We start from the raw sequence: 54,757 nt of genomic DNA on the forward strand, positions 1-54,757 counted from the left end.
AGTGCAGGAGTTCATAGCATGACAATACAATAGATAATAGACAGCAGGTGTTTAATTATCATATAATTTCCACAGAACAGAATAAATATTCACCACTTGAAATGAGAGTCAGTTTGTCTTAATTTCAAGTAGCTCATAGAGAATTAATGAGGAATTATTGCCTATTAAACTTGAGTGTTAGTCCCACGGGGGCCCTGCTTGTGTAGCTTTTTATTGTTTTGTGCTGTAGTTATACCTATACTTGGAGAAAAAGAACTGCAAGGATAGATATACAATGCAGCAAGCTGGAAAATAACAAAGATGTTAAAATAAGTAAGTAAAATAAAATGGTCTCTGTTCTTTCCTCACAGGCAGAGCGACGGGCGTACAGAGAGGCGGAGATGAACATGATGGACGATCTGTCAGAAGGCGCCTTTCAGAAGGAGGAGGAGTCAGCCAGCCCAGCCCCTCCCCCTTCACAACAACAAACAGCCCCAGCCTCACCAACAGTTGCCGTGACGCCGGAGCCAGTTGCCAGGGGAGAACGGGCTACGCCCAGGGAGATAGAATACCAGGTGATTAATTACTTTTATTATATTTTATTTTTCAAATTTTTCGAGCAGCTCAGCTCGAAGCCCCTTCGCCCCGAAGTGTCTTACGTCTTTCGTAACATAGAAAATTGTAACTTCTGACTTAGTAAATGATCTAATATCATGAGTGCAGGTTAGAACTGGACTCACCTTGTTTTCTGTGTGCTACAGGATGGCCGGGGGTTTGGCATCGGGGTTCTGGTGTTTGGGAAGCTGCGAGGTTTCTCCTGGTGGCCCGGCAGAATCGTCTCCTGGTTGATGAGCGGCCGAAGTCGAGCTGCAGACGGGACTCGCTGGGTGATGTGGTTTGGAGACGGCAAGTTCTCTGTGGTGAGTAGTTTTAAATAAAATGATCAAATACTGGCACAACGTGTGTTAAATCACCAGCAGAGAGAAGTCTTTAGGGAAGTCATTTGGCCTTTTAATGCAGTAGCTTCATGTCTCCAACACTATTTTAAATCAATGCTTTTACAGACACCAGCATACTGTCCCAGTTAAATAAGCTAATCAAATAAAATGTTGCTTATATTCCGTGTTTACACAGCTCAGTGTTAATTCAACGCTTCATTTGTTCTTAGATGAAACTTTATTGAGCAGATTTGATCTTTTACTTTAATTTGATAGAAGATGACCTTGTTTTTTTTCCTTTGCCTGTTGGGAGATCTTTCCTAAAAACGTTCTCACTGCTGCACTCAAAATGACCTTAATTAAGGATTTCAAGGACTTGTTGAAAAGCGGTTTTACCATTTTTTTCTCTAATCACTTCTGGCATTTCCTTTTGATCTTGATGACAGTCGTTATATATATATATGTTTTGTTTTGCAGGTTTGTGTGGAGAAGCTGATGCTCCTGAGCTCTTTCTCATCTGCCTTCCACCAGCCCACCTACAACAAACAGCCCATGTACCGGAAAGCCATCTTTGAGGCTCTGCAGGTAACAAACCCACCATTTTAACTTTGCTTCTTCATGTCAGGGAGTGTGAGGTTTTGAGTCATTTTTGTTCACAATCTGATCCTGAACTTATCCAACATCTAAAAGACCAAAATATAAATGTACAGGTCTAAATGTCACATTTTACTCATTCCCTTCTTATGTAACAAGATCCTAATTTGCATTTGTGGAGGTGGTGTTTTCATCTAGCTCTGCCCACAGTGTATAAGTGGTAACATGTGGGTACATCTCATATTTCTGTGGGTTACTTTTCGATCCAGCAATGCTACGTTTTTTCTATTAAGTTATACGAACACATGATCATTTACTTTTTCAACACTGGGTTATTATTCACTCCAACATCGGTAAAATTCTAAACATTACAACTATTATTATTTTTCATTTTTCAAGTTTTCTGTAGAGCCATAATTAGCATATTTCTCCTTCTTATTTGACATGTTTTTCCTGTTTGTTTATCGTGTGTTTATCTTTTGTGGAGGTGGCCAGTGTCCGGGCAGGGAGGCCAGTTCCTTCCTGTGATGCGAGCGATGATGCAGATGGGGTGGAGACTCAAACCAGACAGATGATAGAGTGGGCCATGACCGACTTCCCACCCAAAGGTCCACAATCACTGGAACCTCCGGAGGGTATACACACATTTCATTTTATATAGCATTTACGGGAGTGATTGTCTAAAACATACACATCCTGCAAATACTCCTCATAATGGAACAGCGGTAAAAAATGTGGGAAATTAAGATGTGTTCATGTGTGTGAACTGTAGGAACTCATTGTGTTACATTGGAGATTGTTGCTCCTCTACAATATTCAAGACCACTAATGGTTATTCTGTTTTCATACCCCCACAGAGGAACGAAATCCATATAAGGAAGTTTACCCAGAGATGTGGGCGGAACCTGAGGCAGCGTATACGCCTCCACCCACCAAGAAACCGCGCAAGAACTCAGCTGAAAAAGCAAAGATCAGAGAGGTGATCGACGAAGGGACTAGAGGTACACACACAAACACATTTCAGATGAAGCGGCTTTTATCAAGAAATTAACCCACAACTTATCTGTATTTTTATTTAAGAACTTTCAGAAGTGGAAGCGTGAGAGAGCACCTTCACTAAGAGTAAATGTTGAAAGTTTTTAAATTGGCTTAGAGAGTATTTTGGTGTGCAGGAAACCCCTTTATTTGTGATTCTTTGCATAGTTTTCCTACAGCAAATGGACTAATTTCACAAGAAAAAAAAAAAAAAATTATTAATACTCAAAAAAGAAGGTAACCTTTATTACAACATTTACACTTTCTTGGCATTTTTATGAATTGTCTGTAAGTGTTCACATTCATGGTGTGTTGATGTGTTCTTATGTATATTTTTGTTCCAGAGAGACTCATATGTGAGGTCAAAAAGAAGACCAGGAACATAGACGGTAAACATTTCAGATTTCTTTCAAGCAGCATTCTTTAATGTAGACTTTTTAAGTATGTCTTCTTTGTTTTATACAGTGTTATTTTACACAAGGTTTGCTTAACTATATATATAGAGTATAAAGACTAAAAGCTCATTCATATCAGCTTCCTCTTACAGCAAGTTAGTGGAAGAGTCACAGTAGTCTCTGTAGCTCAAGGCTAAATATCTCTGAATACGATTTGTGTTCTTGTTTACATCTTTTGGCATTTAGCTGATTAATTTATGCAAAATAAGAATAATTCACTGCTGTACTGGATTGAAGGCTTGGGCATCCAAAATAGATGAGGAGCTGAAAGGTTATAAATCACAGCACCTAAAATTGTTATTGATCATAAGCACATTTGTGTCTTTGTGTATTTTTAAATTCCTCCATTAATGTAATCAAAGGGCTAAACAAAGTGTTTTACATGTAATAATGCAATCATGCCTTTGTTTGTTCAGATATCTGCATCTCCTGTGGAAGCCTCAACGTCTCCATAGAGCATCCTCTCTTTGGAGGAGCAATGTGTCAGGGCTGCAAAGTAAGGAAAAAAACATTTCTCATCTGACATGCACTTTGGGTTGGTCTATAATTTCACTCGTATGACTCGTATAAAATTGATATAATAATGTTGTGAGATAATTTTACAACATTATGTGGTCAATATAAATATATAAATCCAGCAAATTACAGTCAAAAACAAAGCAAGTAAGTATTTATTTTATAACAGTTAATTACATATACATCATTAAAACAACAAATACCTCAGTCTCTGTGGAAGCAATTAAGATATTGTTGAACATTGGTTGAATATTGGTGATGTGATATTACGCAGACACACCCAAACAGTAGGAGCACTAGATTTCATGATGGTGGACAACAAAGACACACCCCCTCTCTGCCTCCCTCCTGACCGCTTTTTTTCTATGGCAGAACTCGTTCCTGGAGTGCGCCTATCAGTACGACGATGACGGCTACCAGTCCTACTGCACCATCTGCTGTGGAGGCAGAGAGGTGCTAATGTGTGGCAACAACAACTGCTGTAGGTCAGTACCAAACTGTGTTTATATACACTGGTGAGTTAGACATTGGCAAGCAGCTTCTACTTGTTGCCAGGGCAAGGTTTTGGATTTCACATCGACCTAAAACAATTTACCCCAAAAATGTCAAAGCGTGATATACAGAATGACTCCATTTATTTGGCAATTGAACCAGATGACTCATGAGGAGCAGATTTATTTATGTGAACACACATTGTGTATTTTGGCACCCAGGCTCTGACCTCATCACTGCAAATATCCAACAGCTCAAAACAGCAGTCATTTGTCATGCAATGGTGGAAGAAGTACTCCGATCTTAGTAGCAATACTATACTGTAAAAATACTCAATACTACACTTAAAGTCTAAAAGTAAAAATATGGAGTGTATCCCTAGAATAATCATAACTTTGTTTGTGTTTGATTCACTTAATTTAATTATTCTTTTTAATTATATTTTGAAGCATTTTTGACGTTTTTTGACAGTACAGTTTAGAGAGAGCGGGCGACCAGCACTGGAAGCAGCATTCAGATATTTTACTGAAGTAAAAGTAGCAGTACTGCAGTGCAGAAATACTCTGTTACAAGTAAAGGTCCCGCAGTCAAAGTACAAAAATATAAGCTTCAAAATATACCAAAAGTAAAAGTACTCATGCAGAATGGCCCATTTCAGAATAATATAATATATATAATAATAATATAAATAATAATAAAAAATTATATCACTGGATTCTAATGCATTAATATGTACATCATGGTAATGAGCTGCTGGTAAAGGGGGAGCTCATTTCAACTACTTTATATACTGCTGGGTAGCTTAGAAATGCATAAGAATACCTCAAAATGTATAAGAATACCTCAAAATGTATAACGCAATTTATATTTTATGTTATAACCTGCAATATAACTAATATTGCCAATGTAGTGGAATAAAAAGTTAAATGTTTGCTTCCAAAATATAGTGGTAAATGGAAATTATCAACTAATATACCTCAATATTGAACTTGACTGCAGGACTTACACAGTAAATGTACTTTACATTGACATTGCATCAATGGAGATACTGAGACTGCTTTAGTTTAGCCTCTCTGAATAGAAAGTACTATTCAGGAAAGTTTATTCAGTCTACTAAATAATAAATCAATATTTGCAAAAACAAAATGACACAATCAGTCTAGTGAAGAAGCCTCATGGTGGGTTTGTGTGCAGGTGTTTCTGTGTGGAGTGTGTGGATCTGTTGGTCGGTGCCGGCTCGGCAGCGATAGCCATCAAAGAAGACCCCTGGAACTGCTACATGTGTGGCCCCCGGAGCACCTTCGGCTTACTGCGGCGACGGGACGACTGGCCCTGCAGACTACAACACTTCTTCGCCAACAACCACGAACAGGACTTTGTGAGTCTGACAGTCGCCTTCTTTCCATTCATTTCAGTTCTGTTGTTCATACATATTGCACATTAACCTCTTCCTCTCCCTCCTCCCTACCATAGAAACATTTTTGTCTTTTCAACATACAACAAAGGAGAGGTATATATCACCTGGAAGCTAGGAACCTGAAGATTAATATGAGATGCAGGTGGCAAGCACTTCTGTTCTGGAAACTGCTCAGAACCCCCCATATTGTCAATATACTTAGAATAGCCAAACATCCTCTCAATGACTACGGTCTCTAGTTGGTGGCTGTAAAGTTTCACGAGGCTTTGAATATCCTAGAGCTCACAACAGGTCATTTTATACAGTAACATCAAGTTTAATAAAATGGTCTCACTATGTGAAAAGGCTACTTTGGGGACTAACTTCATCGCACATGATTACTATTGGTCTTATTGGATCCACAAGAGTCTCAGCTTTTGTTAAGGGATTCCTTTGAAAATGGCCATGCCAGTTTTCCCCTCGCCAAAATAGCTCTAACTTTGTGAGGTTATTTATTCCAGACAAGCTAGTGCGACATGTACCAGTGTACAGCGTTAGTATCAATGGACGCCTTAGTCGTCTAGTTTCATCATGTATGATACCAGTACGTTTTAAAAATCTGCTACAGCCTCTTAAAGACAGTAATGTTGGCCGAGGATGCCAGTTAAATGATGACGATTCTAAATTATTATTAAGTTAATAGTTTTTGGGAAAATTAGTTAATAATACTCTTTATAGTAGCATAATATGATTGCAGTTTGCATCCACAAAGTTTGACGATGAACTACATCAACACAGATAACACCCACTTAAATAATGAGTATGAAGTGTGTCCCTAGAATAATTATAAAGTGTTAGTGTCGAAAAAGAACCATTCACTCTGTACATTGATACATTATAGGAAAGAGAGATAAAACATGCAGAATGACCCATTTCACAATTATATATATATCACATTACTGGGTGATAATTATTGATCTATCACTATATTCATCACTTTCATTTTGCAGCTGTCAAGGGTGGAGCGAAGTTTATTTAGAAGTAGAGAGTAGCATAAAGTGGAAACACTCAAGTGAAGTACATTACTTCAGTAAATGTATCACTGCATGTGACAGCAGCTGTCATCATGTATCCAGGAACGTTAGGGGTACATGGTCATTCAATTTGCTTTAAAATTATAGTTAAAATATTTCAAAATAAAAGTAATATTCAATAATTGTATTTCCTTCAAATTTTTAGGATTTAGTAATGTGTCTGCTTATAATACTCCATCTCACATCTCCAGACTACTACTTCTATAAGTACCTGTATTTCTGTACTATACTACGGTACACCTCATTACACCAACTCAGTCCTGACAACATGATGGTCGTAAATTTGATATATTTGCCATCGTAGTCTGATCTGCTACCATAACCTTTGCAAGAAAGATTATGTGAAATACATCACAGTTAAACATTAATATCTGGGGATCAGCGAGGCCTCTGCTCAGCTATAAATGATCCATAAAGGCTAAAACATCAGAACCATTTTCATATCAGATCATCTTCATGAATAAAGCTCATGTGTTATGAGCAGCTCTCTTTACACACTGTAAAGCTTAATATTTAATCTTGTTCTCATCGATGTTACTTCTTCCTTTTAACTCTTTCTTTTAGGAACCAGCCAAGTTGTATCCTCCAGTTTCAGCAGAGAAGAGGAAACCAATCAGAGTTCTCTCCCTGTTTGATGGCATTGCCACAGGTACGTTATGTGTAGGGCTGCATTTAACGATTGTTCTCATTATTGATGAATCAATTTAATAATAGACAATGTCGGTAAGAAAGCAAAATTCCCGTGCCACGTTATTGTTATTGTCAACCTTTATAGAATATCAATAGAAAGCATCCTGACTGGAAACATTACATATTGGCATGAGATGTGTGGTCAGCTCTACAGTGGGTAATTGAAACTACTGAGCATCAGTGAAATTGGACAAGAGGTGCCTGCGAAGGCTGCCGTCTGGCAAGAAGTACAGAAGTATCAGCTGCTGACCACCAGACTTCAGAACAGCTTCTTTCCTCAGGCTGTTAGACTCCTAAATGCATCCTCCACCCTCCGCCATAAAACATGTTAATTATAGTTAATAGTTAATAATAATGATCGTTAATTTTTTTTATGTATCACAAAGGGACTTTAACTGCATTTCTTTGCGCAACCTGCAAAACTAATGGCATTCCCCCGAGCCTCAGCTGTACTGTATGTTTAGTGCTAATTTGCAAAAATTAGCATGCTAACACGCTAAACATGGACAAAATGGACACAACAACCTAATAACATCAGCATGTTAGTAAACATTTCCCTCAAAGCACCCTTTTGCCTCACTATAGCCTCTCAACGTGCTAAGATGTCTGCGTTTTTTTCAAAGTATTTATTAATTGTTCTGTCTTTTTTACCTTTATTTAACTGAATGAAAATGTTTATTTGTGTGTGTGTGTGTGTGTGTGTGTGTGTGTGTGTGTGTATGCACACAGGTCTGTTGGTGCTGAAGGATTTGGGCATGCAGGTTGACAAGTACGTGGCGTCTGAGGTGTGTGAGGACTCCATCACTGTCGGCATGGTCCGACACCAGGGTCGCATCATGTACGTGGGCGACGTACGCAACGTAACACGCAAACATGTGAGTGGAACTCCTCTTTGGTTCTACACACATACAGATTCATACATCAGATGCATTTAAGTGTAAATACGGCATAAGAGGGAAATGCTTATGTCATCTTTCGCGCCAGTTGATTGTTTTTGATTGTTCTATTCCACCAAACTGCCTCTTAACCCTTCTGTGCTGATGTCAACTCGTGCCGTTAGATCGAGGAATGGGGACCGTTTGACCTGGTGATAGGAGGAAGCCCCTGCAACGACCTCTCCATAGTCAACCCTGCAAGGAAAGGCCTTTTTGGTAAGAGGCGCTCTTTGAATCTGTCTGAAATTCACACCAGAGTATAACAATGTTCTGCTAATACATTTTTAAAATAAAAATAACAAACTTGGAGGAAAGTTTAATTAGATTGAATTAATGATACTACAAATGCTCAGTGGCACTGATGATCTTCATGTGAAATGAAATATGGATGCTGAACTTCCACTGTCCTCCCCGCAGAGGGAACAGGCCGCTTGTTTTTCGAGTTTTACCGCCTGCTGCACGAGGCTCGACCAAAAACGGGCGACGAGCGTCCGTTCTACTGGCTGTTTGAGAACGTGGTAGCTATGGGAGTGAGCGACAAACGGGACATCTCCCGCTTTCTAGAGGTACGGTAGCATGAACACAGCCAATAAATACAGCTATTTAGATACATGTGTATTACTCCAAAGGATCCCACACAGTCACCCAGAGACTGAAGCAGAAGAGACAAAGCAATATAAAGTCACATGCAGATTTACTGCTCTGTCAGGAAATGTAAACCACACATTTTAGAACACATTTTGACTACAGAGTTTTTAGATATTTTTATCGACAGAAAGCAAAAAACAGAATAAATATAAAATCAAACAGACTGTACAACAGCAGTGTTCATATCTCACCTGGCATCTTTGTACTTTTCATTCAGTACTATATATTTGATCCCATACTATATTACACTATATTATGTTAATATGTCATACTGTTTTATTTCATGATATAGTATATTCTATTTTAATTAGATTCCCATATTCATACTGACAAACATATATGTTGTATTTATATACCTTGCACTATTTCATTTTTACTTTCTCTGTTTGTCTGTACTTATTTCTGTCCAACCAAATATCCCCTATGGGGATCAATAAATAATAATAATAATACTGATAATGATAATAAAAGTGCTTTACAATGGGAGGGAAAATACATAATTAATGTTAAATAAAACACATTTGAGAATGATAGTATAAATAGTATAAATATAAGGGCATATTTGTATTCTTTTCTACATCGGAACTGGATATTTACATTTTTAAGACAATCAGCGCCTCTGTCTCTGAGGCTCTAAATCAACACAAAATAACCTACGTTTCACAAATAAAGGTTCATCTTATCTAAACCATCAAACTTTTACTATTAGTTTCACTTACCACAGTTATTTGGACAAAAAAACATTTTATCATCGCATTGTTGATCTGCAAAGACTAACATTATGACAGACAGGAAGATGTTCATATTTGGTGGAACAGGAAGTAAATCTGCCTCTCCTCTTCAGTGTAACCCAGTGATGATTGACGCCAAAGAGGTCTCTGCTGCCCACCGCGCTCGCTATTTCTGGGGAAACATGCCAGGCATGTCCAGGTGATACAAACACACGTACCATTGTTGTGATCAGTCAACTTTTAGTGTATTTGATTACAAGTTGGATTTGTTTCATGTATGAAATCTGAATTAAAATCAACATGTTTTTATATTTTGCCCCCTTTTTTTCAGACCTCTGGCAGCAATGACGAATGACAAGCTGGACCTACAAGAGTGCCTTGAGCACGGGCGCACAGCCAAGGTATCTATCCACCTCTGTGTGTGTGCGTGTGTGTGTTTGTGCGTGTGTGTGTTTGTGCTCATTATCATATAATATCAAAAAAGTTTGGAAAGTGAAAAGCCAAATGTAGAAAGTATTTAATGTCACTTTCTAATTGTTGGACAGAAAAACAAAAACTGGGGAAAAAAAAGGTTGGAAATTGGCCGACAGTCAATATCAGGGGTGTCAAATAATGAACTGATACTTTTTATAAAAGCTAATGGGATGTATGGAAATTGAATATTTCCCTTTTGAGCATAAATATACAGTATGAGAGACTGTATGTGCCCATTGATTTCCATTTTTCCTGCATTTTCTTCCTGCTACTCTCTCACTGTTGCTCTACCAGCCAGAGGACTTGTCACTCATTTCTTTAGCAAATGCTCATTTGTTAACAATGACTTTTTCAAATCCCAATGTATTGTAAAAAAGGGGGATCGCTTTAGGATTAAAAAAGGGTTTGTGTGTGTGTGTGTGTGTGTTTGTCTGTGTCTGTGTTTGTGTTTTTGTGTGTGCTTGGTTCTGGATGTTAATTCCAGTTTGAGAAGTTGCGTACGATAACGACACGCTCCAACTCTGTGAAGCAGGGGAAAGACGAGCATTTCCCCGTCTTCATGGACAGCAAGGAGGACATCCTCTGGTGTACCGAGATGGAAAGGTACAGTGATTTGTGTTTGTGTCTCTGCTCTGTGTGTGCTGAGTCCCTCTAACTCCCATGTGGACTACGTTTGTGTTTCTGATCATTGTGGTACTTTATTAAATACGTGTATTTGTTCTATCTCTGTGTGTGCAAACTCAGTTTATTTTCAAACTCCTCATTTATGAAGCAAATCTCACATGTCTTTACGGGACAAATGGTAGTTTTGAGACTAGACCGATAGTCATTGGGGATTCCTCCAGTTGTAGTGTGTGACACCCTGTCGCCAGTCATGTAGCGTGAAAAGAACGTTGTGGAGTGTGAACAGTACAGCGATCTGACGACTTTAAAAGTCATGTAGTGTGAACTTCCACTAGTAGAAAGTGAAGAGAAAACACAGATAAGCTGCGGATTATGAGTCTCTAAGTAATGAAATAAAATCAATAAATGGTTTGCACAAAAATACTTTTACTTTTTACTTTTAAAATTCAAGACATATTTTAATTACTAGTTCAGAATCAGAAAATAATAACTTACATTATATTATATTAGGTTTGTCTGGTCAAAGATGGTTGTTACAACTAACAATTATTTACATTATTGATCGTTTTCTCAACTAATTGATTAATCATTTTGTCTTTGAAATGTCAGAAAATAGTAACACACGTCATCACAATTTCCTAGTGACAAAAATGATGTCTTCAAATTGCTGTTTTTTTCCTGAGCAGTAGTTCAAAACCTAAAAATATTCCAATTTACCCTGATAAAACACAGTAGGGGAGCTGAAACCAGGGAATGTTTGGAACAATCAATCAATGAATAAAATAGTTGTCTCTTTTAAATCCAATATTTAAATGCTGTGTGTGTGTGTGTGTGTGTGTGTGTGTGTGTGTGTGTGTGTGTGTGTGTGTGTCTGCAGGGTGTTTGGTTTTCCCGTCCACTACACTGACGTGTCCAACATGAGTCGTCTCGCCAGGCAAAGGCTGCTGGGTCGTTCCTGGAGCGTCCCCGTCATCAGGCACCTCTTCGCCCCGCTCAAGGAGTACTTCGCCTGCAACTAGTCATGCACCAACTCTCTCTCTCTCTTACACACACACACACACACACACACACACACACACACACACACACACACACACACACACACACACACACACACACACATATACAGTATGTAATGACAGACGCACAGTATAGAGCTAGTACATGAAGGTTGGCTGACACAGGATGACCAGACACACACACACACCCCCCCCCCCCCCCCCCCACACACACACACACACACACACACACACACACACACACACACACACACACACACTGTAAAGGACTGCTTCCCTAGATACCATGTAGATCACTGGCTGACCTTAGTCCCCAGGTGCTATCTTGCTGATTTACACACACACACACACACACACACACATACACACACACACACACACACACACACACACACACACACATTCTGGTGCAGGGGTTCTGTACTGTCTACACACACAAACTTCCTGTCCAACCTTGAAACTGATGTCTTCTGGCTTTACTGTGTCATAGCAGCTGGAGTCTCCAGGGGGCCCAAAGCTTACAAAGAAGCCCTAACTTTCTGTTTCCAATATCCCAGAGTGAGTACATCAACACACTTCTGACCCAAAACACTTTACTGTACTCATGTGTAGTGATAGTGCTGCTGGTGTATTACAGTGCAATGAACACAAATATATACAAACACAAACACCGGTTTTACGCTCGTGGTGCTGGTCAGGCAGTGATAGAGTCCAAATGGTGCCACTTTAATACAACACTTTGAAGGTTTTTGGTGCTTTTGAAGACTTGACGGTCTCTGGTTGTTTCGGTCTCACAGTTTTGTTTCCCTAATTTAGCTTACAAGCAGGTGGAGGCAACATTCAGCAAGAGACGTGAATTATTAAGGTCTATATATTTGTCAAATTTAGTGAGAGGGTCCAAAAAAAATACAAAATATGATCAAATAGATTCATATGAAGTAAATCAGACTGTAATTTGTTTTATTGGTGGAAAAGCTGCTCTGGAGTGACAAATAATTAACAAATATAAAACAGAAGTTTGTGTGGCAAAATAATACCAAAAATAGTCTTCATCTTCTCCTGAGTGAGACCACATTTGTCTTAAATCTTGTCAGTAATCACTGCAACATGAAATACTGAAATAAAAGAGTGATTTTTTTGGGTATGCCACAGCAGTTTGAGGTTATTTGTTCCCTTTGCTCATGTTCGTTAACCTCTGTTGTTTACAGAATCCAAATTAGCTTCCACTAAAGAAGTTTCAAGTGTTCCTGGAGTCCATAAATGTATACAAATACACAAGTGACAAACATGTTCTGGTTTAAAACAAGACTAATTGTTTGCTACAAATCTAGACAACATAAGAGACAGGTGACACTGGTTGGCATGATCCTTCCAGAAAAGACATTTTAAAGATCATATTGTAAAGATCATAACGTAAACCTCTGTAACTGTACATCTTCAGTGTTTGGAGCTCCCTCCGGTGGTCAGAGACACCAGTTTAATAAGAGTGCATAACAAGAACACACACTCATGATGGGGGGTAAAACAATCAGTTAGCGGTCACTGGATTACAAAAATTGTAAGAAAATAAAGGCTTTTATACTTAATACCTATTAATACTTAATGCCTATAAGTGCCACCATTAACTTATGTTTTAATGTATTATGTCTTGGTGTTTTTTGCAATATTTTAGGCAGTGATTGTACATTATTAGCTAATGCTTTGGTGAACACGGTGTGATATTTTGCACACTAGTAGCATTGTAACACACTAGCATGTGTAAAAGTACTGTTGTATTGCATTGGTTACTGTTAACTGTCACTCAAATGATGTCGTCCATTGTGTTCATCGCAACGGAGCGAAACTGTAACAATACTGTACGTCACTTTAGTAATCGTGTCGCCTGCCAGCAGTAGACTGAGGTTACTTTGGCCTTTGAGGGTGGATGTGACATTTAACATCTGCACGAAGTTAGTCCCAGTAAACACATCTGGATCGTAGATGTCAGAATACTGTAACAAAGAACACTATCGTATGATGCTGATGTTCTGGAGGGAAGTTTGTGTTCAGATAATCCTTAGACAAAGCAGTTATACTGTGAAATGATGACATAAGGTAGTCTGTCTATGTAGCCTGATGTGTTTCCACCCATCATCGTCTCTGCAGTGAGCCAATATTGAGACCTTTGCGATCATGAATACCTGCAAACGTAGTTTCATTTTTAGTTTGCTTGTTATTTAAAGGATTAGAGATTGTATCTTCATTTTAGATACGATGTATTTATTGTTCATGGCATCGTTGAATACACACATATTTTTATGACGCTGATATTGCACCGCATTACGTTTGCCGTCTGGTTTTTGTGTCAAAATCTCAGTTTAGGATCGCTAGACCGAAATGTTTCATTTAAAAAAAACAAACATTTGAAACCTTCCTCCTCTCCCTTAAAAAACACTGAAGTGCCATTTTCTCACACCAATTTCTGGATGTTTTCAAACAAGCAGACTTCTTCTTCTACTGTTAAAAGATGAGTGTTTCCTGCCTCGTACAGTTTTTAGCAATTACTTACACACTTATTGCGGAATGTGGGACAACACATGGAAATAAACGTCTCACTTCTGTTTCAACGTTAAACTCTGCAATCAAAAGCTCATAATGGCACTTATGCCACAAAACGAGACACACGTGCACCGTTTGAATTACTCTTTGAAAGCAGCAACAACACACTGGTGTACTTCATACCAACTCTGAGCTTACTTGAGGTCTATTTGTAGTGCTGAGGCTCAGACTGGTTGGTGTTTTTTTATGTGTGCATTTGTTGCCAATTTCAGGTATGTTTTGCATTTTGAAGAGACGTGTTTTCCCAATGATTGCAAGAGATTTTTAGAAGTGTGATTAAGAAGTGTGTTGTAGAATTGCAAAAAAAATTTGCAAAGCAGAAAATGTGTTTGTACATTTGGCACAATTACCAAAGTACGAAAGATGTTGATGCTGTTGTCTAAGGATTCACTTTCAGTGTGTAAGCAATGAACAAAAAAAACTGTAACAGGTTCGCTTAAAGCTCAACCCAAGAAGTTTAAATTGATCCAGTGAGATTATTTCTGCCTCCAGAGCAGCACTGCCTCTGAGAAACATTTAATTAAAGACATTCTAGGGGGTTCGCTGTCTCGCTGACTGTCAGTGGAGATTAAACCTGAACATATTCATATATTAATGTTAATATACAGCTCCCCGGAGTGTTGCCCCCCCCCCTCCTTTTTGTCTGGTGAAAAAGTGAAAACTAGTCACGGTCCTCCGGCTCTTGCAGTTGCGCTCCTGCTTTGCGTCTTAGGGATCCAAAATGTCGTCCTGTTATCAGAGCCAGACCTTTACTCTGCAGACACTATGCCGGTTTTCTACTTCCTACGACTGAAACAGACAGCCCTGTGTAAATAACGGATATTTCCTGATACCATGCGCCCGTTTCAGGATTTCTTCTGCCTTTTTGCCCAATGCATGCTGGGATAAACTCTGACTTTTAATAGGAATAAGCAAGTAAAGAAAATGTCACGATATAGAAATGTTTCCAAGACTCTCTCACGCACACAGACAATGTGTGTGTGTGTGTGTGTGTGTGTGTGTGTGTGGACGTCCCTTTATACTGGTGTCGTATTCACACAGGGCTGTCTTTAGAGCAAACATCTCTTTCAGTCTGGTGCTTTTGGTCTTCAGGTGACCATCTTTTTCCAGGAAGCCTTCTGATCCTCTGACCTTCCTCAGATACCAGCTAACAACTGGACACATGCAGTCTATGCTGACACACACACACACACACACACACACACACACACACACACACATACACGCACGCGTGCACACATGCACAAACAGTTACAAAAACCAACAATAAACCAGCAGGTTCAACGTTTTTTCCATCATGTTTACTCTTCGTTTATACAACCGACCTTCAGGTGCTTTTTAAACTCTTAAACTCTTTTTTACAGTGCTCTTGCAGGTAACACATACACACACACACACACACATTTGCTGGAAACACAGTGCCGACGTTCACGCTTTCTCTGAACTCCTTTAGCTAGAAAACATCAACACACACACACACACACGCATACACACTGTGTTTTTGCCGGCCGCCTGTTGCCATCAGGCTTCCCACGGCGGCGCCGGGTGTGACATCATCACCCTGCGTCGCTTGGTGCTCCCAAACCCCCCTCACCCCCTCACCCAAAACCCCCATTCCCCGACCCCCCCTGGTGCTGCATGTCAGTCAGTCAGTGTAATCTCCGATTCCATGTTAGATTAGGGAGTAATGATAATAATAATCATGGTAATAATAATTACAATAATAATCTGTTATCGTGTGTGTGTACTGTTCCAGGTTGGTGCTCAGTTCAGTTCAGTCTCAGCCTAGAGGGGAGAGAGCGAGGCTAGAGAAAGCATATATTACAGTTAGTATAGTGACTTGTTCTATTGTACCCAAGGATGCCGGAAGAAATTGTTGAACCGACGAGCTAACGAACACTCTCAAACAAAAGCGAGTTGAAATGACGCGGAAGGAAGTGTGCGTGGACGAGGCAGGTTGAAGTGAAACTATCAATATCGTTAATCAATAAATACCCAGAAATGATATCTAAAGTGATCTGGGTGAGAACTTTCTCCCTGTTAAAGTCTGATACAGAAAATTAAGTTCAACATTTTCAGATTTCTTCTAAACAGCTTTGATTTACAATCTGAGAAAGGAAACTTTTCAGAACTGTTGTTTTGATTTGCGCATGTTAAACAAATGGCAGACAAATAATGAAATAGCCATCACAGTGGTTCAAAACCTTTAAAGGGGTGCTACAATAACTCTAAGGGGTCACCAGACGATTAAAGGGTTAAAGAAACAAGTTTATCACAGAAGACTGTTTATTGTTTTGTACTTAAAACATTTTTTTTGCCTTTTTTTTCCCGTATTGAACACCCTTACCTCCTCTGGGCCTATAAAAATCCCCTTAAAGGAGACAACGTTAAGTGTTAAGGAAGTAAAACAAAATAGATGAGGAACAACTGTGTTATGACTCAATAATCAAATCAAGACTAAAAAAAGAGAGATTGAACTCCTTAAAAATCTGTGATTTTGGACTAAGGAAGATGTAATTCTAAATAAATGAGTAGACCAGCTCCATTAGTCCTGTTGTGTATCTGACAGCTGAAATGTGGGGTCACAACTAGCTGTTGCTTTATTTTAACGGCTCTAACGCAGAACTTCAGCTCATTTCGCGTCACTTCAACACGTATCTGTTTGAGAGTGCAGGCGGAATGGAGTCGATATTTTCAAACGATGTGTGACACGGTGATGATGTTTCTGTTCGCCTAGCAACAGCTTTTAGGCTGAATGATGCGCTGTTTTCAACACTGATACATTTACACATAAATCACACACACACACACACACACTGTTATTAACACACAGACGCAGAGATACATGCATAACACCTACAATTACAATGCTGTGGCGCATGCAGACACTCATCTCATGGACTAAAGGAAAGATGAGCTTTTAAGAAAAGGAGGACCTGGTGGTGTTTCAAAAGGTGCTAAAATTTTATCTGAAAATAAGAAAAATATATTGTTAGGAGTATAAATCAAGTTTGTCTTTACAATGACTGTATTTAAGTTTGTCGTAGTAATGAAAAGGCACTATTATTATTTTACTCTTGTATGAATATGAACTAATTAAAAAGGCATTTTAACTTTGTACTTGAACAATGTAAGAAATGAACCGTGAATAAAAAAAAAGGACTGTTTCTTGTGATTTAGTCTGAAGGCTCAGTGTTCATTTATGTCAGTTAACCGGCATGGTTGTTTTTCATTTTTTAACAGCTTATTGTCTTTCAGTTTCCTCGGACAACGTTTGCTTTACATAAAATCAACACAGTAACACTCAGCATTTTCTCTTGCAAACAGCATTTTGGAGCCTTGTGAGAGTTTGTTAAAGACAGCAGGAGCTGGTCTACTATGCCAAACTCTACGATGAATAACTGCAATTAAACGAACTGAACTGAAATGAACAATTTCACTTAGAAGTCAAAATTGTTGCACCCCTAATATCAGTTTATGTCTGCGTCTGTCTTTTTAAAATAAGACAAATGTTGAGAGTTTTCTGTGTGTTGAAGATTGAAAGACAGACTGTAAGTACAAGTACACCTGTTAGTACAAGTATACACATATTTTACTCAGCTACTGTGGTGTTAAAGTCCAAATTTGAGTACCCAGCAAATCTTATGTTGGATTAAGTCATGGTATAAATTGTTATTATTAAAGGTTCTTTACAATATTCAGAACATTAATATAGCAACAAACATCTATTTGCTGTGTAAAGATATATTTAGATATTATAATGGCTGCCTGAGCAGAGAATGGAGTTGCTCTCTCTCTGTATATGATGCAATCTGAGCTGCTCTGTGCTTTGTTGACATAGCCGGACCGGCCACCTTTACATTATAATTACGGCGGTTAACAGCTGATAACGCCGTCTCAAACTGCAGCGTCGTCCCGGAAGCGTAGCGCCCACCCTCCCGTTCTCCCTCCGGTCCCAATTGTGACAGCACCATTCTGCCACGCTGCCAGGAAGGAGGGCCCTGTCCCCATGCTGTGGTCCTTCAGACACATATTGCTGCCTTCAAGTGCTCCTTGTAAACTCTCGAGAGTGGACGCGCAGCATTGAAGTGCTCTCGGTCAGAAGTGATACCAAACTGGTGGTGTGACTTAAGATGATTTTGTTTTTTGTTGTGTTGTGTTCTGTCTTAGATCAGTACTGCATTTATTCTGTGATGCAGAAGTATCTTTGAGAATTAATTATCAGAGGCAATATTATCAGCTATTTTCAGAGTTAATGGAGGGTACATTCATCTGATTATAGACACCTGGCTTGAAATTGAGTGACAGGGTTTGACATTTATGTCATGCAGCTTACAGAGTACATCGTTGTAAACCCTATGTACACCCTATGTTGGGAATTTTGTCTTCTTTGAGAGCTTAGGCAAAGGTAACATTACTCATGTACAATAGGGTGTTGGTCAGTATGTATTTGAGGTCTTTATAAAAAACTATCCACTTAATATTAGGATTTTATTGACCCCAGTAGTAATTCAAATGTTTCATCAGCACAAGAGACAAACTAAGACGAAAGAAAAACAACAATTTGGGATTTTTTCAAATAAATGAATACAATATAATATAAATATAAAGGTGTTAGAGACATGGCATTCAATGTAAAAGCTAAGTGCATGACTAAACCTTAAACTATTTAATAGAATGGCACAAATATGCAGAAATAATGTGTCGGGGAGTGCAGTTGTTATTGAGCTAGAGAGGCTTATTGGTGTAAAAACAATATCTTTATATTTGCCAAAACAATGTCACTGCAAGATCGATTAGCAGCTGTTCTGAAATATTATTAATATAGTATATGTTAATAGCATTTACTGGATTTGTCAACTACAGTTACCAATATCAAAACTGAAATTTCCCTCTAAGTGTATTAATCTAAATAAATCTAAGTACCTCACTTAAAAGATCACCATTAAGAGCATTCACACTTCGTATAATCAGTTGCATTAAGTCATCAGGTGCTAACCGCAATATTTCCAACAGCACTTGAAGGTAGCACAAGTCTCTGGAGACAGGAGACACGCCCCTGTCTACTGGAGAGAGGAGACCACACATCTCGTCCCCTATTGGTCTGTTTTTCTGTTGGTCAGGTCTGAGTTGCTCCTGATTGGCTGCTGCAGGACTGTCGGCATTGAAGCATCTGCGGCTCGCGCTGTGCCAGCTGTCCGCGAGCACTCGGCTAGTGCTGAGCAACGTTGAGGAGCTTCATCTGAGGATCTGTGAATCTGAGAGAAAAGAGGTAAGAAGACCAACAACTATGTGAAAAATTAAGATATCAGGGTTTATTTTCTAAGTCGACTAATGGTTGACAATAATTGAAGAAATTAATTATCAATATTTTTAATTTAGACCGTTGAAATATTTGATTATGTATATCGTTAATAGCCGTTATTTCCCCTCTAACGTTACATAACGTTAGCTTAATATCAAGAGTTTTTGTGTTTTATTGCAAAAAATGTCATTCCACTAATGATGTATTCCTCCCTACATTTGAATGGGGATGATTTATCGCGAGCCTTTTCTTTGCTTAATGATATTTTAAATGGCATTGCGTTAATTTCCCATGATGCTACACAATAATGGATGAAGATTGGTCGTATGTTGTAAATTAGCACCGTGTGCTTTTCGGCGACGAAATATGGGTGAAATGTGTTCGTGTGTGGGTGTGTATGTGTGTGTGTGTGTGTGTGTGTGTGTGTGTGTGTGTGTGTTTGTGTGTGTGTGTGTGTGTGTGTGTGTGTGTGTTTCGCGTGCCATCAGTGCTATACGGCTGTGTGTGTTAACGTTACGTTACTGTAGTGTAACGTGTATGTGTTAGCCGTTATGTCTTATATTCGTTTATAGTTATTATCTGTCCTACCAAATATCTTGAGTCACAGTGGTGGTGGTGATGATGATGATGATGAGGTTGAGGAGGAGGAGGAGGAGGGTGTGTAGTCGTCATGCATACAAACGAGCCTGCTGATGTGTGTGTGTGTGTGTGTGTGTGTGTGTGTGTGTGTGTGTGTGTGTGTGTGTGTGTGTGTGTGTGTGTGTGAGAGAGAGAACATAATGTGAACAGGTGACTTGATCTCCTATTTTACCTCCTTCTCTTTATAAGAAAGGTATTTATTTTGCATGCAGACCTCCTCTGGTTTTGTGGATGAGGAGGTACTGAGGCCCTCCCATCATTTGGTTTAAGGATACTGGAGGGTGCTTTAGGGGGCTCCAGGGGTCCTCAATGCAGCACAATGAACAGAATATATTGGACAGCCTCCTGATTAGATGACGTAACTTTTTTGCATGCACACAGTGTAGTCCATTCTACTCTGTAAATGTTGACAACTATTGATGCCCATCTTGCCTGATATCAGACAGATTTGTTATCTTGTTACACTCTGAACTCGACAAAACAAACCCTCACATCCTCACAGAGGATGTAATAAGAAAGTATTTAATTAAAGCAGCACCTTGATCCAGTGTGCACGAGGGTGGAGTTCTGCATGTTGTCCCCATAATGGCGACGTTAGTTTCCTCTGGCTGCTTCGGTTTTCTTCCACAGTCCAAAGACACAGATCAGACTTTTGTAGTTGTGACTATAGTGGATGTGAATGGTGTCTGTGTATGTGATAGATGGATGATATACTCCACCTCGAGTCCAGTGTTAGCTGCAACCCTGCAAATAATAAGATGGCCGTACATTTGGTGAATGACTTAAACAATCAATCAAAAAACGTTTTCTTATGAAACAGTCTTATTTTAATACCGATATCTCTTTATGACCAAAATAAAAGATGTTTTCTAAAAGTGCTCGGAAACTCTCCTCATCATCCACAGGGACCGCCAAAATCAACATAAAAGGAAAGTTCCTTGTAGTAGCTTTAAGTATAAATAGAAATACTAAAACCTAAAAATACTCTGTTACAAGTAGAATTCCTGAATTAAAAATGTTACTTAGGTAAATGTATAGAAGTACTATCAACAAAATGTACTTATCAAAAGAAATACTCATTACGCAGAAAGGCTCCTTTCTAGATGTTATAATATCATATAATATTAGATCATTCAGTGTTATTACTAATAAATTCATGTAAGAGTAGTATAGTACTGCATCATATCATGTAAGCATATAATATGTCTTTTTTAATGTTAAAAGTAACTAGAAACTAACTAACTGTACTAAATGTAGTGGAGTAAAAAGTATGATGTATCCCTCTGAAATATTGTGGAGTCGAAGTATGAATAAGCAGAACATTAAAATACTCAGGTAAAGTACAAGTATGTTTAAATGATGCTGACAGTACAGTAGTTGAGTACATGTAGATACCATATACAAAACATACACAAGAAAAACATGGCAAACTCCATGAAGTTTGACCAGTTAGATGCTACAGAAAACAATCTGGGGTCATGCTAAATAAAAAAGGGCGTATCCTCACGGAGCATGAATGTGCATTATAGATAGTAATAATTATTATTATTATATTTTTGCTCTGAAGTTGATATTTGGCTCATTTGCGGCACAGGAGAAGAGGTCAAAGGTCAGAGAGAAGTTATACTTTGATTACTTCTTCAAGTTTCACCTGAGACAGAGTGAAGGGTAGGAAGAGATGAAGATGGATTAATAAATAGACCTGCCTATCTTAACATTAGTATATCATTACAGCGTGATAAAGAGTGCATTCAGAGAGAGAGAGAGACTTCTAATCCTCTGAGTGATGGCCTAGTTAGTTGTGCGACCGATGTTGTTATTGTCTGTTTATCTGTGTGTGATTCACTAATGGCTTATTCATCCATGAACCTCCAGTAGCACCCACAACTCTTTAAACCTCATCCTGTGTGTGTGTGTGTGTGTGTGTGTGTGTGTGTGTGTGTGTGTGTGTTTGATGTCTATTCTTATATAAAATTGATTGTAAAGTATGACTTGTCTGATGTACGCTTGTTCTGGATTTTTAAATAGCTCTACTGTTCTCACACACGCAAACACGCACGCACACACACACTGGCTCACACATTTTCAAGGTAATGGCACACACACACATATTGACTCGAACACTCAAACACACACACCGTGAACGCCGACCCTCCCTGTGGCGATCAAGCAGTATTCAGCAGCTGTCTACTCCTTTCTTCTCACTTACAACATGCATCAACACACACACACACACACACACACACACACACACACACACACACACACACACACACACACACACATGCCACACATGTAGCCTGCACTTGCTCAGAGGATGTCAGCACTCACCATGTCACATTTACACTGTTTCTAAATATTCACACAAAAAAAAATTCACACAAATACAAATAGATTTTACTGCTCTTCATCACAAGATGGAGGTTTTAATCTTTATCCTGCTTTTCGTTTAGTTTCTGACCGCAGCTCTGCCTCTGCCAATACAACTGAAACATGCTCATAGTTCATTTCTGTTTGTTGTAGTTTAGCTCTTACATTAGTGTATGTAGTTTTCAAGGTGCTGCTGCCTCTCTTATTTTAACTATGACTACTTGTAGGATATATGAGAGAAAGCTTTTTTAAAGATTTTTAAGAAAGCATTCAAATGAAGCTCAAAATGTGAGTGAAGATATGAGAAGATACACATTTTGAGCTTCAATTATGCAACTTGACCAATTAATGGCAAGCAACACCAACTGATTGATCATGTTAGCCTTTTAGTTCACCTTTTTCTAGAAGAGTATAATAGTTTTTTGCCATGCTAGGTGTTTCCTAACCATGGTTTTGGAGTTTGTGTTTATCCTAATGATAGCAACACTGCAGAAATAGTTTGATTCCTCAATTAAAGAATCGGAACAATATTATTCATGATGCAGAGGCAGGTCATACCTTAAAGACCAGCGTGCAGGTTTTTCACAGGAAGCTGTGAAGTGGCTCTGGTACGACAACGTTGTTATGAAAACATGTGACGATGTGACTTTGGGAGTCTAGACTAAATCTGCCTGCTGTTCCTCATTCATTATTAATTAACACCCCCATTAAAATTTAGTATGCCTCACCATACTATTACATGCAAGTGTGTGTGTGTGTGTGTGTGTGTGTGTGTGTGTGCGCACGAGCTGAAGCAGCTGGTCACAGGGTGAGTGAGAAATGTTGCCCGGTGTGTCACTGTTTGTCTCCATGTCTCTCTTGCTGGATGTCTGGCTGTCGTACCTGCTATGACACAGTGAAGAGTGAACACACACACACACACACACACACACACACACACACACACACACACACACACACACACACACACACACACACACACTGTAGACCTGCACTGACGAAGTCTAAAACAGAACTGTGCTCTTCAGCGTGGTGATATTTGGAGATTGAGTTTTTGGACACAGTCAATTGAGGCCACGCAAAAACTACAGACAACAAAGTCGTTTGTTTTCGGCAATGTCCACATTAAGCAAGTTAAAAAGTAATCTTCCCATTTTGATTTTGACCTCCTGTCCCTAAAAATACTTTTCAAAATCGCCTGAGGGGACACATCGAAAACCCCCCATCTCAAGTTTTAGTGTGAACAAGAAAAAGTCACATTTGGTTGTTATAACTGGTTGTTGTAATCAAAGCACCCACCCCTCATGACACCTCACATCACATGACTTCACATCACATCACATTCCTCATGACACCTTATGTTGCCTTATGTCCTACATCGTCTCCTCGGTCCCCTCATGTTGCCTTATGTCCTACATCGTCTTCTCGGCCACCTCATGTTGCCTTATGTCCTACATCGTCTCCTCGGCCCTCTCATGTTGCCTTATGTCCTACATCGTCTCCTCGGTCCCCTCATGTTGCCTTATGTCCTACATCGTCTCCTCGGTCCCCTCATGTTGCCTTATGTCTTACATCGTCTCCTCGGTCCCCTCATGTTGCCTTATGTCCTACATCGTCTCCTCGGTCCCCTCATGTTGCCTTATGTCCTACATCGTCTCCTCGGCCACCTCATGTTGCCTTATGTCCTACATCGTCTCCTCGGTCCCCTCATGTTGCCTTATGTCCTACATCGTCTCCTCGGCCACCTCATGTTGCCTTATGTCCTACATCGTCTCCTCGGCCCTCTCATGTTGCCTTATGTCCTACATCGTCTCCTCGGTCCCCTCATGTTGCCTTATGTCCTACATCGTCTCCTCGGTCCCCTCATGTTGCCTTATGTCCTACATCGTCTCCTCGGCCCTCTCATGTTGCCTTATGTCCTACATCGTCTTCTCGGTCCCCTCATGTTGCCTTATGTCCTACATCGTCTTCTCGGTCCCCTCATGTTGCCTTATGTCCTACATCGTCTTCTCGGTCCCCTCATGTTGCCTTATGTCCTACATCGTCTTCTCGGTCCCCTCATGTTGCCTTATGTCCTACATCGTCTTCTCGGTCCCCTCATGTTGCCTTATGTCCTACATCGTCTTCTCGGTCCCCTCATGTTGCCTTATGTCCTACATCGTCTTCTCGGTCCCCTCATGTTGCCTTATGTCCTACATCGTCTCCTCGGTCCCCTCATGTTGCCTTATGTCCTACATCGTCTCCTCGGTCACCTCACATCGCTTCACATCTTCTGTAAAACGTTTGTGTTTCTAATAAAAAAAAAAAAACTAACGGAGGGACAAACAAAACTTGTGTTTGTTGAAGAAAAATAAGGCACGTAGTGGAAAAGAAGCGGAACTACACTCTCACTGATTCACTGGGCTGGAAAGATGTTGGTTTGTCCTGCAAATTCCACCACTGATAAGCAGTGATTAGAGCCGACGCACCAAAACTACAGTATTTATGGAGGTCTCTACAGGACATGCAATGGGCACCATGATTGTTACACTTCCTTCCTTTGAGCAGCTGGAGGGCTTTGTGAGTATTTAAGGTGTCACTGTCCAGAATGTCAATTATGTAACTTTAATTTCCTTTCGGCTTACAGTCCTTACACACACACACACACACACACACACACACACACACACACACACACACACACACACACACACACACATACACACAAAGCTCCCAGTGTCCGGTGCAGAGGTGTGTTTAGTCAGCGTTCTCAGTCAGTCAGCTGCGTGGGTTTGGATGGAGCTGACCGGGAAAGTAGTGGCAACAGCAGCTTTGGCCTATAAATACCAGCAATGGATGCCCGAATATCACGCAGACATCACTCTCTGTCAACTTCACAAATTTCATATATCATGGGTCCAGCATTTGTTGTAGTTTCAGTCTGTCATTTCCTGTTTTCATCTGACAGTAACATCTAATGCCAACAAAGCACTGAATTGAATAAAATCTGCAGACTATATTTATTGTGAGAGAGAGTCGGGTTGTAAACCATCCAGAGGCAGGATTTAATATTAGAAGCTAAAATGCCAGCAGAAGTCCAGCAATCGGTTCTGTGATTTGGCACCAGGCCTGCTGGACCTGTAACCAGTAAGTTTCCAGTATGTTTCCAGTATGATGTCATTTCCTTTCGGAATATATTTATTTATTCAAAATGATCCAAAGTAAGGAAGGGAAACTGTTGATATCCATCTCATTGTGTTAATTCTTTAACAACAAATGCTTCAACTGCCGTTTGTGGTGTTTTTAGTATGCTTCACCACACTATTACATGCAATTGTGTGTGTGTGTGTGTGTGTGTGTGTGTGTGTGTGTGTGTGTGTTTGCGTCGAGGCTTTTCCGCTGTAAGCACTCCAGTTCCCATCTCCTGGGAAACCAATCTTTTATTCTGCTGCCAGGCCTTGAGGGCACTTGTTTCCATACCGCGCACCCCCCATCACCATCACCGTGTTTACCCCAATATCGCTTTATCTTCAGCTCTACACGATCATCCACTTCTACTCTTCCTCTATCAGTGGACTCTCCTCTTTCTACTGCCACCCTTATTACTCCTGCCTCTCCCTTTTGTTTTAACTCTCTGTCTCTCTTTCACCCCTTCTTTGCCCCTCACTTTTCTCTGATCGACTGGACTTTATTAGGCATACATGGACACAGGAAAACCAAAACCTAAATGTAATCCTTTCAGTGAGAATTTCTGCCCAATTGTTTCTCCTCTTTGGACCCATTCCATTTCGTCTGGTTGGGGTACAAATGTCTCTCCTCATTATTCTGTTCACTGTTTGTTTCCTCTCTCCCTCCTCTCCTTCCTCTCTCTATTCTCCTCCATCTCTTTGAGTGTGATTCTGTGTGACTGGGCGGCCATTGTGTCCGTCTGTCAGACACATTGCATACATTCACCCATGCAGAATACACACTTGCACACAGAGGGATGTTTGTAGAAGAAGCTCTTTAGTTTGTTGATCCCATTAAGACTTCCTCACGCAGCCTTTTTTCAATAATCATCTGAAAGTACCACATAAGGACCAATAGTTATTTAAATACACTTTTCATACAAGATCATACAAAAACTAGCAATTAAATATTGCTAACTTTGCAAGTATAATGCATTTCATTACATCAAGGCGCTTTGATCGAGCAGACGATGTTGCAAATCACCAGACTCAGCTTTACTACTTCTATTATAAAATGTGTTCAACGTTTTAGAAATGAAAAACATCGGAAGCCTGTCTATGAAAATGTCCCGAAGCACATAAACGGAGTGCTGCGTACTGTAACATAACATGAAATTACCATTGCCAGAAGTTATCATTAACTGTTGTAAAGGGGGGGGGGGAGACGACTAGATCTCAAATACCAGCAGGCATTCATTAACGTACAGTAGAAATGCCTAAAATGAGGTTAATTAGATCCATGTTTTCAACCAAAAGCCCTGGAGGACCATTAGAATGCACCCTGCTTAACATATCTGTAGAAGGATGGGCTGCAACCAGCAATTCATTTCACTATTGAGCAATCTGCTTATTACTTTTTCAATGAAATGTTAATAAATAGAGAAAAATGTCCACAAAAGTTTTCCAAAATATTAAATTTAGTGTCACATAAGACAAGAAAACACTTCAAATCGTCACACTGGAAAAGCTGGATCATGAAATTGAATGTTTGCTTGAAAAATGACTTAAAGGAATAATCAATGCTCAAAATGTTGTTTTTAGTTAGTGGCTTCTGCCAATTGACTTCCATCCATCTACCATAGCAAGTCTAACCTGTCCACTAAAAACAACAGTTGTATTCAACTCCTTTGTCATCAGTCTTTACCAGACAGCGTAAATATTGTTCATTTAAAACCAGCTTTCTTCCTCCAGTCTGATTCAGATCATGAAGCTGGTGGGTTAGTTAGTAAGTATTCAGATACTGTGTATATTTTAAGAAGCCTCTACTTTTTAAAACAGAACTCTGAAGATCTTTCATATTTCAGCAGATACTGTAATAGATTTGTAAATTATAGATTCTCTGCTCGACTCTTAATATTTCATAGACCGAGCTGACGCACTAAAAGCTTGGAGGACGTTTTCTGTCTCCAGAGACAAAATGACAGCCATATGTGTCAGAAACTGTAATTTAGCAGAAAGCACTGGTGTAATCATGGATGATTGTCCCTTTGTGCTCCGGCAATTAGAAACAGCTGCCATTTTTAATTGAAAACCTTTTCTTACATCCATATAACGTCCGCGACAATGGCTGTGACACACGTTCACTGCCACAAGCCACACATGAGACTTGGGCCTTGCCTTCTAAGACATTAACACACTACTCAGGATTCATTCTTGTTGTCAGTGGCTTTGTTTTAAATTGTTAATCTTAATGTCATCGGGTCCAACTCCCAATCAGACGAAGCGAAGGAGGGAATGAGCATGCAGTGGTTGGCATTATGCAAAATATTTACTTTGTGATGAAATCGTTCTCTGAATCAGAGATAAACAGTTTAGTTGTTTCCAGTTGGGTTGCCACTCAAACATGACAAATGAGTCATGCAGCAGCATTTTCATCAGTTATGTTCTGCCTGTACAGAACTCTGTGTTCACAGTACCTTTGTAATGTAACATTGACGCATTTTGTTTTTTTCTTCCTCTGGTAGGACTATGGCTGCCAACATGGGGTCGATGCGTATCCTCATCAAGGGAGGGAAGGTGGTCAACGATGACTTCACCCAGGAAGCAGACGTCTACATCGAGAACGGCATCATTCAGCAGGTACACCACGTTCACTCACAAATACATTTACATTTACATGTATTTACATCCTTTATTTGTCTTGACAGTTTACAGTGTGTGTGTGTGTGTGTGTGTGTGTGTGTGTGTGTGTGTGAAAGACACACACACACATGCACTGATGCACACACTCTCTCTTCAGTTTATCCCCAGCTGTTACTAGTGTGACTCATTTCACAATAATACAGTATGAAGAGAATGGACTCTGTGGCTCCACATGATGATAGTGAATGCTAAAATTAGCTCACAGAATGTTGTCATGGAAATAAGCATCAGTTCATGTGAAGAGGGTGCATTTAACTCAGAAACCTGGGACGCTCATCTGTGCTTCTACGACAACACTTTCATACACTTTGTTGAGGCTTATGGAGCGCTGCAAGAATCCTAAAACCTGGAAATGAGTCAGCATTTCTGCACGTCCAGTTCTCTTAACATTTTTTTCTATGATATAAAATATGTCAGTGAAAACCTCTCCTGTGAATTTTGAAAGATGTCATCACACCAACTAATTCGCTTTTAGCCATGTGACAATGCTAACATGCTGATGCTAAGCAGCAAGTACAACATCTACCATGTTCACCATCTTAGTTTAGCATGTTAGCATGCTAGCATTTGCTCCATGCTCTAAAAAAAAAGTAGGGTTAAACTTTTTTGCAGGTATTTGGTCCTAAATGTATCAGACAAATTCTAATTATGACCAGATGTTGGTGTTAGATGAACGTTAAGGGACTATGATTTTCACTCACAACAAAAATCAACCTTGTATTGGTGTCAGGGATCACCTAAGTAATCATGATTTATCCTCTGGGAGTCATTCATGTCTGTACCAAACCTTTTGCCAATCTACCCAGTAAATGTTGAGATATTGCACTTGAAGTGAAAATGTTGGGAAGTCAGGGGAACACCAAAACCAATAGAATGTATCCTCTGGGCACCATGAATGTCTGTATGAAGTTTCATGGCAATCCATCTAACAGTTGTTGAGATATTTCAGTCTGGACCAAATCTAATAAACAGCATCACTTGTTTGATGATCTGGTCTTAACCAGAGAACCATTGATTGGCCCTCTTTAATATGACCACTCAGTCTCTGTTGTCATTTTAATGGACTACATTAAAACCACATTAACCCAAACACCAATATCCTTAATAGCCCTTAATAGTCATAATATTTGTCTGCCCGTGTTCTCTGCGGTAGGTTGGAAAGGAGCTGATGATACCGGGCGGAGCTAAGGTGATTGACGCCTCTGGAAAGCTTGTGTTGCCGGGCGGAATAGACACCAGCGTGCATCTGCAGGATACTTTCATGAACGCCAGCATTCAGGATGACTTCTACAGTGGGACCAAGGTACACACACACACACACACACACACACACACACACAGGACTGTGTTATGACGAGGCTCTTCAGCATGCCTGTGATTTAACACATTTAGAAACCAGAGAGACAGCTGTCACACACAGACATGTGTCTCTCTCTCTCTCTCTCTCTCTCTCTCTCTCTCTCTCTCTCTCTCCTGTCTACATGCAGATCCTCACCCTGCATTCGGCTTCATACGTTCATCACGACTAATGACAACATGTGTTCTCACACTGGTCCTATAGGAAGCAAACAGCTGTCACACGTTTCTGGATGAGTGCAAAGGCTTCACTTTTTACACACACAGCTGCTTGGTCTTTAATTCATACAGGGTTTATTAGTTCATTTCCTGCAGGATGCTCTGCGTGTTTTCCACTCAGACTCAGAGCAGAGAGGATGATTCAATAATTAGGAGACTTGGAGTGGAGGTGAGTTGTTGCTGGCAGCGTTATGTTGTGGGCTGTCTTTGCTGTTGTTTGACAGACGTCCATTTTGTAGCCTTGTCAAAAAAAGTAAATTAACAGCAATTGTGCATTCACGACTAAAGTTGCTTCTAATGTGATTATCTTGTTGAACTATTCCTAACAATTCATCACAGTTACAAAATGATCATTGCACCAATCGGTGCCCAGAAGATGACTTAGTTAACTTTATTTGAGACGATGAAAAGTGTCCGCATAGTGCTTGGACTTATATTTTGTAATACCGACTGAACATGTTTGAAATATAATTGTAATCCTATATTGAGATTTGTATATGTAGGCAAAGTAAGGCAATTATTTCCCACACATTTTAGCTCCAGGCCTGCTGTGGTGGAAGTTTAATATAAGATCAAACATAAGCCTCAGATTATTCTTACATAAAGATAAGGAGAAAAAAAATATGTTGTTAATTGATGTCATAGTTGTTTTTTCCAATATGTCAGATAAATGCAAGCCACCAATAAGATTGAACTCTGTATGGAAAATCTGACTTTGCTCATACTGTGTTTTGCATAAAGTGGCTGTATATATATATATATATATATATATATATATATATATATATATATATATATATATATATATATATATATATATATATTATCTTGTACTTTGGCTAAGTACATACTGTATATGCAATTGGCAGTTCATTGCAACCATTAAAAGCTCCTGTCACCAAATATTTACTTATACAGCTTGTTGGGACACTATTGTTATTTAACTTTATTTATTTAACTGTGACAATACATGTATGCATAGTTACATGTATAAGTCTGTTGTATATGACTGTGTATCCTCTGACATATACAGTTGTGGTCAAAAGTTTACATACACTTGTAAAGAACATAATGTCATGGCTCTCTTGAGTTTCCAGTTATTTCTACAACTCTGATTTTTCTCTGATAGAGTGATTGGAACAGATACTTCTTTGTCACAAAAAACATTCATGAAGTTTGGTTCTTTCATGACTTTATTATGGGTTAACAGAAAAAGTGACAAAATCTGCTGGGTCAAAAATATACATACAGCAACATGAATTAGCAATTTTAGTGACTTAGAAAGTTGTGTCAATGAAATGAGCTTCATAGCATGGCCTCTTAACTTCTTGTGAGTGATTATGAGTGACTACAGCTGGTGACTTCTCTGAGGCCATTTAAATAGGGCTCATTGGATACAAACGCCCACAAACGCCACAATGGGAAAGTCAAAGGAGCTCAGCATGGATCTGAAAAAGCGAATCATTGACTTGAACAAGTCAGGAAAGTCACTTGGAGCCATTTCAAAGCAGCTGCAGGTCCCAAGAGCAACAGTGCAAACAATTGTTTGTAAGTATAAAGTGCATGGCACTGTTTTGTCACTGCCACGATCAGGAAGAAAACGCAAGCTATCACCTGCTGCTGACAGAAAATTGGTCAGGAGGGTGAAGAGTCAACCGAGAACCACCAAAAAGCAGATCTGCCAAGAATTAGAAGCTGCTGGAACACAGGTGTCAGTGTCCACAGTCAAGCGTGTTTTGCATCTCCATGGACTGAGAGGCTGCCGTGCAAGAAGGAAGCCCTTGCTCCAAAAGCGGCACCTTAAGGCTCGACTGAAGTTTGCTGCTGATCACATGGACAAAGATAAGACCTTCTGGAGGAAAGTTCTGTGGTCAGACAAAACAAAAATCGAGCTGTTTGGCCACAATGCCCAGCAATATGTTTGGAGGAGAAAAGGTGAGGCCTTTAACCCCAAGAACACCATGCCTACCGTCAAGCACGGTGGTGGTAGTATTATGCTGTGGGGCTGTTTTGCTGCCAATGGAACTGGTGCTTTACAGAGAGTAAATGGGATAATGAAGAAGGAGGATTACCTTCAAATTCTTCAGGATAACCTAAATCATCAGCCCGAAGGTTGGGTCTTGGGCGCAGTTGGGTGTTCCAACAGGACAATGACCCCAAACACACATCAAAAGTGGTAATGGAATGGCTAAATCAGGCTAGAATTAGGGTTTTAGAATGGCCTTCCCAAAGTCCTGACTTAAATCCCATTGAGAACATGTGGACAATGCTGAAGAAACAAGTCCATGTCAGAAAGCCATCAAATTTAACTGAACTGCACCAATTCTGTCAAGAGGAGTGGTCATAGATTCAACGAGAAGCTTGCCAGAAGCTTGTGGATGGCTACCAAAAGCGCCTAATTGAAGTGAAAATGGCCAAGGGACATGTAACCAAATATTAGCACTGCTGTATGTATATTTTTGACCCAGCAGATTTGATCACTTTTTCTGTTAACCCATAATAAAGTCATGAAAGAACCAAACTTCATGAATGTTTTTTGTGACAAAGAAGTATCTGTTCCAATCACTCTATCAGAGAAAAATCAGAGTTGTAGAAATAACGGGGAAACTCAAGAGAGCCATGACATTATGTTCTTTACAAGTGTATGTAAACTTTTGACCACAACTGTAAGTGCAAGAGTATAGAAGTATGTGTAGAGTATGGAGGCGTATCTATACCGTATATGACAAGTGAAACCATTCAAAGTGATTTAATTGAATGCCATACATGTCATTGTCATTGCCAATGACAATGACATGTAAGCAAAAAATGTATCTGCAATATGGGAATAATTGGCAAGTCGTGTACCAACATTTCCGAATTGAAGAGGCTTTCAAGTGAATTTTCCCAGTTGGGAGCTTATTTTTCAGATTATTCCGACATCAAATGAATGCAGCATAAAATAAGAATTGCAGCTCTTGCAACTTGAAAATTGTACTTTTCTTTTTAAATTGTGATTTAATTTTTACACGGTTGTTAATAACATCAGCTAGACGAGATTTTGTGGGAAACAATATGACCTGCAGGGAGTTTGCAGTGCAGAATCTTAGTGAATTGAGGTCTGAGTCTGATGGAATGCCAACTGAAGTCAGGTGAGAGGAATTTGGGGGATTGAATCGTCTGTATGCAGCAACCCCTACCCACTGACCCTGCTGCCATGGAAACTAGCCCCCCCAACCCGCTCTATGTGAGGAAATCAGAGGGAGCAAATGTGTGTGTGTGTGTGTGTGTGTGTGTGTGTGTGTGTGTGTGTGTGTGTGTGTGTGTGTGTGTGTGCACGCATAAACATGGCAGTATTGTGTGGTCTCTATGGTGACTGTTGCCCAAAACTATTTCTCTCCTCATCGTCTTCCCTCCTAACCCTTTGTAACACTGTGCTACCTCTCATGCTTTCCTTCCATCCTCCTCTCTTCCCTCCCCCCAAACTGTTTCCTCTGCCTCACCCCCCTCAGTCTCCCCTCCACCCCCCTCCGGTACAGACTCACACTGACCTGCAGCAGGAGGGCGATGGAAAGCCTGTTATATATAACAGGGTTGACTGGTAGAAGTAGTACTGCAGTGTAGGTACAGACCTGTTTATACATCTTATATTGAGCTTTGTACAGATGTTGAGCTGTACTGTATCACACAGAGTCCAGATTTAAACACTAACAAAGCATTACCTCAAGTAGATGTTTTATTCAATATAAAAATCATTTAAAAACTAAATTTAGGCTGATTTTAAGCCAGTATTTGCCCTGTGTTTACAAGTATGGAGAACAGATCTCCTACCTGACAGGAAGATGAGTGTTTTAGTTGAGTTGCCACAGGAATTGGTAAAGTAATTTTAAAGTATTATTTCCTTCAGTAATCAAGCTAAAATAAACAAGTTTGATATATGGTACGTTACTACTAGAATGTAACTTAAGAAGTAATAAACTCAGTGAAACAGAACAAATTGCTGGTTTTCGGATTTGTTCACCAGTTGCACAGCCAGCAACTAACTACTGCGTCTAACCCGACAGAGGAACTAACGTCAATGCAAACATATGAATAGAAGCCACTAGTGACAGCATCTTCCCCCAAATGCACAGGATCAGATCTGATTTGTCCATAAAGGACAAATATTCAGCTAAAATGGCACACCAGCTCTGTATCTCTCCCAGCATGCACTGCATATGTCATTTCAATGCCTCTGCAGGCAGAGGAGGCGAGGAGGAGGAGGAGTGGGATGAAAGGTGTTCAGCTGTAATGTGAGGTATGAGCGGTGCTGATACAGGCTGATCAGAGAGCTGCAGTGGTAATCTGTCTGACACTGATAGCCTCTCCCACAGTCCAACATACAAAGATCTTCTCATCCTCTCAGATCAGCCATGTCTCACCCACACTCACAGTCCCCCCCCTCTGTCTGTCAGTTTCACTTTCTTCTCCCGGGGATTATCTTCACAGTACGGGGTCGGGGGTCTTTAATAGACAGGGGGGATTCATGATAGAAACATTGTTTGGGGTTTATGTGTCACCATCCACTTTAGCTATACACTGCAGCACGTTTAAGGAACCAAGAGCTCTATTAGATTTATGATGATGTAGTGTGTTATAACAGGATAACCGAATCATCTACAACATATGTATAGAAATGTGTGTGTTTGTTTACATGATGGTCTGTCTGAATACAACGATAATTCTGTGTTTCTATCAGCTTACCTCTGGCTGTTAACATTCATCACAATACACAGTTAATGTTTATAGTAGTAAGCAAAGATAAATCCAAGATGTCTTGTGAAATAAGATTTTTATGGTTATGACCAAATTCGATATTTTCAGAAATGTTGGAATTGCATCTTGTCTGGCATAAAAAATGTCAAAAATTCTGTTGGTAGGAACAAAACTTCTGCTCACAAACCTGTGAGGATGGATTTGGGTGAAACTAATAACTAATAAATAAGGTTAGTCAAAAAACAGCCTTTTAGTCCATGCTGGTTTCTACGCTGGTCTGTCGGATGACGGCTTCATTTTGCTCAACAACACCAGTTACAAACAGTTTCATCAGAACAACACTGACTGCTTATGTATTATGAACTGCGTGCACTCGTATTTTGGTACTTCTTTGATCTCTAGCAGATTTGTAATGTCAAACAGTCTAAATTTGGATGCTGATGATGACTGTAGTTACAGATGAAGCCTTTAAAGAGGAAACAGAATGAAAGACATTTCATCCTGCAGACAGTTTGCAAGACTGCTACTGTAACACTCACACTGACAACTTTCCTCCCTTTAGCGCTTCTCTTACGATCTTTCTCTCTTTTTCTGCTCGCAAAATCCCTCTTTTTTTGAGAAGTGTACTGGCAGTACATTTTAATCAAGGCTGTGCAGACAGACAGTATAAATCCCACAATCCCCAGATGTGTCCACGTACCCTGATTTCTCACTCTTTCTCTCACACACACACACACACACCTACACACACACACACACACACACACACACACACACACACACTCACACACTGACAGTGATAGATGGTAAACTTAATGCACACACACATGGAGAGACCTTCGATGCTGACACTGCAGATGATTTGGACTGGTTACTATGGTAATGGATAACCTGGTCGTCAGTTGGCTGGTGGAGCTGTCACTCAAAAGCAGATGACCCCGCCCCTGTCTGAGGTGTGTCTGGAGCGTGGTGGAATGGCTCCATGCCGACACATGAACCAGGGTCGTGTTCACATGTAGTGACATTTCATTCAGGCAGTGTAGTAGAAATGATACAGAATTATGATAATTGTTGCCTGTTTTCCCATAATTCCTCGGTGCAATATCCCCTTAGACTGTTCCCGGATATTGAATGGTTAAGGAGGAGGAGGAGGAGGAGGGTGGGGACATGTGACAGGCATGGCTGAGCAGTATCTGTTGTCATGGCGACACAAAAGTGCATTTACCATTCAGCCAACTGAGAGGAGTCACTGCAGACCTCTCCCTTCACTTCATCAGTCTTCCATCTCTCATCTCTTCCTTCTTTCTTGTCTTCAAGCGCTTCACATCCTCTTCTTTTCCTTTTCATGTTTCCTGTTCGTCTCCTTCAATCCGCTGCAGTCTTGGAATTGTGAAAGACTCGGAAAACTTAAGATTGTTTTAGGTGCTCTTTCCTAATAATTTCTTCTCCTAACTTATTAGTTTGCAAGGTATTTGGGGTTTATCTACAGGGGGCAAATGAACAACATTAACTGAATGCAGTGAAATGAAATATAATTTTGATACGTCATTATCAGTTGTTTGGATTTTAAATGAGATGCACACTGAACAGAAAGTACATGAATCATGTATATTTTCCTAGAAAGCAAAATGAGAAAGTCAATTTGCAATTGTGTGGAAGAAAAAGGTTGATTTTTACATTCAACAGAACATTTTATCAGAGTCTAATTTGTTTTTTTTGTCTGTTTTATGCCAAATATTTGGTTCAAATAAGATTTCAAGAATATGCTATTCATCGAACATCAGTTCAACAAGTCCGTCTTTGTGCATCATCTACGTTTAAAAAAACAACCTAACAATGTACACAGCTCGTAACAAGCAGACTTCCTGATGATGAGAAAACAGTTCATGAAGAAGAACTATTGCTCATTGTCACCAGGACAAACAGTGACTCTGTGCTTTACAGTGGAATCATTGTTCTCGCCTTTAAGCACTCTCTTTTTTTTTTTACTTCCTCTGCCTCCCATTTTTCTGTCTCCCTCCTTCCTTCCTCACCTCTCCTCACCCAGGCGGCTCTGATGGGCGGTACCACCATGGTGATGGCTCTGGCCCTTCCTGAACAGCACTGCTCCCTGCTGGACGCCTACGAGAACTGCCGAGCTCTGGCCGACGCCAAGGCATGCTGCGACTACGCCCTGCATGTCGGGGTGTCTTGGTGGGGGCCGAAGGTAAGACCCAGAGAGGGGGGTCCACATGTGGACAGCATGGAAACACTTATATCTTTTACAAACAGACATCATTCTTTCCCGTTATGCTCTTCAAGTTTTTATTCTCGCTGAATGATTAATAACGTAGCCATAGCATTTTTCATTTATGTGTGAAATGACCTAGATTAAACCTTACATGAACTAGGTCACCACACATGCTCACTGGGCACATTAGGCAGATTCTATGAGTCAACGTGCCTCATTCAGCCTTTGGCTTTAATATCTGTGCTGTATCATGTGCTAAATGTGTGCATGCGCCACATCTTATTATATATAGTAAAATGTTTAATGCCAGACAATCTAGCTGTTAATAACATCCTTGTAATACCATGATGTAATGGAAACTACGGCTGCAACTAAGTGCTATTGGCAGTGTCAATTAATCTGGTTATTCTCAATTAACTGATCAATTATTTGGTGTAGTGAAGATTAGAAAAGATTCTTAAAATTCCCTTAGCCCAAAATTACGTTTTCAAATGTCGACCAAAACCTAAATATATTGAGTTTACAATGATTCTATGATGTGTTACTGATCCTTTATAATGAACTGCCAGTGTTTATAATAGCTCACACTTATATATTGACTTTTAACTCTTCAGTCAACACTACTATATTTCTTTAGTATTAATACTGCAGCTATGGAAGTATATGGAAGGTACATCATTATTTTCAGAAAAACATGTTTTATATCCTGACTTTGACAAGTGTTACAAGAAATTACAATAAACTAGCACCTGAAGCTTATTTAGATAGAAGCGATGATTTTGTGCCTTGTGATCATCTGCATCACCTAGTTGGTTCCAAGGGATATTATACCCTTTATTTGAATTTTGATGAATGATTTCACATTTTTCTATGTAGTGAATGTTTATGTGCGATTTTTGATATTCACCAATGTGAATGCAATGTGATCTCATTCTGGCTGCAACCCAAAGGTCATTTCACGCCTCATATAACAAACACACACCAACACAGTTTCTGATTCCCTCCACGCCCACATTCACTGGCTGATGCTCTTCACTGTCTGCATTTTGCCAGTAATACAAAACTCTCTCTTTGGCCCCTTACCTTTGTCCTGAGATCAGGTGCGTAGTGAGATGGAGACCCTGGTGAGGGAGCATGGAGTGAACTCTTTCCAGATGTTCATGGCCTACAAAGACATGATGATGCTGAGGGACTCGGAGCTCTACCAGACGCTGCAGACCTGCAAAGACATCGGGGCTATTGCTCGTGTCCACGCTGAGAACGGAGAGCTGGTGGCAGAGGTGCACATCACATAACCCCTACACATTCCTCTGTGTGAAAATACTTTTTTTCTCTGTCTGTCATGAAAGTTAATTTATTGCAGAATTCTTTATGCTGGATATTAGCTAGTTTGTACATTTTAGTAGTAACATTTTGGACTCTTTAATCACCTGTATGTGTGTGGGGTTTTCAAATATTGAAGAAACAATTACAGAATGAATTGAACTTATGTTGAAATCTGTGTGTGTGTGTGTGTGTGTGTGTGTGTGTGTGTGTGTGTGTTGTCAGGGTGCCAAAGAGGCTCTGGATTTAGGCATCAATGGACCGGAGGGTATTGAGATAAGTCGACCAGAGGAGGTAAATTAACATCAGACACACATACTGTAGTTTTTTTGGATAGAAGTTCATGACAAAGACCTGAAATATACATTTCTATTGAGTACTTATTAAAGTTGTCCGTCTTATTGTCTACAGCTGGAGTCTGAGGCTACTCACAGAGCCATCACCATCGCCAACAGGGTAAACAGACACAAACATTTTTTTTTAATATCCTGTCTGTGTGCACGTGTCTGTATGTCACTGATTAAATCAATGAATTCTCTTGTGATTGCAGGCTCACTGCCCGATCTACCTTGTGAATGTGTCCAGTATGTCTGCTGGAGACATGATTGCTGCTGCTAAGATGCAAGGTGAGTCGAATTTAAAAGACACTAGCGTGAAGATTTTGACAGTGGTGATGATATAATGATCTTTTTGTAACAAACCACTTTTTGTTCTCTTTCTTTGTTTGTCTCTGCAGGTAAGGTGGTCCACGCAGAGACCACAGTAGCCCACGCTGTGCTGAACGGGATGCAGTATTACCATCAGGACTGGGTTCATGCCGCCGCCCACGTCATCGTCCCTCCTCTCCGCCTCGACCCCAACACGCCCAGCTACCTCATGGGCCTGCTGGGCAAGTATGTGCTCGCTACAGACTGGAACGTGTTCCTAAAATACAGCACTGACAATCAGAGACTTTTTTTTTTAATCATAGGGGCCAATGATTAGTGATCATTTAGACTGATGACGTTCATCTTGTTTCCAGTGACTCTCTGAGCGTCGTGGCATCAGAGCACCGTCCATTTAGCATGAAGCAGAGAGCTTTGGGCAAGGACGACTTCACTAAGATCCCTCATGGAGTGGCTGGAGTCCAGGACAGGATGAGTGTCATTTGGGAGAGGGGAGTGGTACGTACGTACACACACACACACACACACACACACACACACACACACACACACACACACAGGCACACATAACCAAGCTTGTGTGTATTATGTAACATGCATCTTAGTGACAGTAACAGGAAGGGTCCATGTCCATCGCTTCAGGTTTCGTTGCAGAGTAGCAGGTTCAGCTACTTATAGGCAAAATATTGTATTAAATAGTATTAATATTAAAACAGCCTCGGAAACACATCTGAATTCACCTCATAAAAATCTTCAGCTTTGAATTTGGTGCTTTATTTTTTTAAGTGTCGGGTTAGTATATCTGTGTCCCTTCAGTGTTAATTTGTGTTTGCACTGGCCTATGTTTAATGCATTAATTTTATAATAACCGAAGAAATAAAATACACACATCTAAACCAAGCACAACAAAATTATATTCCAAAGAATCCTTCAAATGAAACCCTCAAATTCACAGATAAATAACAAAATGTTAGTTGTATTTTGCCTCACATGTTTTCAATACATGACTGCCTGCAGGTTACAGGGAAAATGGATGAGAATCGTTTCGTGGCAGTGACGAGCTCTAACGCTGCTAAGATCTACAACCTGTACCCCCGCAAGGGTCGCATCATCCCCGGGGCTGATGCTGATTTGGTGGTCTGGGACCCGGACGCAACAAAGTACGCAGTTATATTCCCAACATGAAGATGGGGCTCACAGCCCCTCAATATTGCTTCTCGATTAATTTAGTGCCAAACAAACACTCTGGTGTCAACAAGCGTTCTGTCTGCGCAGGACGATCTCCGTGAGCACTCAGGTGCAGGGCGGAGACTTCAACCTGTACGAGGGGATGCGCTGCCATGGTGTTCCGCTGGTCACAATCAGTCGCGGACGTCTGGTGTGTGAGAACGGTGTGTTCATGTGTGCCGAAGGATCCGGAAAGTACTACCCTCAGCGCACCTTCCCCGACTACCTCTACAAGAAGATGGTGCAGAGAGAAAAGGTGTGTCACACTAAGTAGTTCTGACACCAGGACTCGTGCTGGGCTTTGCTGTGTTAGCTGGCAGCCAAACCTACTGCAAACACAGCCATCAAACTGTTTCTATCTGCGCTGGTTTGGCAGTCTATATAAAGGATTTAATGCTCCTGCTCTGTCTGCACGCTGACACTGTTTTTCTGCTGCTGCTGTCAGCAAAAAAGCCTCTGCAGCGTTTCTGCTCTGTTTTAACGACACTGATGGTTTATATTGCTAATTTTATGGGAATTACTTTTCTATGCTTTCTGAATCTTACCATATGTAAAGTTATTTATATAGTAGTTTTCTTGTTTTTACGTTTCATTTCCTGAGCTGTGCTCTCTGTTTGATAGCCTAAGCCATGTTTAAAGTAAATCCTAGATATTTCACAACAGATATGTGACACATTTGTGAGCACATGGACAGAATATCTGGGTCAGCTTAAACTAGTCTGCTCCTTTTTTAAAAAAATTGATATTTGTCAGTCAGAATCTATAAAATCCCAAAACTATGTGCTTTAATCTACTCTTGATGATGCTCTTTAAGATTAGAACCATAACTGTCAGTTTAAATAAACATGTTGTCATCACAATGTTATAAATATCATTGTTATTATTGTATCTATTACTTAATACCCTCTCTAGCCAAGAACACCAGATGATAAAATGTGTGTTCACATGCCTTCATGAAGAGGACATTTCAATTTTAGATCCAATTTCAGTTAAACTTTTGATACAACTAGTGTTAAAAATGGTTAAAAATCACCATCCCAAGCCTGTACTTTGTGTGTATTGTATTTACTTTTGACCTTTCACCTCCTCCCTCTCTGTTCAGACTCAGGCTTACAAAGGGGTTGACAGGGATGCCTACTCTGGTGACGTGGCCATGGTGGCAAACACCATGAAGAAGGAGCTTGGTTTGGGCCCAATAGACGGAGAGGCGGCCAACAAAGGCTGTCCTCGCGCGCACCAGGGAGTCCGAGACCTCCATGAGTCCTCCTTTAGCCTCTCAGGTAGGCTGGAATAAAGCTTATAACTTTGTGGTTGTTGAGTAAAAATCTTTAAAACTGTAGTTTTTGTTTATTTTTATGTTCTGTTCTTCACTCAGGGTCTCAGGTCGATGACCACATCCCGAAAAGGTCCTCGGCCCGGATCCTGGCCCCTCCCGGCGGTCGCTCCAGTGGTATCTGGTAATCGCTGCAGCCGGAGCTACGCCCGTCCGAGTCTCCTTGTTTTGTATAATTCTACGCAACCAGGAAAACTGCACTGATTTCTTAAACACAGGATTAAAGTTAAGGGAGGAATATAAATTGAAGCATGTTTCTGTGATTGGTGAAGACCTAACTGATGATCAGTGATCTACCAAAGTGACTTTTACGAATCTAATTTGTCTTAATTGGAGTGATTGACCTGAATAATTACACAAGAGGGAAGGGCTGTCTATGAATTTAAAACGGTTCGCTAAATTCAAGCTGATCATACTAACATGGACAGAGTCTGCTCATTACCACCCTGCTCGTATCCCACAGAGAAACGCAAATTAAACAAACTGTGAAAGATCAAAACCAGTACAGTTTTTATGGTTTGAACTGAAGTGATGTCGACTGAATTATTTAAAAATAGTGGAACTGAATTCCGTGAAATATCTATTATACCCCTGTCACACACACACACACACACACACACACACACACACACACACACACACACATACATCCAGTGCACTGTAGACAACATAGCATTACACTCATATGAAGAGGTGTGTGGATTCTGTTTGTGATTAAACACCCACTGTGCTCGGCTTCCTGCTGCACCGTGGGTTCCTCTGACAGTGTTTTTATTTCCAATGGGTGAACTGTGAACTGTGTGGTGATGAAATCCAACTGCTTCAAAACACTGTGTGATTTTTACAGCTACACTCTCTATATAGAGTCAGACTTGAATCTTTCCATCCTTATATGTTCACTGCCTCTAACTGAAACAACACTCACATTTCCCAGAGATATCCTGCCTCACCTGCATTGTAGCAGAGTCTACGGACTCAGTTACAGAAGTAAACAAGCTGTGGGCTGACCTGGGACTATAACTGCTCCCAGTACTGATCCCACAACAGCTAAATAAAGTCATTTCTGTCATGGAAACGTGGTATCTATAGACCTTTAAAAGTGCTAGAAGACTGAAGTTTGTTAAAGGAAGGATGAAGAGCACGTGACTTAAAGATCACAGTGGGGATAACAATGAGGAAAAGCTTTCTGTTACTTTGCGGCTGATAATGCAGAAGATCAGAATACAGCTTGACGTAATTTACATCAATAAAGTTGAATGCAGTGCCATCTCATTCACAAAAAAAACAAGGGCTGCTGAAAACATCAGGGGCCTCATTTATCAAAACTTGCATAGTATAAAACAAGTGTAAGTCTGTGATTAATAGATTTCCCATATACACGAGAAAGAGTGATTTAAACAAAAATTGCTATTTTGGTTCACTCTAGCTGCTCTGTTTCTAGCAATAATGCTCTGATAAGCTCATTGTACGCTGCTCCTCCAGCACCAAACGCCAGACAGACAAAAGTTAGCAACTAGCCAGAGAAGAAAACAGAACATTTAGTAGCTGAAGAGACTTGTGTTTTACATCAGGATATGGTGGAGACCAAAACAGAGTTAGAAGGAGAGTGAATTAGATTTATCAATTTGCCATTAGTGCAGCTTTAATTACGGACTATTGACTATTTGTTGTGGAAAAATGAAGCAACTTGGAAAGAAAAGGACAAACATCAGAGTCAGTGAGGTTACTAAATATGATTCAAGAAAAGCAGAAGGGTTTATTTGGAGCTTTCACTCAGGGCTTGTCCATAAAAGACTTATTGTTAGATTTGAATTAAACTTACCAGAAGTGCGTCTGCCACCAAGGGATTGTTATACACCCATGTTTTAGAAGTTTAAATAATTTGTACATCATCAATCACAAGAAGAATCTAATAAAACCTGATTCTCTGGGTTGGAAATGAGCGTTTGCATAGTTTACAGACAAAATCGTCCGTACGCACAGCTGATTAATGAGGCCTCAGATTGTGCGTAGAAACTGAAAGTATCTGCAAGAAATTATATTAAGTTGTTGAGTTTCAGTAGCATGTTGTGGGCCGTGTTTAGAAAGTAAACTTCCTGTTAATAAGGACATAAAAAGGGATTTATTGTTGTTAGAGCAGTTAGTCTCCACAGAGCAGGAAGATTGAGCTGCACAGTCTGAAGAAAACCACTGAACCTCTCACCTCCTGATGTCTCATTCCTGCTATCAGTATTGTATTTATACATGATCACGTCTGCTTGTCTGTGAACTATATATTTAGAATCTTTGTTTGTTTTGTTTTTTTAGCTGAAAGAATAAATGTGCCAATACGAGTCACCCGTGCAACACCCCCCCACCCATGCATGAAGAGCACCGCGGTGGAGACAGAGGAGTGAAATCTCTCCACAAGCTCACAACAACTGGTGCTGTTTTTTGTAACTATTACCGACAACAACGTTATTTTAATGTTGGATGGATTTGTCGCTTCGAAGGCACTGTGACTGGTTGGTGGCTGTGTGTGTGTTTGTAGATTCTTGTCGTGTTGGACAGTGAACCTGTTGAATCTGTAAGTGGCTGCTTGTTTCTTACCACACCATTAACAAAAAAAGAATAAAGCGAGAAAAAATAACATCTTGGTTCCTATGTGTCACCTTTTTATTTCTAAAATGCCTCAAAAGATATTGTATGTATTGTGTAAAAAAGGTTGAATTCAGTAATTGATATGAACTAGAAAAAGCACAATAAGAGAACATAAAACTATTCATACTGAGGGAAAATATGTCTGACATACATTGACAAAACAAAAACAATATCATGAAATAATATACGAAATACGGATGAGGACGCAGCTGAAACACATGCAGAAAAGTGCAGGGTATAAATGACAATGTTGCAAATTAAATGCAATGGGAGAAAAAATACAGAAAGGTGCATCTGTGTTTTGTTGAAGATTGCAATAAAATAAATATTAAGTGTGACAGGAAAACTCTTACAAATACATTTCACATACAAAAAACAGCTGACATCTTTCTAAAGTGCAGATCTGTATGCATATGACCCAAAAATAAAAGCAGAGATTTACCTTAAAACATAACAGAAAAATAAATGCAATAATATTAATAACCATCATAAAAAAATATAATAATAAAGATTTAGCTGTGTTGCCCTACTGTGCTAATATAATATAATATTCTATAACACTTTGAAAGGAGTCATTCTGCACAGTGAATATTTTACTTTACATACTTGTACTTCTACTTTCAATACTTCACTTAAGTAAAAGTACAAAAGTTAGTAGCAAAATGTACTTAGTGTCAAAGTAAAACAACACTTATTACATATTATTATATATAGCATATTATTGGAATATCATTACTGAATTGGAGAACATCTTAACAGCTCCATATACTGTTGCTTAATCTATGGCACAGTATCATAATTGATAATTGATAATATATTTTTTTGTAAAATCTTAATCTGTGTAGTAACTTCAGCTGTCAAATAAATATAGAGGTGTAAAAGGTACAATATTTCCCCTTGAGATGTAGTTGATGAGAGGTATAAAATAGCAGAACATTTAGATTCTCAAGAATGCAAAAGTATCTCAAAATTCTACTCAAATACAGTACTTGGGTACAGTTACTTTACACCACTGACTTTAAGTACCCTACATTTTGCTGATAATACTTTTGTGCACTTACTTACTTAAGTAAACTTTTTGAAATCAGGACTTTTACTAGCAATAAAGTATTGTTATACTTTGGTAATTAAAGGATCTGAATACTTACACTAGCTCAGGTTAATCATCCAACATGGGCCGCAGTCGTATTTTTTGTCTCCATCATGGCCGTCCATGGGAACACCAGTTGCAATGAAATAAATATGAAAATCCTGCAACTGCTCTGCGCATGCGTACTGCTCCAGCGGCTTAGGTGTGAGAGCAGTCTCGCGTAACTTTGCCGAGGAAACCTTCGGTTTATAGCAACAGTAAAGCCCATCATCAGACACAACGGGACGAGAGAGGAACACTGTCGCACTTCAGTGAGTAACATTAACTCAACCTAACTCACAATGGGCTTCTTTACGTATAAAAACAGTTTATTTAACGGATAGTTTCATTTACGTCTTACTTAAATACGTGTGTCGTTCCCGTAGCTGACAGTTATTCTGCCGTTGACAATGTGCGTGAGTGTGTTATCCAAAAGGCCTTAACGTGAGGCTGAAAACAAAAGTCTCGTCTTAGTTACACGAGGGGATATTTTTAGTTCGCTAACATCACTGCGGTGGAATTAAATTAGGTGGGAACTCTCTAAATTCAACAGAAACCATCCACGCGCAGCAAACGTTAGCGGTGTTAGCTAGGAGCTAACGTGACAGTAACGTCGCACAGTGACTGTCGCACTTACCGAGGTTGTAACGTCAACTGTCACAAACACGGACCGGTGGCTCCGATCTGAACCGGGCTGTGACGTTAGACGTTAGTCTTAAAACGCAGGAGGGTTTACCTGAGTTGTGACGTACTTTTATAACGGTCACAACGTGTTATATCTGTTGAATATAAGTCATGCAACGTACAATAACTGTCAACAGGAGGTAAATTAACTGGTGCTCAGATTTCCTTTATTTGATAATAAGATAAACAATCAAGTAAATGACGCTCACTAATTACAATAAGTACAAGTAATGCAGTATACTGCATTACTTGTACTTATTGTAATTATATTCATCCTACATGCTTATTTTGTAATCTGAAAAATGATCAGAAATAAACCTGTTGTTTAACTGCTAATACAATCATTACAACATTCTGACATTATGTGCAACAGTGGGACATAATGTCCAATATTACGGACACTATGTCTAATATTATGGACATGGCCTAATCATGGAACATTTTTAATCAACCATATACACTTACCGTTACTTGTGATTTTATATTGAATACTTATAACTACATGCAACTCACCAGGAAGCAACTTGAGATATGATCAACTTACCTAAACATTGTTTGTATTTTTTGCCATTTGTGCATTTGATATCTATATTTTCATATTTGCACTCTTGCCTACTTTGTTCTTCAACTGCTTCACAACAATTTCCCTCAGGATAGATCGTAAATGAAGACAATGTGCTGTCACCAAAATGGTCACTAAGTATTTCGATAGTCACAACATTTGATTTTGACCACATGAACAGCCGCATCTAACGGAATCCACATTTGAGAAGCTGAAACTGTAGAATTGTTGACATTTTAACTTCAAAATGACTTTAAAACTCGCAGTTAATTGATTCAACTATACAAAATCTTGACATTTTCAGTCAGTTGGCTAAGACTAATAATAAGTACATTACAAATCGCATGATCAGGCAAATACAACTGTCAGGTTTAACAAATATATAAGAGCCTACTCTATTGGTGTATCTTAATTTGGTAGGGTGAACAGGAGGAAAGAAAAAACTTTTAGGAATTGTATGTTATTATTATTACAAACTTTACTATAATAAAGGGTAAAATGCAAAAAAAAAAGAACAAGTGTTGTGATGTGTTGAAGATCTGGGGGAAAGTCCAGGTTTAGGTTTTTACTTACTGATAACTATGTAAATGAAGTTAACCGCTAGTTGCATTTGGTTGTACTGGCCCTGATGCTCTGTGTTAATTTGCTATTAATAGCATGTTTGTCTTCCACATATCTAAAGAGGTCTTACTGACTGGATAGTTATTTGTATTACTGTGTGTGCAGTTTGCTTCATATATGGATGCACCCGCCGTGACCAAATCAGCAGCATTTGCCTGGTGGACAGTGTTGATTTGAATGCAGGAAATGCTTTGTTATTGTTGGATTGTTCCTCGCCTCGAGCTGTCAGCGGGGATGAATCGTAGCTGTATTAAATGTCTATGCCTGTTGGATCCTCTTGCTGGTGATCTCAGCTGCCTTTGTGCACCACGATGGGTTACTGCATTTTTCGACCTGGGCTAAACGGATTAACTGTTGCAGAGATTAGTGACCTAGTGAGTGAACTAGTGGCTGGCTGCACATTCATCTGTGGTGTTTCTCTTTGTGACCATGCGGGGGAGCTCTTGTGAAGGACTCTAAACTTTTCAGACCATACAGGCTATGGTTCTGACCAATTGACCCAGAGGTATAGAGGAAGTTATGTTTAAAGGGGGTATGCAAAGACAAGTTTCAGATTTGTCAGATTCAATAAATAACTTTTAAAGTATGATCGTTTTCCTGGTGCAGTCTGAATGGTACAGCATCACTGATATCTCACAGATAGGTGTTTCTGTCCCCAGGTCTTTCTGTAAGGGGATCCATCACAACCAGATTTGAACAGTTCACACCAAACACACACACAGCTTAGGTGAGTAAAGTGTGTGCGCTTTCTTTTATTTATTTATTTATTGCCTGGCCATGAGGCAGTCAAGCAAGCAAGCAAAACTCACATACTACTAAACAAGACGCCTGATCATAATGATGATAATAATAAACTTTATTTTTACTGCACTTTTTAAAACAAAGGTTGAACCAGGAATAAAATGTTTCAGGACTGCAAATAAGGCAATTAAAATCAGACTATATCAAAATTATACACAAATAAAATGGAATGAAATGCAGTGGATTTGTCAGTCGATTAAATGGTTTGTATGATGATATATTTTAATGAAAAAAAAAAATTCTGCTCTTTAGTTAAGTATATTTCCATCTTAAATAAAAGATTTATTGGAGGTTTATTTTGTAAAAAATAACTTGTCGCATTTTACCAATTATTTTAATTATTTGTTGCTGTTTTATCTTCAGAAAAAACATTTGTGCCACGTTATGACCACAGCTTTAGTAATGTTACAGCACAGAGTTAGAGACTTTCCGTCAATGCAGTCATTCTGCTCTGTAAGAGACGGCTCTACTCATCGCATTACAGCCTGGATTCTTTGTTTTTTGTGAATTGTATGCTTTACTCACTCTTGAGGAAAAGTTGAGATAAGATAAGCCTTTATTGATTAAATAAAGTTGTAATTTGTTTCGTTTTTTGTTATCTGAATATATAGTTGTATACGTTAATCAAACTGTTGACTATACGGAGTTATCATTCAACTGTTTATGTGTGTGTCTTTGTGAATCAGGAGGATGGCGTTGAATGTTTACTCCACCTCTATGACTGTAGAGAACCTGAGTCGTCATGACATGTTGGCATGGGTCAACGACTCTCTGCAGCTCACACACACAAAGATTGAGCAGCTCTGTTCGGGTAAACACACACACACACACACACACACACACACACACACACACACACACACACACACACACACACACACACACACACACACACACACACACACACACTTTTTCTTTTTAAATGTTGAGTTTGTAATTCAATTCAAAATGTACATCAAGCTCTGAAACTAAATAATTTTTCCCCATAGGTTCCGCTTACTGTCAGTTCATGGACATGCTGTTTCCAGGGTGCATATTAATGAAGAAAGTTAAGTTCAATGCGAAACTGGAACATGAATACATCAACAACTTCAAGGTCTTACAGGCTTCATTCAAGAGAATGAATGTGGACAAGGTGAGAACACACACACACACACACACACACACACACACACACACACACACACACACACTCATTAACATGCACACGTTCAGATGAGATTTGATGAAACAAATCATCCCCCTGGGTTAACAGAGTTGTTGAAATATGTAAGTTGACAGAAGATGCATCTCTGACCAAAGACACCTCTGACCACATATGCTGCATAATGTAGCTGTGGAGTTACAAAATATATTTTTTTCAACGCTTCACCTCTCTGTGCTCCTCTCAGATCATCTCCGTGGAGAGGCTGGTGAAGGGGAAGTTCCAGGACAACTTTGAGTTCCTTCAGTGGTTTAAGAAGTTTTTTGATGCCAACTTTGATGGGAAAGACTACGATCCTCTCATGTCACGGCAGGGCCAAGAGGGAACGCCGCCTCCATCCAACAACCAAGGTACACTAAAGACACACACACACACACACTTGTCACTATCGGCTGTGTGTGAACCCAAAGGCTTCATTTCATTGCTGTCACCTCTTCATGCAAACATCCCCACCTCTAACACAGATGAATTCATTCACCACAAACCTAAGAGACCCTCTCGCTCAGGTAACATCCCCTGCATAGGGCGTGTGCGTGTGCGTGTGCGTGTGTGTGTGTGTGTGTGTGTGTGTGTGTGTGTGTGTGTGTGTGTGTGTGTGTGTGTGTGTGTGTGTGGGGTGTGTGCTCGTCAATGCTTGCAGTGTGTCTTACCTTCATTCAGAATGTGAGTTACCTGGTTTATGGATTTGTGTATTCTTGCTGGTTGTGGGCCGTATTAGGGGCTCTGGCTGTGTCTCTGTAGTTGTAAACGGCTACAAAACAAGCATAATATATATATATATATATATATATATATATATATATATATATATATATATATATATATATATATATATATATATATATATATATTTTTTTTTTTTTTTTTTTTTTTTTAAATAGTTTTACAAAATGTCACAAGTTTTCTGGACATTGTCTCTCCAAAGCAAAGCAGCCCTGTGCACTTTACAAAATATTTTTTATTTTATTTAAATAATATTTTTACTCAAGTTGATCAGAGCATGTACAGTAAATAAGTGGCAAAAGAGGATTAAATGAAGAAGGAAATGTAAAAGTTATCATAAAGTGTCTCCAGCAGAAGTGCTCTCTCCAGGCTCTATATTCAAGGATGTGTCACACTGAAGCCCTTTACAGCACTGCTCCTTAATGCTTAGGATGGATAGAAATACAAATCAAAGCACACTGCAAAGACGTCCTATTGAGGTTGAATCTTTGTGTGTTTGTGTTGTTTTATTTTGTACAGTTACCGTTTTTAAGGCCTTGAGGCCGAGGAAACTTTTGCAAAGTGAGGATAATTTCACCCGTCCTCATCTCCTGACGAGGGGCTTGTTGTCGGTTAGGACTTGGCTTTAAGGTTTTAAGGTTAGAAGTCAGTTAAGGTGAGGGTAAGAGTTAAGGTGATGTTGGATCAGCAGTACATCAACAATAGCTGTAAGTCATTTGTCAGTGTCTTCACTGTGTTTAACAGAACTTGCAGCCCAAATGCAATCATGTACTTACATATATGAGTAAAGAAAATAAGGGAGACCTAAAGCATAAAAAGGGTCAAATTTAAGCTCATGTAATCCAAGTAAAGCATGAGCTATTACAAAGCCGAAGAGTAGACGGCTGCATCTCAATCTGTTATCTCAAACCGACAACTCACGGCCGACTTAAAACGACAAATTCATCCAGACAAGTGTAGCTACATAAACATTTGTGTGTGTGTGTGTGTGTGTGTGTGTGTGTGTGTGTGTGTGTGTGTGTGTGTGTGTGTGTGTGTGTGTGTGTGTGTGTGTGTGTGTGTGTGTGTGTGTGTGTGTGTGTGTGTGTGTGTGTGTTTTCTTCCAGGCCCCTTGAGAACGTCTCCCACAGCACCAAAGACTGTTTGCACCCCCCAGAGGCAGATAAACCTGACAGCAGGCCGCAAGACCGCTCCCATGACCCGCAATGGAGGAGACTCTGAGCTCTTAGAGCTCAACCAGCAGGTACCAACTGCTTTCATCTGTTCAGCCATTTCTAAAAAAAAAAAAAAAAAAAAAAAAAAAGGCATAAAATGGCATCATCATGGCATCGCACCGAGGTAGCAGCGCAGGGCTCGCATTAAGTTGCATGAATAATTGTACTCTTCAATGTTCATAGAGTTTCTAAAAATTTCAGCGAGATGTTGAGAATTCCTCTCATAATGAAATAACACAAGGTCGCTGTGCCTGATCTGTCTGGACCGACTCAACACATTCTTTAATTGTTACAGACTACTTGAAATTCTGTTGATAGAATAAGTTAAGTAGCTTATCAAAAATAAAAAATTCTATGCTTTTAAAGCTTTATGTGATGCTGTAATACAGCATTTACCCTTCCATAGATGCTTTATAACTGCTGTTGTTTGATTAGTGGCCATAGTTATTCATTCTATATTACAGTATACAGTTGTTTTGTTTGTCTCATACCCACAAGCTGTTTGACCTGCCTCTCTGTGTGCGTAGCTGCTGGACCTGAAGCTGACCGTAGACGGCCTGGAGAAGGAGAGGGACTTCTACTTCGGGAAGCTGAGGGACATCGAGCTCCTCTGCCAGGACAAAGAAAGCCCCATCCTCAACAAAATCCTGGATGTACTGTACGCTACAGAGGTAAATACAGTCGGGTCACACACAGAGCACATGCGTCAGTACGGAGGATTAGAAGTGGAACTTACTTCTACTTTGTGTCGGTGTTAGTTATATTCAGACTTTGAGTTTGAATTAAACTATTTTCAATATGAAGATGCATCTTTTCTATGTATAATGATCTGTCCTTGCGTCCCTCTGCACCGTCGTCACAGCAGCACAACCATGACAACATACAACCCTTGACTGAAGTCTTTGTCATGCACATGCAAAATGACAATTAGGAACTTGGTTATGGGTGTACATGGTAAAGAAATCTGCTTTCTACCCCCATTATTGAAACCTGGTTTTGTGTTTGTTAATTGATTGATTGATTTATTTTATTTGGGGTATAAAAACAACAAACATAAAAACGTCCTTAGATGCTTAGTCAAGCCAAAAGGGCAGCACATGAAACACTTATTTCCAAAGTGGACCTCACCCTATGCCAGTATAGAAAAATAAGTTTAAATGACATTACACTTTTACATGTTTATAAAACATCTGCAGTGTTTGTGACTCTTAAAGCCGTCCAAGAGGTCCGATTATCACCAAATTAAAAGAGAACCGTCATGGTGATGAACAAGGAGCCCAGGTAGTGACCGCTTACAGGTCTGCTTTATCGGTCCCATGCACTGCAGAAGGACACATGCAAACTCAAGAAGGAGGAAAATGTATCAGTAACACCAACAAGCAAAGATATAAAAACCAGATGTTAAGGCTTCTCATCCTGACGTACACTGACCTCAGTCTTCTTCCACAGGATGGATTTGCACCTCCAGAGGATGAAGAAATTGACGAAGAGGCACAGGAAGACCAGGAAGAGTTCTAAATTGTTCTTGCTCTCTTCATCATCCTCCTCCCCCTACTCTCACCCTTTAATCTACTTTAATTATTGTCATAATCCCCCCCTTTTTTTATTTGATATTTTTTACAATCTGCCCTTACTCCTCCCATCTTGTCTGCGGCTGTCCATATCCATGACTTTGTTGCACAACCTTGCTTCCCAAAGGACACTTCACCTGGACTAGAGCCCAGCAGCCTGGCTCGGCTTATTCGACTTCACTCTAACCTGTTACCAGAGGGGACAGCTGCACTGCAGGGCTGCTTTAGCCTGCTAGAGTGGTTTCAGGTTAAAAGCAAAGAGATTACAGCACTGACATCCTGGAGCCAACAGTGCTGTGCTATCAATCCGTCTGTCTCAAGAGGCAGGTCACTTTCTCTCACCTTGCACTTTAATTGGTGACTGCACACAGACACACATGCATCAGGGTGCTCCGCAGAGTTTATATATGAAACCACAACAAAGTTTTCCAGACAATGTGACCCGTTTAAGGATGTTTTGGGTGTAAATTTCACACGGTAAGATTAGAAATGGTGTTAAGCCTCTACGGAGGGAGGCCCGCACATATATTTTGAACATGTTGAATATGATGACACACATGAACGTACATTCAGCCGCCGGACATATCACAGACTTTGAACTGCTCACATGCATAAAGAAATCCTCATCAAGAGTCTGCATTTATACATCAAAGTGTGTCCCACCAGAGAGGGTTTGCTCATGACTGTTTTGACAGCTTGTTTATGAGACAGCCTGGTGTATTTATGTTTTTATTTATTCATCTTTTTTTTCTCTTTTTCTTTTTTTTAAAGTGGTTTTGGATTTGGAGAAGTTGAAGGTCTTGCACCAAATGTAGCAAAACAAACTGACTGAAATGATCCAAAATGCCAACAAGCAGTGAAGATACAAGAAGATTTAATTTTTATATTTTTAGATTGGTTTTAAAGAGTTGTTTTTTATTGGCATTGAATTCCTCAATGGCCGAGTTAGAGGCGTCAGTACAAGAGCTATTTATCAGACAAATGTCAGGCTTTAAATACGATGAATGAACAAATAAAGTTAGACTACAGACAGACACTACTAAATACCAATGTTATACTGTGTTAATTGAGATCAACATTTTAGCTTGAATCTTCTGTTCCTGTATTTAATTTAGCATTGTTGCAAAGCGTTAAAACGCCACAATAGCTGTGAAGGAACTATTGGTGTTGGGTTTTTGTGAGTGACAGCCAGTAGTTGAACCAGCAAACATAACAAACCCTCTCTCACCATTTGTTACCACAGCAGCCATGTGATAAACTTGCATCATTTGCAGTTACTGCTTGAATGAAATAAAGCTCTGATGTTCCAGAAAACCAACAAACTTTATTGTGGTGTGTTCTGTATTTGTCATTTATCAGGAGCGGTGTTATCTAGTTCTAAAACACATCACAAACACACACTGATGTTCAGTCTTGCCATCATGTTGCAGAGAAATGATTTGCGCTTGGAACAGATTTTGGGACAAAGAGAGAGAGAGAGGTATATTGCCAAGGAAACGCAATCGCACCATATTGACCCAGTAGGACGTCCACTGTGGTCCGTGATTAAGCTTCCACTAATACTGAGTGGAGGTCTTGAGAGAGATCCAGAAGGGTTGTGCCAAACATTAAGAGACTCATTTGAGCCACTCTAAGTGCCTCTTTTAAGAGACATTGCAGCCAAAACTCTCAGTCTGTTCCACAGACAGCTAGACAGAAGACTGCAGTCGGTCCAATGGTCTCACAGGGCCTGGAGCCAACAACAGAGAGCTGACACGGATCAGATGATACATTTCTAGTGTAGTTATGATTAAAAACTAGTAAAAAAAGTTACTTTCCACCGCTGGCTATAGGCACATTAAATCGGATAGATTTGGCTATGAAGATATGTGACTGTTTACTGATAAATACTGGTTAAAACTTGCAAGCGGACACCATTTTTAAACAAAATATTTAGACAGAACTGTGAGTAATATTTCACCAGTGGTGGAATATAACGAAGTACAATTACTCAAGTACTGTACTTAACCTAAGTGGGAATTTGAGGTACTTGTACTTTACTTGCCATTAAATGCAACATTTTTCTTGAGTTACTCCTCAGATCACAATTTGTCATACCCTTAATGCCCAGTGAAAGCCATGTATGTCCATAATTGGTGAT

The 54,757-nt window shown here is 39.7% G+C and overlaps 3 protein-coding genes across 9 annotated transcripts in view; all 3 read left to right on the plus strand.

Annotated features, from left to right (window-relative positions):
* The window catches only part of LOC137870953 (DNA (cytosine-5)-methyltransferase 3A-like), a 40,417-nt gene extending 28,597 nt beyond the window's left edge, over positions 1 to 11,820 (plus strand). For 3 of the 6 annotated variants that reach the window (XM_068708465.1, XM_068708469.1, XM_068708468.1), the window contains 17 exons: positions 351 to 554; positions 741 to 899; positions 1,395 to 1,502; positions 1,999 to 2,146; positions 2,369 to 2,512; positions 2,891 to 2,935; positions 3,418 to 3,497; positions 3,890 to 4,002; positions 5,204 to 5,387; positions 7,064 to 7,148; positions 7,919 to 8,064; positions 8,250 to 8,340; positions 8,542 to 8,690; positions 9,617 to 9,702; positions 9,835 to 9,904; positions 10,462 to 10,580; positions 11,479 to 11,820. In XM_068708465.1, the coding sequence (XP_068564566.1) occupies positions 351 to 554; positions 741 to 899; positions 1,395 to 1,502; positions 1,999 to 2,146; positions 2,369 to 2,512; positions 2,891 to 2,935; positions 3,418 to 3,497; positions 3,890 to 4,002; positions 5,204 to 5,387; positions 7,064 to 7,148; positions 7,919 to 8,064; positions 8,250 to 8,340; positions 8,542 to 8,690; positions 9,617 to 9,702; positions 9,835 to 9,904; positions 10,462 to 10,580; positions 11,479 to 11,620 (2,073 nt within the window). In that variant the 3' untranslated portion in view covers positions 11,621 to 11,820. The remainder of the gene's footprint in view (positions 1 to 350; positions 555 to 740; positions 900 to 1,394; positions 1,503 to 1,998; positions 2,147 to 2,368; positions 2,513 to 2,890; positions 2,936 to 3,417; positions 3,498 to 3,889; positions 4,003 to 5,203; positions 5,388 to 7,063; positions 7,149 to 7,918; positions 8,065 to 8,249; positions 8,341 to 8,541; positions 8,691 to 9,616; positions 9,703 to 9,834; positions 9,905 to 10,461; positions 10,581 to 11,478) is intronic. The other 3 variants (XM_068708467.1, XM_068708470.1, XM_068708466.1) reach the window with 2 other exon arrangements.
* A 7,562-nt stretch (positions 11,821 to 19,382) lies between these two features.
* Positions 19,383 to 44,099, plus strand: LOC137870955 (dihydropyrimidinase-related protein 5-like). Its single transcript, XM_068708471.1, has 15 exons — positions 19,383 to 19,490; positions 28,204 to 28,318; positions 29,535 to 29,684; positions 36,738 to 36,896; positions 38,021 to 38,200; positions 38,469 to 38,537; positions 38,655 to 38,699; positions 38,794 to 38,869; positions 38,980 to 39,136; positions 39,265 to 39,406; positions 39,926 to 40,068; positions 40,184 to 40,391; positions 41,238 to 41,415; positions 41,511 to 41,592; positions 43,776 to 44,099. Exons 2-15 carry the CDS (start codon positions 28,208 to 28,210, stop codon positions 43,777 to 43,779), a joined length of 1,704 nt encoding a protein of 567 aa, XP_068564572.1. The 5' UTR covers positions 19,383 to 19,490; positions 28,204 to 28,207; the 3' UTR covers positions 43,780 to 44,099.
* Positions 44,100 to 45,421: 1,322 nt separating this feature from the next.
* On the plus strand, positions 45,422 to 52,768 carry LOC137870956 (microtubule-associated protein RP/EB family member 3-like). Of its 2 annotated transcripts, XM_068708473.1 has the most exons (8): positions 45,422 to 45,509; positions 47,764 to 47,831; positions 48,592 to 48,716; positions 48,895 to 49,040; positions 49,297 to 49,459; positions 50,939 to 51,075; positions 51,574 to 51,717; positions 52,496 to 52,768. In XM_068708473.1, the coding sequence occupies exons 3-8, from the start codon at positions 48,596 to 48,598 to the stop codon at positions 52,562 to 52,564; spliced, it is 780 nt and encodes a 259-aa protein (XP_068564574.1). In that variant the 5' UTR covers positions 45,422 to 45,509; positions 47,764 to 47,831; positions 48,592 to 48,595; the 3' UTR covers positions 52,565 to 52,768. The 2 variants fall into 2 exon arrangements, with proteins under 2 accessions (XP_068564574.1, XP_068564575.1); XM_068708474.1 differs by lacking the exon at positions 47,764 to 47,831 and having other exon boundaries at positions 45,436 to 45,509.
* Positions 52,769 to 54,757: the final 1,989 nt, after the last annotated feature.

This window comes from Cebidichthys violaceus, unplaced genomic scaffold (genome assembly GCF_023349555.1).
Source record: "Cebidichthys violaceus isolate CVI_PGR_0920_01 unplaced genomic scaffold, fCebVio1.0.p SCAF_14, whole genome shotgun sequence".
Lineage (NCBI taxonomy): Eukaryota > Metazoa > Chordata > Actinopteri > Perciformes > Stichaeidae > Cebidichthys > Cebidichthys violaceus.

Bases quoted from the DNA above. Each gene is read 5' to 3' on its own strand.
- LOC137870955 (XM_068708471.1), top strand. From the start codon at position 28,208: ATGGCTGCCAACATGGGGTCGATGCGTATCCTCATCAAGGGAGGGAAG. The intron at 36,897-38,020 runs GTAAGACCCAGA...TCCTGAGATCAG, and splicing joins TGTCTTGGTGGGGGCCGAAG to GTGCGTAGTGAGATGGAGAC. The intron at 41,416-41,510 runs GTAGGCTGGAAT...TTCTTCACTCAG, and splicing joins GTCCTCCTTTAGCCTCTCAG to GGTCTCAGGTCGATGACCAC.
- LOC137870956 (XM_068708473.1), top strand. From the start codon at position 48,596: ATGGCGTTGAATGTTTACTCCACCTCTATGACTGTAGAGAACCTGAGT. The intron at 48,717-48,894 runs GTAAACACACAC...TTTTCCCCATAG, and splicing joins GATTGAGCAGCTCTGTTCGG to GTTCCGCTTACTGTCAGTTC. The intron at 51,718-52,495 runs GTAAATACAGTC...CTTCTTCCACAG, and splicing joins ATGTACTGTACGCTACAGAG to GATGGATTTGCACCTCCAGA.